The sequence below is a fragment of the Salmo trutta genome, chromosome 33 (genome assembly GCF_901001165.1).
Source record: "Salmo trutta chromosome 33, fSalTru1.1, whole genome shotgun sequence".
Lineage (NCBI taxonomy): Eukaryota > Metazoa > Chordata > Actinopteri > Salmoniformes > Salmonidae > Salmo > Salmo trutta.
In genome coordinates, this window is record NC_042989.1 from 38,626,635 (window position 1) to 38,698,542 (window position 71,908).

At 42.5% G+C, this 71,908-nt stretch overlaps 4 protein-coding genes across 6 annotated transcripts in view; 2 read left to right on the forward strand and 2 right to left on the reverse strand.

Moving 5' to 3' along the window:
- Positions 1-932, reverse strand: part of LOC115172965 (protein EFR3 homolog B) — a gene marked incomplete in the record, with an annotated part of 49,740 nt that extends 48,808 nt beyond the window's left edge. The window contains 1 exon segment of the mRNA XM_029730886.1: positions 744-932. Within this exon segment, the coding sequence (XP_029586746.1) occupies positions 744-891 (148 nt within the window).
- A 5,930-nt stretch (positions 933-6,862) lies between these two features.
- LOC115172966 (dnaJ homolog subfamily C member 27) lies at positions 6,863-39,929 on the forward strand. Its single transcript, XM_029730887.1, has 7 exons — positions 6,863-7,638; positions 17,878-17,960; positions 19,967-20,036; positions 21,505-21,669; positions 21,805-21,927; positions 22,018-22,178; positions 39,183-39,929. The coding sequence occupies exons 1-7, from the start codon at positions 7,552-7,554 to the stop codon at positions 39,313-39,315; spliced, it is 822 nt and encodes a 273-aa protein (XP_029586747.1). The 5' UTR covers positions 6,863-7,551; the 3' UTR covers positions 39,316-39,929.
- Positions 39,930-50,847: 10,918 nt separating this feature from the next.
- The window catches only part of xdh (xanthine dehydrogenase), a 50,517-nt gene continuing 29,456 nt past the window's right edge, over positions 50,848-71,908 (forward strand). The window contains exons 1-14 of one of the 3 annotated variants that reach the window (XM_029730888.1): positions 50,848-51,188; positions 53,008-53,065; positions 55,117-55,213; positions 55,304-55,412; positions 56,513-56,639; positions 56,874-56,935; positions 57,097-57,189; positions 60,249-60,341; positions 66,377-66,521; positions 66,718-66,810; positions 69,688-69,839; positions 70,112-70,205; positions 70,528-70,640; positions 70,859-71,206. In XM_029730888.1, the coding sequence (XP_029586748.1) occupies positions 51,090-51,188; positions 53,008-53,065; positions 55,117-55,213; positions 55,304-55,412; positions 56,513-56,639; positions 56,874-56,935; positions 57,097-57,189; positions 60,249-60,341; positions 66,377-66,521; positions 66,718-66,810; positions 69,688-69,839; positions 70,112-70,205; positions 70,528-70,640; positions 70,859-71,206 (1,683 nt within the window). In that variant the 5' untranslated portion in view covers positions 50,848-51,089. Of the gene's footprint in view, positions 51,189-53,007; positions 53,066-55,097; positions 55,214-55,303; positions 55,413-56,512; positions 56,640-56,873; positions 56,936-57,096; positions 57,190-60,248; positions 60,342-66,376; positions 66,522-66,717; positions 66,811-69,687; positions 69,840-70,111; positions 70,206-70,527; positions 70,641-70,858; positions 71,207-71,908 lie in introns of those variants that run through there. The other 2 variants (XM_029730890.1, XM_029730891.1) reach the window with 2 other exon arrangements.
- LOC115172968 (translation initiation factor IF-2-like) lies at positions 57,455-59,573 on the reverse strand. The gene has a single exon (XM_029730892.1). The coding sequence runs from the start codon at positions 58,925-58,927 to the stop codon at positions 57,683-57,685; it is 1,245 nt and encodes a 414-aa protein (XP_029586752.1). The 5' UTR covers positions 58,928-59,573; the 3' UTR covers positions 57,455-57,682.

The window sequence follows — 71,908 nt, forward strand, 5'->3', positions numbered from 1 at the left end:
TGGTGTATTATATGGGTAATAAAGCTGTGAATTAAGACAGACTCTTTCTCTCTTTTAATCCAGGTCATGTTCCAACAGGGCGAAGGGTCACGAAGGTCAATGTGTAATGATGCTAAACACATTTATGTGACAAATAACATTTGATTTGGAGATTAGGTTAAAGGTCAGAAGGTTCCTACCTGAGACAGCCCATTGGGCATAAACAGGTTGAGTCAATGTCGTTTCCACTTCATTTCAACAACAACAACAAACATCTATGTGATGATGTTAAATCAACATGGAATACTGATTGGATTTGCAAAAAATTAATCACCATAAAGAAGTTTTCGACCAATCAACTTCTACCCTTAATCCAGTGAAATGGTTCAAATGTTTGTTGATTTCACATTGAATTACTGTAGTTGACAACTCAATCCAATGTAACTCAAAACTAGATGTTGTAATGATGTCTGTACCAAGTGGGAGGTGAGGGGTCAGAGGGTACATACCTGAGACTGGGAGATGGTCCTGTGGGAGGTGAAGGGTCAGAGGGTACCTACCTGAGACTGGGAGATGGTCCTGTGGGAGGTGAAGGGTCAGAGGGTACATACCTGAGACTGGGAGATGGTCCTGTGGGAGGTGAAGGGTCAGAGGGTACCTACCTGAGACTGGGAGATGGTCCTGTGGGAGGTGAAGGGTCAGAGGGTACATACCTGAGACTGGGAGATGGTCCTGTGGGAGGTGAAGGGTCAGAGGGTACCTACCTGAAACCGGGAGATGGTCCAGTACAGAGGTGCAGTCCAGCAGCAGCCTCCGAGGCCCCTGGCAGAGGCCAGGCAGAATGGGAAGATGGGGCATGGGCACACCATGCAGCCTGGGAAGAGATGGGAGGTGGGGGAGGGTCAGGGGCATGTTGTCCTGAGGAATTGCTGGTCTCCCGGCGCTCCCTGGGATTAAAAGGTCAAAGGGCTCAGGAAGTGACAAGCAGACCAGGGGTCACCAAGCCAGCGAAAGAGGAAGGGAGGAGAGGATGAAGAATGGAGGAGAAGATGGGGTGTCTGAAAAATGCAGGGGTCGAGAGAGAAAGACTGCGTGCTCTATAGCAGCCTGGTGTTGTTGGAGGACTGAGTTTAGCCTTGACTACTTTCACTCCTCTCACCAAACTGACCTGCCTCCCTCCCTCCCGCCCTCCCTCTGTTTTCACACTTTCTCACACCTCCCTCCCTCCCTCCCTCCTTCCCTCCCTCTGTTTTCACACTTTCTCACACCTCCCTCCCTCCTTCCCTCCCTCTTTTCACTCACTTAGCTTGTTAGCCTCTCTCTCCCTCTTTCAATTTCAATTGAAGGGGCTTTATTGGCATGGGAAACATACAGTATGTTAACATTGTCAAGGCAAGTTAAATAGATAATTAACAAAAGTGAAATAAACAATAAAAAATATACAGTCAACAGACTCACAAAAGGTCCAAAAGAAAAAAGATATTTCAAATGTCACATTATGTCTATTTACAGTGTTGTAATGATGTGCAAATAGTTAAAGTACAAAAGGGAAAATAAATAAACATAAATATAGGTTGTATTTACAATGGTGTTGGTTATTGACTGGTCGCCCTTTTCTTGAGGCAACAGGTCACACATCTTGCTGCTGTGATGGCACACTGTGGTATTTCACCCAATAGATATGGGAGTTTATCAAAATTGGATTTGCTTTTGAATTCTTTGTGGCTCTGTGTAATCTGAGGGAAATATGTGTCTCTAATATGGTCATACATTTGGTAGGAGATTAGGAAGTGCAGCTCAGTTTCCACTCTCTCTCTCTCAAACGTCACCAACACAAGCTCAATCCTCTCATCACCAGAGAGCAAAGTACAGATAAGATCCACTATTGTTTGAACAACCCTGTCTCCCTGGTAGCCCATACTGTAGACCTTTTCCCTGGTAGCCCATGCTGTAGCCCTATTCCCTGGTAGCCCTATTCCCTGGTAGCCCTATTCCCAGGTAGCCCTATTCCCTGGTAGCCCATAATGTAGACCTTTTTCCTGGTAGGCCATACTGTAGCCCTATTCCCTGGTAGCCCATAGGGTAGCCCTATTCCCTGGTAGCCCATACTGTAGCCCTATTCCCTGGTAGCCCATACTGTATCCCTATTCCCTGGTAGCCCATAGTGTATCCCTATTCCCTGGTAGCTCTATTCCCTGGTAGCCCTATTCCCTGGTAGCCCTCTTCCCTGGTAGCCCTATTCCCTGGTAGCCCTATTCCCTGGTAGCCCATACTGTAGCCCTATTCCCTGGTAGCCCATACTGTAGCCCTATTCCCTGGTAGCCCTATTCCCTGGTAGCCCTATTCCCTGGTAGCCCATACTGTAGCCCTATTCTCTGGTAGACCTATTCCCTGGTAGCCCTATTCCCTGGTAGCCCTATTCCCTTGTAGACCTATTTCCTGGTAGCCCTATTTCCTGGTAGCCCATACTGTAGGTCTATTCCCTGAAAGGCCTATTCCCTGGTAGCCCTATTTCCTGGTAGCCCATACTGTATCCCTATTCCCTGGTAGCTCTATTCCCTGGTAGCCCTATTCCCTGCTAGCCCTATTCCCTTGTAGACCTATTCCCTGGTAGACCATACTGTAGCCCTACTCCCTGGTAGACCATACTGTAGCCCTACTCCCTGGTAGCCCATACTGTATCGCTATTACCTGGTAGCCAATACTGTAGCCCTATTCCAAGGTAGCCCTATTCCCTGGTAGCTCTATTCCCTGGTAGCTCTATTCCCTGGTAGCCCTCTTCCCTGGTAGCCCTATTCCCTGGTAGCCCTATTCCCTCGTAGACCTATTCCCTGGTAGACCATACTGTAGCCCTACTCCCTGGTAGCCCTATTCCCTGGTAGCTCTATTCCCTGGTAGCCCTATTCCCTGGTAGCCCTATTCCCTGGTAGCCCTATTCCCTGGTAGCCCTATTCCCTCATATACCTATTCCCTGGTAGCTTTATTCCCTGGTAGCCCTATTTTCTGGTAGCCCTTTTCCCTGGTAGCCCATACTGTAGCTCTTTGGCAGGGCTAGTAGCCTACTGTGGATAGGCCTTGCTAATATATTTGGCAGGGATAGTAGCCTACTGTGGACAGGCCTTGCTAGTATCTTTGGCAGGGATAGTAGACTACTATGGATAGGCCTTGCTAGCCTCTTTGGCAGGGCTAGTAGCCTACTGTGGATAGAACTTGCTAGCCTCTTTGGCAGGGCTAGTAGCATACAGAAGATAGGCCTTGCTAGTCTCTTTGGCAGGTCTAATAGCCTACAGAGGATAGGCCTTGCTAGTCTCTTTGGCAGGGCTAGTAGCCTAATGTGGATAGGCAGGGTTAGTAGTCTACTGTGGATAGGCCTTGCTAGCCTCTTGGCAGGGCTAGTAGCCTACTGTGGATAGGCCTTGCTAGTCTCTTTGGCACGGCTAGTAGCCTACTGTGGATTGGATTTCGACTGGCTGAGAAAAGCTGCCTGCCTGTCTGTCTCGTCCCGACTCCCAACACGTTCATTAGTATTGAAACAATGTTGCAGATGTTGGAGAGACAGACAGCAAGATTTATACAAATCTCCGCTGTTGAAAACTAAATGCTAATCTAAAAGAAAGGTGAGATAATGTCCAAATGCTTTTTACAGTGGAGATCAAGTTTATAAATTGCCTGGCTGGGCTGATGAGACAGTGGATTGCACAGTGAGACGGAACTGAGTAAATAGGCATTTCAACATCTAAGTCTAAGGCGGTGGTGACTTGTGGAACAGACCCTAGTTGAAACTCAATTTGAAGTGTCCGATCCCAGACATTCTGAGGAAGAAGATAATAGCAATGTGAATGAAGCCACGGAGATAAAGATTAATCCACTAAAGTTTCTCTATAGAATACTGTTTATAAACAACAGGTTCCTTACCAATTTGTCTTTATCATCTGGTAGATAAACCTCTTTCCTTTTGCCATTGAAGACCCAGCTGAGCCAGCCTATACCGAAACGAATGCCAACTCATGCCTCCCACAAACCAAATGCCCACCTAGTATTTAAGATGATCACATGGCAAACGGTAACACTTGATGGTTCCAAATGTTGATATGCATGTTCATTAATTTAAGATGACAATGCAACACCACACATTACACATGTCAAATCAAATCAAACTGCTCCAAATACAACAAGTGTAGACTGTACCGTGAAATGCTTACTTTACAAGCCCTTAACCAACAGCGCAGTTCAAGAAGAAGAAAATATTTACCAAGTAGACTAAAATAAAAATAAAAGTACCACAATAAGAATAACAATAATGAGGCTATATACAGGGGGCACTGGTACCGTGGAACCTAAGTTTTTAATTTTAGGCTAAAGTTGTATGAGATCAAGGACTAGGCCTATGCATGAACCAAATAGGTAAGTATAAGCATTAGGATCGATGCAGTGTCCTCTGGGTAAATATCCATTGTCGTGGTGCTAAGCCAAATTTAAATCACTTAGGCCTAATTTCACCGCAAATGTTAGTGGTTTTGATTACTCAAGAAAATCACATGTAAAACAGTAGGCTTAAAGTACTCGACGCATGGTTAATAGATCTTTACATTTTCATTCTAAAGCCCATCACATGTTCCCTATCTTTCCATAATTCACATCGAATTGAAATGTATTAAGTGTAACCTGAAACTGCCTATCCTATGCAGATGATTTGTCCAGTAATGGAATCACGACACAGAAAATCACAATAAAACACTGATTTAACCTACTGCTAAAGTTAGGACACTCTGTCCGTCTGATCTCTTTTGTTTTTTTGGAAGAGGCTGCCGAACGACCTATGGGAACTTCCCCTTTACACTATGTGATTGAGATGCTTAATATATCTTTGACAATTTTTTGGGGCCTTTCTGACACACTGCCGAGTATATAGGTCCTGGATGGCAGGACACTTGGCCCCAGTGATGTACTGGACTGTACGCACTACCCTCTAGCACCTTACGGTCGGATGCTGAGCAGTTGCCATACCAGATGGTGATGCAACCAGTCAGGATGGTCTCGATGGTGCCGCTGTAGAACTTTTTGAGGATCTGGGGACCCATGACAAATCTTTTCAGTCTCCTTAGGGGGAAAAGGTGTTGTCGTGCCGTCTTCACAACTTTCTTGGTGTGTTGGATAGTTTGTTGGTGATGTGTATTTGTATTTATTATGGATCCCTGTTAGCTGCTGCCTTCCTGGGGTCCAGCTAAATTAAGGCAGTTTAAACAATTTAAAGAACATTACAATACATTCACAGATTTCACAACACACGGTGTGCCCTCAGGCCCCTACTCCACCACTACCACATATCTACAGTACTAAATCCCTTTGTATGTGCGTGTATATTGCGTATGTGGACACCAAGGTTCTTGAAACTACCAGCACATAGAAAATACCAGAGATTTGCCTTCGAAAAACATATTTTTCAGTTGCGCGTTCTACCCTTTGACCTTTCACTCGACCCTCGCACTTTCACAAAGTGTATAAGCGCAGCGCTAGCCCCCCATCGCCAAAGAGGAGTCATGGTCCTGAACTACTTAGACAATTGGCTAATATGTGCAGGGACACAAAGCCAAGCTTTGGCACACACGTCCATGGTCTCACATCACCTCTCCGAGTTGGGACTAACAATGAACTTGGAAAATAGTTTTCTGGTCCCCATTCAGTGTGTGCACTTCCTGGGCTTGACACTGGACACTCAAATCATGCGAGCAACACTCTCTCCAGAAAGAGTGGTATCATTGACAAATTGTCTGTCAACATTTAAACTGAGAAAACAGGTGACCGTGCTACAGTAAGAGACTCCTTGGCCTTCTATCTGCTGAGGTCCATGTTGTACAGCCAATCCAGCAATGCTACAACAGACACAATCTATGTCCCAGAAGGGACAAACACAAAAAAACTGACAATTTCAATGAGTTGCTGGTTGAGCAATACAATGAAGGTGTCTAGCACTTCAAACTCCCAGTGGAGTTCTCTTAGATGCAGTTCAGATGACTTTGAGCACAGACGCCTCCCTACAGGGGTCAATGGTTTATGGTTAGCACCATTGACAATAGCTCACGTCAATGTACTGTAGCTTAAGGTGGTTCACATTGCACTCCGGCACTTCCTCACAGTACTTAGAGGACAACATGTACATATTACCTCAATTACCTCGACTAACCGGTGCCCCCGCACATTGACTCTGTACCGGTACCCCCTGTATATAGCCTCGCTATTGTTATTTTACTGGTGCTGTTTAATTATTTGTTACTTTTATTTTCAATTTTTTTACTATATTTTTTACTTTACACTTATTTTTCTTAAAACTGCATTTTTGTTTAAGGGATTGTAAGCACGAATTTCATTGTAAGGTCTACCTACACCTGTTGTATTCGGTGCATGTGACAAATAAAATTTGATTTGATATGGACCATGGTTGCACACATCAAGGGAATTACTGTTTTGGGCAAACAGACACCTTAAATACATCTACCTGTGTGGAGAATCAGGCAGCAGATGTTCCCTCCAGAGGAGGCCCTGTTCGTTAAGACTGGAGGATACAATACATCCCGCAGTAGTGGAGATGATCTGGGCACTTATTATGTGACTGGTTTAAGCAAGTTTTTACTCCTGAACTTCAAAGGGGTTGAATACTTATTGACTCAAGACATTTCAGCTTTTAATGTTTAATTTGTAAAAAAATAAAACATAATTCCACTTTGATATGATGGGGTATTGTGTGTAGGCCAGTGACAAAAAAAGTCTAAATTTAATCCATTTTAAATTCAGGCTGTAACACAACAAAATGTGTAGAAAAAGTCAAGGGGTGTGAATACTTTCTGAAGGCAATGTATTTTGTGAGGACCACAATGGAAAATACGTTTGTCAACTTTTGTGTGTCATGTTCAATAATTGTAATGGCATTGTACTCTATTCGTGTGTGTGGTTCTATTGTGTTTGAAAAAATTGTAAAATAAACGAAATAAACACACAAAAAAATAATTCACGTTTCAGTGCAGGAAACATCGCGAATCTGCTGTCACGTCTCGTTGTTGCCATAGAAACTGCTTCCACGTTTTAAAAACAGATTATACTCTTTAAAATCTATTGTAAAAAAAAAAAACGTTTATATGAAGATAACTAGCTGTAGATAATATACTTTTTCTTGATTTATAAACAGCTGTGTTTGATTATTAAATGTGTAAAAACGTAACTGAATTAGAGTTCTGTTAAATCTGACTTCATTAACGAATCTGCCTCCGCGAATAAGAAATTGACAGACAAAGCTGTGCAAAACAGCGGCGCTAGCAAAGAAGGCTAGATTGCTAACCCATCAAATACATGTCTCACTCGTCCAGAATAGCTTGTCTAATATTTATTCAGATCCATAACGATGCGCGTCTTATACAATTGTAAACGAGGTTGTTTAAGATTGAGTAAATGTCTGCTTGCCAGTTAAGGCTGGGCGTACTGTACAAATCTAACTTTAGTGGAATTCCAGCTTCACAGCCATCATCGACGACGAAAAATAACAAACAACAATATTTAACATAGCTAAATATCAACAGCATGGACACGAATGTGCAGAAGAGACGTGAGAACAAGAAATCACTGCGTGTAAAAGTGATCAGCCTTGGCAATGCCGAGGTGGGCAAGGTGAGTCAACTAACGTTTAAGTTAGCTATTCTGCTAGCCAGCGCTGTACCCAAACTAGCTGTTGGCAAACTAGTATCAGGTATCTACAGTATGAATGACCCAGGGACTAACGTTAAATGGCTGCGGCCAAAGCCCTTAGCGTTATAATGTAGCCGAGACGATCTCTGCTATAGCCCAAAAGCCGGCAGATGGTGATATTGAGTCGTTCCAATATCACCAGCTGCCGAGAAGAGTGCAATTATATATATATATTTTTTTCTTATCTTTTTTTTCTTCTTTTTTAACAATATCAACAAACAAAAGAAGAATAGTCACATGCAAACAATCATACATACAAACTATTTACATTGCCAGGAATCCTAAACAAATCATATTCATTAATTATACAACTTTTAATTACCTTTTTGTTTTTCCATTTTAGTTAAAGTAGTTGTTTAAATTAATTTATAAAGTGAAAAAAGTTAGGTTTTCAATTAGGCCATTTGCATTTGTGAATATGAAATGTACCTAGTATTATTAGCAGTTGAATTAAATATACTACATTTTTTTATCTATGTCAGAATTTCTGAAATAAATCATCATATCAAAACCATTAAATAGTACAACCGGTCCTATTTATTTTGTAAGAAATTCTGTATGTCCAAAACATTCTGCTATAAATACAGGCAAAAAACAAATGCAAAATGGTCTCCTTCTACATTCCACAGAAATCACATTTATAGTCAATATTCAGCTTGAATCTTTCCAAAACATGTTTCACAGGATAAATTCTATGTAACATTTTAAATGAAACTTCCTTTACCTTGTTACTGATACAATATTTGTTAGCAATTTTCCATGCTTTCCCACATTTTTGTATTTTTATTTAACCTTTATTTAAGTCAGTTAAAAACGAATTCTTATTTTCAATGACGGCCTAGGAACAGTGGGTTAACTGCCTTGTCAGCTCGGGGATTCAAACTTGCAACCTTTCGGTTGCTAGTCCAACGCTCTAACCACTAGGCTACGCTGCCGCCCCATTTGTATATCACCATAGATATTTGACCAAAATTATCTTGCTGAGGGAATTGTAGTATCACAAACAATATTCCTAATCTGTTTATTACTGCATTTGTCTTTGATGTTAATATTGCCAATGAATATATTTTCATGTAAATCTATGTAACTTACATCAACCACAGAGGAATTTAAAAGAGATACAACCCCCCTTGGAATCGCATCAAAAACAATTACATATTCTTTCAGGGTTATTGGAAATTTAAACTTAGCAAGAAATTCCCCATATGAGAGTAGATATCCATCCTCATTCAGTAACTGACCAACCAAAATAATTTTATTCTCAAACCAGTTACGAAAAAAAAGATACATATTTTTAAATCGTATATCTTTATATGGAACAACAAAGTATCTATGAGTGGAAAAATTGTGTTTTATACGCTAACATCCAAGCTAAAATTGCCTGCTTATGGAATTTGGCAAACTTTACTGGGATTTTATCAACATCAAAATTACATCGAAGCAAAAATTCTAAACCACCAACAGAGTCAAATAAATACTTAGGGAAGACATTCCAAATACTGTTCTGGATACTGTTCTGGTTCTTAACATACTTCAGAATCCAATTTATTTTAAAAGTATTATTTAGATTATTGAAATCTAAAACCTCAAGACCTTGTTCTTGGGTATTAGTGAGAATATCTTTCTGTAGATAATGAGGCTTGTTCCTCCAAATAAAATTATAAAGAATCGTATCTAAGTCCTTTACAATTTTAGGTGATAATTCAAGTGATAACGAGACATAAACTGATCTGGATAACCCTTCAGCTTTGGACAATAAAACCCAACCGTATAACAACATATCTCTCAGCAACCAGAGGTTCAATTTCTTCTTTGTTTTCTCAATAATGGGGTTAAAGTTTAATTCACTCCTTTTTTTTCCATCCTTGCATATAACAATTCCAAGATAAGTAACCTTATCTTTAATTGGGATACCATATACTTCCTGTAAAATATAGTCCTTGAGTGGAAATAAGACTGACTTATTGATGTTCATTTTCAAACCCGAAACTAAGGAAAAGTTTCAATACAGGAAACTGCTTTAGAAACCTCATTCCTGTCTCTTAAAAATATGGTGGTATCATCAGCCAGTTGACATAGTTTAAATTCATTGCCAAGTGCTGAAACACCTTGAAAATTCCCTTTCTTGATATGAAGAGCCATAATTTGAGTAACAAATAAAAATGGACTAACTGGGCAGCCCTGCCGAATGCCACGGCCAATATCAAATCTTTGGGATGTCCCATGAGCTAATTTTACAGAGATAGTACAACCATTATATAAAGTTTGGACTGTTTTAAAAAAAAAAAAGTTACCAAATCCCCCCCCTAAAAACGTATTGCTTTGAACATAAACTCATGTTCTACAGTGTCAAAAGCTTTATAAAAATCAACAAATATAAGAAAACTATCATCAAGGATGAGGTCATTATAGTCAATCTTACCTAAAATCAACCTGATGTTATTACTAATGTGTCGACCATGTATATAACCAGATTGTTCTTCATCAATTATATGATACAAGCCTTGTTTCAACCTCTTAGCAAATACAAGGGCAAATACTTTCCATCATTATTCAACAGGCTAATGGGTCTCCAGTTGTCTATATAAAGAGTATCCTTATTAGGTTTGGGAATCAAAGTAATTACACCTTGCTTTATGAAAGCCGGTAACTCCCCTTTTTCTATTGATTCTTGAAACATAGCAAGAATGAAAGGAATCAATTTATCATTGAATGCTTTATAAAACTCGCTTATTAAACCATCATTTCCAGGGGACCTATTGTCCTTAAAGCTTTTAATACAGTCTTTTATCTCAACTTCAGATAACTCATCATCACAAAAATCCCTGAAATCATTATCTATCTTCTTAGCAATGTTTGCTACATTGTCTAAGAAAAGATCCATATTGGAAGTTGCCTGGGCTGATGCATACAGATTCTGATAAAACTGGGCAACATGCTGAGAGATTTCTTTTGGATTTTCATTGGGAGCATTATTAATCATTGATTTACATGTGGAAGTCTTTTCGCCTGCTCTTTTTTCTAAATTCAAGAAATATTTTGTATTTTTCTCTCCCTCTTCCATCCATTTTCGTCTTGATCTTACAAAAGCTCCCCGGGCCTTTTCCTCATAGATACAGTCTAACTGCATTTGTAATGATGATAGTTCCAATAATTCCAGATTAGTTTTTTCAGTTTTTTTAGTATAATCCATTATTCCCTTTATGATGTCATATTCTTTCTCTCTCTTGGGACAAGCAATTTCTTTCCCCATTGAAATAGCCAAAAGCCTTATATCAAATTTCATTAGCTCCCAGTAACTTCCAAACGTATTCATAACACAGGCACAATTCCAGTATTTATCAATAATTCCTGCTACTTCCTTCTTAAATACTTCATTCTCTAGTAAAGTCTTGTTCATTTTCCAGTAACCTTTACTAACTTGTTGTTGACAAACCATGCATATTTATCTTTATTGAGACTCCTTTGTGGTCTGTTAAAATCGATGGTTCAATCGAGACTGTATCAACCTTGTCAGCCATATCTTCAGATATCAGCCAGAAATCAATACAGGATTGTATAGATACATCTTTAGTACTCCATGTAAACATAATCTTATCTGGGTTTTTATGTCTCCAAATATCTAGAACACCTAACCTTAGACATATATTCCTTATCTCACAAACAGAGTTGCTATCCTTAGGAGGCCATCTATCTAGATTATCATGTAATACTGTACTAAAATCTCCACCCCATATTACTTTGGCCAATGGAAATTTAAACATAATTTTACTTATTTTCCTCTCAATGTCTCTAAATAAAATACAGTTACTTGACTTATTGGAAGCGTAAGTATTTACAACAATGAATTGAATGTGGTTGACATCTATCAATAGTATAATCCATCTCCCTGTATTATCTGCTTCATGACTCAATACATGACCCTTAAAGTTGCCTTTTATAATAGCGACACCTGCTGACCGATTAGTACCAAATGAAAACCAAATATCATTCCCCCATTGACACTTCCAAAACGCAGTATCTGTGGAACAGGCATGAGTTTCTTGAATTAAATAAAAGTCGGCACTCTTACCCTTACAATACAAAAATAAAGATTTTCCTTTTCAAAATATTACGGATTCCCCTGGCATTAATAGAAAAAACAGAAATGGACATTTACTATCACAGTGTAACGATCGTCTGACAGAGGGGACCAAGATGCAGCGTGGTAAGTGCTCGTATTAATTTTAATGACACTTTAAATAAAACAAGAAAACGAAAGCCAACAGTTCTGCCAGGTGAACACACAAGACAGAAAACAACTACCCACAAAACCCCAAAGGAAAACAGGCTGCCGAAGTATGGCTCCCAATCAGCGACAACGATGTCGCTGATTGAGAGCCATACCAGGCCAAAACAAAGAAATACAAAGCATAGAAAAAAGGACATAGAATGCCCACCCTAGTCACACCCTGGCCTAACCAAAATAGAGAATAAAACCCTCTCTATGGTCAGGGCGTGACACACAGTGTTATATGAAGAATGTTAAACTTGTATACATTCACATGAACCGGGTTCTCACAAAAATAAAAGTTCTTACTTGTTGCAAATAAAAACAGTCCTTTGCACCACGCAAGTAGTTGACCTAAATTATATATATATTTTTATACAATTGCAAATAACATTGTACCATAGATTGGTAAAACGAATAGCCATCAAGCTAACATGAAGTGTCATTGCGAATTTCCCTGCCATAAAAAAAATATATATACACTGCTCAAAAAAATAAAGGGAACACTAAAATAACACATCCTAGATCTGAATGAATGACATAATCTTATTAAATACTTTTTTCTTTACATAGTTGAATGTGCTGACAACAAAATCACACAAAAATAATCAATGGAAATCCAATTTATTTATCAACCCATGGAGGTCTGGATTTGGAATCACACTCAAAATTAAAGTGGAAAACCACACTACAGGCTGATCCAACTTTGATGTAATGTCCTTAAAACAAATCAAAATGAGGCTCAGTAGTGTGTGTGGCCTCCACGTGCCTGTATGACCTCCCTACAACGCCTGGGCATGCTCCTGATGAGGTGGCGGGTGGTCTCCTGAGGGATCTCCTCCCAGACCTGGACTAAAGCATCCGCCAACTCCTGGACAGTCTGTGGTGCAACGTGGCGTTGGTGGATGGAGCGAGACATGATGTCCCAGATGTGCTCAATTGGATTCAGGTCTGGGGAACGGGCGGGCCAGTCCATAGCATCAATGCCTTCCTCTTGCAGGAACTGCTGACACACTCCAGCCACATGAGGTCTAGCATTGTCTTGCATTAGGAGGAACCCAGGGCCAACCGCACCAGCATATGGTCTCACAAGGGGTTTGAGGATCTCATCTCGGTACCTAATGGCAGTCAGGCTACCTCTGGCGAGCACATGGAGGGCTGTGCGGCCCCCCCAAAGAAATGCCACCCCACACCATGACTGACCCACCTCCAAACCGGTCATGCTGGAGGATGTTGCAGGCAGCAGAACGTTCTCCACGGCGTTTCCAGACTCTGTCACGTCTGTCACATGTGCTCTGTGTGAACCTGCTTTCATCTGTGAAGAGCACAGGGCGCCAGTGGCGAATTTGCCAATCTTGGTGTTCTCTGGCAAATGCCAAACGTCCTGCACGGTGTTGGGCTGTAAGCACAACCCCCACCTGTGGACGTCGGGCCCTCATACCACCCTCATGGAGTCTGTTTCTGACTGTTTGAGCAGACACATGCACATTTGTGGCCTGCTGGAGGTCATTTTGCAGGGCTCTGGCAGTGCTCCTCCTGCTCCTCCTTGCACAAAGGCGGTGGTAGTGGTCCTGCTGCTGGGTTGTTGCCGTCCTACGGCCTCCTCCACGTCTCCTGATGTACTGGCCTGTCTCCTGGTAGCGCCTCCATGCTCTGGACACTACGCTGACAGACACAGCAAACCTTCTTGCTACAGCTCGCATTGATGTGCCATCCTGGATGAGCTGCACTACCTGAGCCACTTGTGTGGGTTGTAGACTCCGTCTCATGCTACCACTAGAGTGAAAGCACTGCCAGCATTCAAAAGTGACCAAAACATCAGCCAGGAAGCATAGGAACTGAGAAGTGGTCTGTGGTCACCACCTGCAGAACCACTCCTTTATTGGGGGTGTCTTGCTAATTGCCTATAATTTCCACCTGTTGTCTATTCCATTTGCACAACAGCATGTGAAATGTATTGTCAATCAGTGTTGCTTCCTAAGTGGACAGTTTGATTTCACAGAAGTGTGATTGACTTGGAGTTACATTGTGTTGTTTAAGTGTTCCCTTTATTACATCTGCTAATCATGTGTATGTGACTAATACAATTTGATTTGATCCCTTTATTTTTTTGGAGCAGTGTATATATAAAAAAAAGTTTGGCTCACAAACAATGCTCTTTCCTCAAGAAATATAAAGTTTTATCAGATGCAAAGAAAACTCAGTCCTGCACAACTCACTTGATAAATCCAGCAGTCAACAAGCTAGGCGTCAGCGTGAATTTCACTTCCATTTACAAAAGCCTTGGCTCCCGCAAAGTATGCACTTTTCCCTTCCTACTTGCTCTCTCAATCATCTGCCACAGACGATTCCGAGCTTCTTTGTCAAACGCTGTCAGATCCTCCTTGAACCTCAGGTTGTTCTTTAAATAGTCATTTTTCTTTGCACTTTTCCATGTCATATCCCTCGCTGTCCTGGAGATGAATCTCATGATCACTGGTCATGGTGACTTGTTGTTTTCCCAATCTCTCAGCCTACCCAGGCGGTGCACTACATCCAGAGAACCTGCAACGACATTTCACTCCTCCTCCGGGACTAAATGTCCTTCACTCTTGCTTTGATGTTCTCGTCAAATTTTTTCTTCTTCTATTCCATAAATTCGAAGATTCCATCTCCGACCATACAGGTCATTCTCGTTTACCTTTTGAGTCCATTTCAATGAGTTTCTTCTCCTGCTTTGCAACCTGAATTTTCAATGTTGCGTTCTGCTGCTTCAGAGGTTTTTACTTCCTCAGCACTGAAATCAATCTCTCTCTTCAGGTTGATGCTGATTAGTGTTATTTTTCACCAAATCCATGATGTCATCTGCGCTCTCTTTTGATTTTAGCCGCGAGGATACGGACAATGTTGTCCTGTAGCTGGCTCAGTGATGGTTCACTTCTCAGCTTCTTTGGAAGTTGCTCCTTGGCTGGAGTATTCGGGTATGAATCACATTCACCCCCTCTGTTTTACACTGCAAGCATATGAGTGAGTTTCAACAATGTCTCTTTTCTCCCTTTTAGAAGTTTCAACATCCATTATCTCAGCAACAGTTTGGTCATGTCCTGATTCCATGATACAAGCTATGAAGATATTAGCAGGCTAACTTCACTACACACGCTGAAACTTTTCCATAGCTAGCTTGTTCGTTGGATATCGTCAAAAATATATTTCAATGGTTTGATTAATTACAAAATTATTCAAAATAGCTACATTGTATGGTTAGATATCATTTTTTGGGTGAAAAACCAAAACAAATTGCAACTGCAGTTTAAAACTATAAACTTTGTGAGAAAACCATACAAATTGTTCCTCAGCTAGACATATTACACCCTTCTCATGCCGCTGTCTTGAGCGCCTCCGAGAAGGGTGCAATTGGGGGCTGTTATTCTGGGCATTTCTGCATCTGCAGGAACCCCTCTTTATAATTCTATAGAAACACACGACGAGGCGTGGTTTAACGTGACCACTCCCCCGAGTAGGGTACAGACGTAGGGTATTCTCATTACTCCCATGTAATTAGCCTAACTTTTGCTTCCTCCTAAAGCAAATTCCTGACACTTTTTTTTGTCGTTTCAATAAACGTTTTTCAGCAGCGTCACATGTCGTTAACAACATACTTGGCTGTCACCACAACAAATGATCTGTATGATACTTATTCTGCCACTAGTGTGTTACCCGACCTGCTAACACTGAAAGTAAAGCCAGTAAATCTGTCGCATTATACTTACGTCACTGTTTGTTTTCTCCCTAGCTTTTTCACCGGTTAACTTACGTTAGCTGGCTGGCTAGCGAGAGAAGTTCATGTAAAATATAATTCACTTGTCTTAGATATGCCAAGTAACTATATACTTCCGGTCTTTGCCTGCCCTTAAACGGTTTTAAGTATTTAGAGAAGTTGACCCTGACTTCACAACAAAGACTGGATCGTGACGTGCATTCCATGCGACAGTCTGTTCATGTAAAAAATGTTACGTTTAGAATCAGTGTTTTTTTTTTAGGTATGATATAGTTTGTTGATATAGACGACATCGGAAGCATGTTTAAACATGTTTATAGAATGATTTAAAAAAAAAGAATACATCCGTTGTCGGGTTATGAGTAGGAAATGTAACATGGGAGTACGGCTGTACCCTACGGCTGTACCCTACGGCTGTACCTGGTGGCGTGGTCACATTAAGCCATGCCTCGCCATGTGTATCTATTGGTCGATTTTGAAGCTAAGAAAGGCGGGAGGTGGGGGCGCTCCAGTACAGTTAACGCGCAGTAACGTTGGATGCCAGCCGCCGATAAATACAACAGAAGAAATGTTGGGTTTCGGCAACAGTAACTAGCTAGCCTTACACCGGTTGACAGTGTCCTTCGTCCCCGCCTGTCGGCCACTGTTTTCCCACGTTTCTGTTATTAACGACGGTGAGGACATGTGTTCAGCAGGCGGGAGAGTCTACCGATGTCGCTCTCGCTAGGTAGCAAGGAAGATTCCGGGAGAGTGAAAACACTCAGATAAAACTTTTATTTTCCTTTTTACCTACATTCAAAAGTGTCACAAGCGTGAAGATGTCGAGGGGTAGCTGGAGCAAACGCCTCCACTTGACAGCTGCATGTCAATGATTTAATGCAATATTCAACACAGCCTGAAACTAATGCCTGCAAAATTGTGTAAAATGTTTCTTATATTACTAGCCAGAATGTTGAATAAAATACCATTTAAACTTACTCTACCGTTTGTCTGTGCAGTTTGTCCTTCAGCTGCTCTAAATTTTTTGACAAAATATCCACAGGAAAGTATTGTTTACCCAAGACAGCAGGTATGTACAATTTAAGCCTCATTTTATATTGGATATTCAGTGTTCTCTCTCATCAATAGCAAATGAACCAATCACACCATGACAATGAACAGGGTATATTCTGAACCAGGGGAGAATCTAATATCCAATATAAAACTAATTTTTCCTCGGTGTAGAAGGGAACATGTACAGTACCAACTGGCTCTTAAAGGTGTAATCAACATTCTGGCTTGTAAGTGACATTTACACGATTTTGCAGGCATTATTTTCAGGCTGTATAGAGCAATTAATTGTGTATTACTGCCTTATTAATCAGACTGTATTCAACACTGATATGTCCTCCTCCACAGCATGCCAGCCAGCTGCCAGCCAGACCATTATTACTGTTCCAGCTGGCCGATAGGCATTATTAGGTAGGTAATGTTAACTGTAGCACAGACAATTTTCTACCATCTTTTACTTGACGGTACTTCCTCAATTTCCAAGTTGGAGGACAACACGTCTTCTAGACTTCCATGTCTAGTTGCAGGGAGGTTCAATTGAATTTAGAAAAAGCTCTGTAAAAAAAAACTATGTGTCCACCCCAAAGTGCTGCATGTCATGATGACAGTCACCTGTCTCAATCAATGGAGAAAATGTTTGAAATAGACAAGATGGAGGCGTACACATTGTTGGATTACTTCATGGAGCAAAACATGTTTATTTTGTTTTATTAATAACAGAGCATTTTCTAAATTCAAACGAACCTCCCTGCAACTAGACATGGAAGTTTAGAAGATGAGTTTTCTTGTAAGTCTGGAATTGAGGAAGTATCTGCAAGTAAAGGTTGGTCGAAAATTCTCTGTGCTATGCTTAGCATGACCTACCTAATAAGGCCTATCAGCCAGCTGGAACGACAAAAATGGTCCGACTAGGTGACATTTTGAATAGCTAGGGTAGCCAATGAATGCATTTTTTACCATCACCAATGAGCACCCATTCCTTCACAGGCCACTGCTGCAGAGAATGAAATCTGACTTTAGTTTGCATGTGTAATGTTGCTCTATCTAACCCTAGTTGATACAGCTCGTGGTTTCTTCATTGCAGAGCTGCATCATCAAGCGATACTGTGAGAAGAGGTTTGTGCCCAAGTATCTGGCCACCATAGGGATTGACTATGGGGTCACCAAGTAAGTTGTGATGACAAATACATAAAAATAATTAAATAATTTTTAGACCAAAGATGCACAGTTCAGTTCCATTGCTGTCAGATGATTCCAGATAAAGGAGAGGAGACCAGTGTAGAGCAGTGGTTCTCAACCATGTTCATTTTACCAGTAATCCTACTAGTTCCCCTGAACTACCTCTTAAAAAAAAAATATATATATATATATATATATATATATATATATATATATATATATATATATATATTTCACCTTTATTTAACCAGGTAGGCCAGTTGAGAACAAGTTCTCATTTACAACTGCGACCTGGCCAAGATAAAGCAAAGCAATGCGACACAAACAACAATCACAGAGTTACACATGGAATAAACAAACGTACAGTCAATAACACAATACAAAAAAATGTTTATACAGTGTGTGCAAATGAGGTAAGATTAGAGAGGTAAGGCAATAAATAGGCCGTAGTGGCGAAGTAATTACAATTAAGCAATTAAACACTGGAGTGATAGATGTGCAGAAGATGAATGTGCAAGTAGAGATACTGGGGTGCAAAGGAGCAAAATAAACAATATGGGGATGAGGTAGTTGTATAGGCTATTTACAGATGGGCTATGTACAGGTGCAATGATCTGTGAGATGCTCTGATAGCTGATACTTAAAGCTAGTGAGGGAGATATGAGTCTCCAGCTTCAGTGATTTTTGCAATTTGTTCCAGTCATTGGCAGCAGAGAACTGGAAGGAAAGGCGGCCAAAGAGGAATTGGCTTTGGGGGTGACCAGTGAAATATACCTGCTGGAGCGCGTGCTACGGGTGGGTGCTGCTATGGTGACCAGTGAGCTGAGATAAGGCGGGGCTTTACCTAGCAAAGACTTATTGATGACCTGGAGCTAGTGGGTTTGGCGACGAATATGAGAGGGCCAGCCAACGAGAGCATACAGGTCGCAGTGGTGGGTAGAATATGGGGCTTTGGTGACAAAACGGATGGCACTGTGATAGACTGCATCCAATTTGCTGAGTAGAGTGTTGGGGGGCTATTTTATAAATGACATCGCCGAAGTCAAGGATCGGTAGGATAGTCAGTTTTACGAGGGTATGTTTGGCAGCATGAGTGAAGGATGCTTTGTTGCGAAATAGGAAGCCGATTCTAGATTTAATTTTGCTTAATGTGAGTCTGGAAGGAGAGTTACAGTCTAACCAGACACCAAGGTATTTTTAGTTGTCCACATATTCTAAGTCAGAACCGTCCAGAGTAGTGGTGGTGGGTAGGTGCGGGCAACGATTGGTTGAAGAGCATGCATTTAGTTTTACTTGCATTTAAGAGCAGTTGGAGGCCACGGAAGGAGAGTTGTATGGCATTGAAGTTTGTCTGGAGGTTAGTTAACACAGTGTCCAAAGAAGGGCCAGATGTATACAGAATGGTGTCGTCAGCGTAGAGGTGGATCAGAGAGTCACCAGCAGCAAGAGCAACATCATTGACCTATACAGAGAAAAGAGTCGGCCCGAGAATTGAATCCTGTGGCACCCTCAGAGCCTGCCAGAGGTCCGGACAACAGGCCCTCTGATTTGACACACTGAACTCTATCAGAGAAGTAGTTGGTGAACCAGGCGAGGCAGTCATTTGAGAAACCAAGGCTGTTTAGTTTGCCGATAAGAAAGCGGTGATTGACAGAGTCGAAAGCCTTGGCCAGGTCTATGAATACAGCTGCACAGTATTGTCTCTTATCGATGGAGGTTATGATATTGTTTAGGACCTTGAGCGTGGCTGAGGTGCACCCATGACCAGCTCAGAAACCAGATTGCATAGCAGAGAAGGTACGGTGGGATTCGAAATGGTCGGTGATCTGTTTGTTAACTTGGCTTTCGAACACCTTAGAAAGGCAGGGTAGGATGGATATAGGTCTCTTCATGTTCATTTTACCAGTAATTCTACTAGTTCCCCTGGTTGAGAACCACTGATTTGGAGACTTCTGAAGTCTGTGTGACTGATTTGAGTGTTTGTTGTCCATCAGAGTCCAGGTGCGTGACAGGGAGATCAAAGTGAACATCTTTGACATGGCAGGACACCCGTTCTTCTACGAGGTCAGTACCTTACTACCTTGGTCATGTTGGATCTACGTCCTAACATACATAAGTTACACATGTCGGACCAGATAAACGGCTGCACCCTCATGTCCAGACATGCATCCTGCTAGCAAGAGGCCAGTCTCTCTCTCTTTAAATATATATATATATATACACACACACACACACACACACACACACACACACACACTTCTGTTCAATTTTTGGGGTTACTTAGAAATGTTCTTGTTTTTGAAAGAGAAGCACATTTTATGTCCATTTAAAATAACATCAAATTGATCATAAATACAGTGTAGACATTGTTAATGTTGTAAATGACTATCGTAGCTGGAAATGGCTGATTTTTAATGGAATATCTACATAGGCGTACAGAGGCCTATTATCAGTAACCATGTGTTCCAAGGGCACGTTGTGTTAGCTAATCCAAGTTTATCATTTTAAAAGGTTAATTGATCATTAGTAAACACTTTTGCAATTATGTTACAGTAGCACAGCTGAAAACTGTTGTCCTGATTAAAGAAGCAATAAAACTGGCCTTTAGACTGGTTGAGTATCTGGAAGGAAATTGCCAAGAAACTGAAGTTCTCGTACAACGCTGTGTACTAATCCCTTCACAGAACAGCACAAACTGTCTCTAACCAGAATAGAAAGAGGAGTGGGAGGCCCCGGTGCACAACTGAGCAAGAGGACAAGTACATTTGAGTGTCTAGTTTGAGAAACAGATGCCTCGCAAGTCCTCAAATGGCAGCTTCATTAAATAGTACCTGCAAAACAACAGTCTCAATGTCAACAGTAAAGAGGCGACTCCGGGATGCTGTGCTTTTCTTTCAAAAACAAGTACATTTCTAAGTGACCCCAAACTTTTGAACGGTAGTATGTGTGTGTATATATATATATGTGACACACAGACAGACACGTACTGCTGTTAATGTGGAGCAGTTCATTATTTTGTAGTCGGGGGTGCTACTTTTACACAAATTATCATTAAGTCAAACACAGTAGTGAAGAAATGCAACTCATGTTTTATTCAATTTTAGCCTATTTCATCTGTCTGTCTCTGTCTCTGTGTGTCTCTCTGTGTGTCTGTGTCTCTCTGTCTCTCTCTCTCTCTCGTTCTCTCTCGCTCTCTCTCTGTCTGTCTCTGTCTCTCTCGCTCTCTCTCTCTCTGTCTCTCTCATTCTCTATCTGTCTCTGTCTGTCTCTCGCTCTCTCTTTATCTATCTCTCGCTCTCTCTTTATCTATCTCTCGCTCTCTTTATCTATCTCTCTATCTGTCTCTCTCTACCTGTCTCTCTCTACCTGTCTCTCTGTGTCTGTCTCTCTGTGTCTGTCTCTCTGTGTCTGTCTGTCTGTCTGTCTGTCTGTCTGTCTGTCTGTCTGTCTGTCTGTCTGTCTGTCTGTCTGTCTGTCTGTCTCGTTATCTCTCTCTCTCTCTCTCTCTCTCTCTCTCTCGCTCTCTCTAAAGGTTCGTAATGAGTTCTATAAGGACAGCCAAGGAGTGGTGTTGGTGTATGATGTAGGTCTGAGGGAGAGTTTTGATGCGCTGGACAACTGGCTGGGTGAGATGAAACAGGAGATGGGCTCCCAGGCTAACATGGAGAGCATCGTTTTTGTCGTCTGTGCCAACAAGGTATGTGTGTGTATGATTGTGCTTCTCTGTGTACCAGGTTCACTGGACTTAGCTGTGTGTGTGTGTGTGTGTGTGTGTGTGTGTGTGTGTGCGTGTGTGTGTGTGTGCGTGTGTGTGTGTGTGTGCACGCTCCAGGTGGACCTGACTAAGCGTCGTGTGGTAGACGAGGGAGAGGGTAGGCTGTGGGCGGAGTCTAGAGGGTTCCACTACTTTGAGACGTCAGCACAGAGCGGAGAGGGCATCGGTGAGATGTTCCAGGTATGTACACACACACACACACACACACACACACACACACACACACACACACAGAGATAGATTGTACTGATCTGTGTGTGTGTTCTCCAGGCGTTTTTCTCCTCCATAACGGACATGTGTGAGAACGGCGGGAAGCGCCCGGTGGCAGAGGTCAGTGTCGGCTTCACCAAGGAGCAGGCCGACACCATCCGACGTATACGCAACAGCAAGGACTCCTGGGATATGCTGGGGGTCAAACCTGGAGCCACACGGTAAGACAAGGGGTCAAAGGTCAAACCTGGAGCCCTTTAAGCCCAGTCGAGAAACGGGTCAAACACATTCCATGTCTCTGCTGGTTTTTGTTATTTCCTTTCAGTTTGTGGCAAAGTAGCTCTTTACACTTGTACCCATATATGGGTTGAAATGGCAGACTAATAAATGTCTAAATCGGAACACAGTGGCAGTACAGTAGTAACATGTTATGCAGCTCTGGTTCTGCGCTTCACAGTGCTGCATGGGTTTTGACTGACAGACGTTCTGAACCTAAACACCTCACACCTGCTGATAATGCACTGTAGGCTACATTTGGAGACAGCAGATTTTTTTGACAGAGGGTGCAGGATATTTTTTTGTTTGCCTGATTTGCGTATGTTTCTGCTTATAATTTCCGACATTTTGGTAGGGTATTTGTCAGTCATCTTGTCTGTAGTTAGATACATGCAGCTTCTCTTCTGTCATTATACACTGAGTGTAGAAAACATTAGGAACATTGAGTCCTAATATTGAGTTTGCACCCCCTTTTGCCCTCAGAACAGCCTCAATTCATCAGGGCATGGACTCTACAAGTTGTAGAAAACGTTCCACAGGGTTGCTGGCCCATGTTGACTCCAATGCTTCCCACAGTTGTGTCAAGTTGGCTGGTGATGGATCATTCTTGATACACACGGAAAACAGTTGAGCGTGAAAAACCCAGCAGCGTTGCAGTTCTTGACGCACTCAAACCGGTGCACCTGGCACCTACTAGCATACCCCGTTCAAAGGCACAAAACAAAATGCGTCTTGCCAATTCACCCTCTGAATGACACACATACGCAATCCATGTTCCCCAATGCTGGAAGAGGGGCCTGAGTGTAAAAGTTTTGGAACCCCTGCCATAGAAAAATAAATAAACCCTGGCTCACCAGAATAATGTCATAAATCAGTAGAATGATTCAATCTAGTAGACAACGGTAAAGTTTTCTGTCATCTCTGCTTCTTTGTGCAGCAAAGACGTTTAGGGACCGGGGATAAAATGCAATAACTCTAGATTTTCTGCAAAATTTTTTTATCCAAATGACATCAGTTTGACCGGTTCTAAGGAAATAGAAAGCTGTGAAAACAACCTAACATGTTTCTGATGAGATTTCAGTTCGGTTTGGATGTAATATTTTATGTAGTTGAAATACTATCAGCTTTTATGACGCTGATAAAGATAACACCGCTACAGACGGTCCCTAACTGTGGTTGAAATACTGTCAGCTGTTATGATGCTGATAAAGACAGCACCATTATAGACGGTCCCTAACTGCACATTCACATTCTCTCAAGATGCTGAAAGAAATAAATCATATTTCTCAACTCTTGTGTCGGGAGAAGCTCCAGGTGGTATCTGATTTTAAGTACATTGGCGTCATATTTGATTCCAACCTCTCTTTCAAAAAGCAGGTGAAAAAGGTAACTCAAATAACCAAATTCAACCTAGTTCCTTTCCGATTCGTACTAATTTGTTTGACTAAAAAGGCAGCGAAACTGTACTTCAATGCTATAATACTCCCCCACTTAACATACTGCTTGACTAGTTGAGCCCAAGCTTGCTGTACAACATTACAACCCATTCAGTCTGTCTACAAACAGGCTCTCAAAGTGCTGGATAGAAGAGCCACTGTTACATCCTCAGACATCATGAGCTCCTGAGTTGGGAAAATCATGTGCATTACAGCGAGGCATGTCTTGTATTCCAGATCCTAAATGGACTTGTGAACATGATCCCTAGCTGTGTATTGCCGGCAGGTAGCCTAGTGGTTAGAGCATTGGACTAGTAACCTGCAGGTAGCCTAGTGGTTAGAGCATTGGACTAGTAACCAGCAGGTAGCCTAGTGGTTAGAGCGTTGGACTAGTAACCAGCAGGTAGCCTAGTGGTTAGAGTGTTGGACTAGTAACCAGCAGGTAGCCTAGTGGTTAGAGCGTTGGACTAGTAACCTGCAGGTAGCCTAGTGGTTAGAGCATTGGACTAGTAACCAGCAGGTAGCCTAGTGGTTAGAGCGTTGGACTAGTAACCAGCAGGTAGCCTAGTGGTTAGAGTGTTGGACTAGAAACCAGCAGGTAGCCTAGTGGTTAGAGTGTTGGACTAGTAACCAGCAGGTAGCCTAGTGGTTAGAGTGTTGGACTAGTAACCAGCAGGTAGCCTAGTGGTTAGAGTTTTGGACTAGTAACCGAAAGGTTGCAAGATCGAATCCCTGAGCTGACAAGGTAAAAATCTGTTGTTCCTCCCCTGAACAAGGTAGTTAACCCACTGTTCCTACGCCGTCATTGAAAATAAGAATTTGTTCTTAATTGACTTGCCTAGTTGAATAAAGGTAAAATAAAAAAAATAATAAATTGCCGCTTTCCATGTTGTCTAGAGGTTGGAGAGGTGGAAACACTCCCCGTGTTGTCTAGAGGTTGGTGAGGTGGAAACACTCCCCGTGTTGTCTAGAGGTTGGTGAGGTGGAAACACTCCCCGTGTTGTCTAGAGGTTGGTGAGGTGGAAACACTCCCCATGTTGTTGGTGAGGTTGGAGAGGTGGAAACACTCCCCGTGTTGTCTAGAGGTTGGTGAGGTGGAAACACTCCCCATGTTGTCGGTGAGGTTGGAGAGGTGGAAACACTCCCCGTGTTGTCTAGAGGTTGGTGAGGTGGAAACACTCCCCGTGTTGTTGGTGAGGTGGAAACACTCCCCGTGTTGTCTAGAGGTTGGAGAGGTGGAAACACTCCCCGTGTTGTCTAGAGCTTGGTGAGGTGGAAACACTCCCCGTGTTGTCTAGAGGTTGGTGAGGTGGAAACACTCCCCATGTTGTTGGTGAGATGGAAACACTCCCCGTGTTGTCTAGAGGTTGGAGAGGTGGAAACACTCCCCGTGTTGTCTAGAGGTTGGAGAGGTGGAAACACTCCCCGTGTTGTCTAGAGGTTGGTGAGGTGGAAACACTCCCCGTGTTGTCTAGAGGTTGGTGAGGTGGAAACACTCCCCGTGTTGTTGGTGAGGTGGAAACACTCCCCGTGTTGTCTAGAGGTTGGTGAGGTGGAAACACTCCCCGTGTTGTCTAGAGGTTGGTGAGGTGGAAACACTCCCCGTGTTGTCCAGAGGTTGGTGAGGTGGAAACACTCCCCGTGTTGTCTAGAGGTTGGTGAGGTGGAAACACTCCCCGTGTTGTTGGTGAGGTGGAAACACTCCCCGTGTTGTCTAGAGGTTGGAGAGGTGGAAACACTCCCCGTGTTGTCTAGAGGTTGGTGAGGTGGAAACACTCCCCGTGTTGTTGGTGAGGTGGAAACACTCCCCGTGTTGTTGGTGAGGTTGGTGAGGTGGAAACACTCCCCGTGTTATCTAGAGGTTGGTGAGGTGGAAACACTCCCCGTGTTGTCTAGAGGTTGGTGAGGTGGAAACACTCCCCGTGTTGTCTAGAGGTTGGTGAGGTGGAAACACTCCCCGTGTTGTTGGTGAGGTGGAAACACTCCCCGTGTTGTTGGTGAGGTTGGTGAGGTGGAAACACTCCCCGTGTTGTCTAGAGGTTGGAGAGGTGGAAACACTCCCCATGTTATCTAGAGGTTGGTGAGGTGGAAACACTCCCCGTGTTGTCTAGAGGTTGTTGAGGTGGAAACACTCCCCGTGTTGTTGAGGTGGAAACACTCCCCGTGTTGTTGGTGAGGTGGAAACACTCCCCGTGTTGTCTAGAGGTTGGTGAGGTGGAAACACTCCCTGTGTTGTCTAGAGGTTGGTGAGGTGGAAACACACCCCGTGTTGTCTAGAGGTTGGTGAGGTGGAAACACTCCCCGTGTTGTTGGAGAGGTGGAAACACTCCCCGTGTTGTTGGTGAGGTGGAAACACTCCCCGTGTTGTCTAGAGGTTGGTGAGGTGGAAACACTCCCCATGTTGTTGGTGAGGTTGGAGAGGTGGAAACACTCCTCGTGTTGTCTAGAGGTTGGTGAGGTGGAAACACTCCCCGTGTTGTCTAGAGGTTGGTGAGGTGGAAACACTCCCCGTGTTGTCTAGAGGTTGGTGAGGTGGAAACACTCCCCGTGTTGTTGGTGAGGTGGAAACACTCCCCGTGTTGTCTAGAGGTTGGTGAGGTGGAAACACTCCCCGTGTTGTCTAGAGGTTGGTGAGGTGGAAACACTCCCCGTGTTGTCTAGAGGTTGGTGAGGTGGAAACACTCCCCGTGTTGTCTAGAGGTTGGTGAGGTGGAAACACTCCCCGTGTTGTCTAGAGGTTGGTGAGGTGGAAACACTCCCTGTGTTGTCTAGAGGTTGGTGAGTTGGAAACACTCCTCGTGTTGTCTAGAGGTTGGTGAGGTGAAAACACTCCCCGTGTTGTTGGTGAGGTGGAAACACTCCCTGTGTTGTCTAGAGGTTGGTGAGGTGGAAACACTCCCCGTGTTGTCTAGAGGTTGGTGAGGTGGAAACACTCCCCGTGTTGTTGGTGAGGTGGAAACACTCCCCGTGTTGTCTAGAGGTTGGTGAGGTGGAAACACTCCCCATGTTGTTGGTGAGGTTGGAGAGGTGGAAACACTCCCCGTGTTGTCTAGAGGTTGGTGAGGTGGAAACACTCCCCGTGTTGTCTAGAGGTTGGTGAGGTGGAAACACTCCCCGTGTTGTTGGTGAGGTGTAAACACTCTGCGTGTTGTCTAGAGGTTGGTGAGGTGGAAACACTCCCCGTGTTGTCTAGAGGTTGGTGAGGTGGAAACACTCCCCGTGTTGTCTAGAGGTTGGTGAGGTGGAAACACTCCCCGTGTTGTCTAGAGGTTGGTGAGGTGGAAACACTCCCCGTGTTGTCTAGAGGTTGGTGAGTTGGAAACACTCCCTGTGTTGTCTAGAGGTTGGTGAGGTGAAAACACTCCCCGTGTTGTTGGTGAGGTGGAAACACTCCCCGTGTTGTTGAGGTGGAAACACTCCCCGTGTTGTTGGTGAGGTGGAAACACTCCCTGTGTTGTCTAGAGGTTGGTGAGGTGGAAACACTCCCCGTGTTGTTGGTGAGGTGGAAACACTCCCTGTGTTGTCTAGAGGTTGGTGAGGTGGAAACACTCCCCGTGTTATCTAGAGGTTGGTGAGGTGGAAACACTCCCCGTGTTGTTGGTGAGGTGGAAACACTCCCCGTGTTGTCTAGAGGTTGGTGAGGTGGAAACAGTCCCCATGTTCTCTAGAGGTTGGTGAGGTGGAAACACTCCCCGTGTTGTCTAGAGGTTGGTGAGGTGGAAACACTCCCCGTGTTGTTGGTGAGGTGGAAACACTCCCCGTGTTGTTGGTGAGGTTGGTGAGGTGGAAACACTCCCCGTGTTGTTGGTGAGGTGGAAACACTCCCCGTGTTGTCTAGAGGTTGGTGAGGTGGAAACACTCCCCATGTTGTTGGTGAGGTTGGAGAGGTGGAAACACTCCCCGTGTTGTCTAGAGGTTGGTGAGGTGGAAACACTCCCCGTGTTGTCTAGAGGTTGGTGAGGTGGAAACACTCCCCGTGTTGTTGGTGAGGTGTAAACACTCTGCGTGTTGTCTAGAGGTTGGTGAGGTGGAAACACTCCCCGTGTTGTCTAGAGGTTGGTGAGGTGGAAACACTCCCCGTGTTGTCTAGAGGTTGGTGAGGTGGAAACACTCCCCGTGTTGTCTAGAGGTTGGTGAGTTGGAAACACTCCCTGTGTTGTCTAGAGGTTGGTGAGGTGAAAACACTCCCCGTGTTGTTGGTGAGGTGGAAACACTCCCCGTGTTGTTGAGGTGGAAACACTCCCCGTGTTGTTGGTGAGGTGGAAACACTCCCTGTGTTGTCTAGAGGTTGGTGAGGTGGAAACACTCCCCGTGTTGTTGGTGAGGTGGAAACACTCCCTGTGTTGTCTAGAGGTTGGTGAGGTGGAAACACTCCCCGTGTTATCTAGAGGTTGGTGAGGTGGAAACACTCCCCGTGTTCTCTAGAGGTTGGTGAGGTGGAAACACTCCCCGTGTTGTCTAGAGGTTGGTGAGGTGGAAACACTCCCCGTGTTGTTGGTGAGGTGGAAACACTCCCCGTGTTGTTGGTGAGGTTGGTGAGGTGGAAACACTCCCCGTGTTGTTGGTGAGGTGGAAACACTCCCCGTGTTGTCTAGAGGTTGGTGAGGTGGAAACACTCCCCGTGTTGTTGGTGAGGTGGAAACACTCCCCGTGTTGTCTAGAGGTTGGTGAGGTGGAAACAGTCCCCATGTTGTCTAGAGGTTGGTGAGGTGGAAACACTCCCCGTGTTATCTAGAGGTTGGTGAGGTGGAAACACTCCCCGTGTTGTCTAGAGGTTGGTGAGGTGGAAACACTCCCCGTGTTGTTGGTGAGGTGGAAACACTTCCCGTGTTGTTGGTGAGGTTGGTGAGGTGGAAACACTCCCCGTGTTGTTGGTGAGGTGGAAACACTCCCCGTGTTGTCTAGAGGTTGGTGAGGTGGAAACAGTCCCCATGTTGTCTAGAGGTTGGTGAGGTGGAAACACTCCCCGTGTTGTCTAGAGGTTGGTGAGGTGGAAACACTCCCCGTGTTGTTGGTGAGGTGGAAACACTCCCCGTGTTGTCTAGAGGTTGGTGAGGTGGAAACAGTCCCCATGTTGTCTAGAGGTTGGTGAGGTGGAAACACTCCCCGTGTTGTCTAGAGGTTGGTGAGGTGGAAACAGTCCCCATGTTGTCTAGAGGTTGGTGAGGTGGAAACACTCCCCGTGTTGTCTAGAGGTTGGTGAGGTGGAAACACTCCCCGTGTTGTTGGTGAGGTGGAAACAGTCCCCATGTTGTCTAGAGGTTGATACTTCAACTGGGCCTCAGTCAGGCTGAAGCTTGGGGTTAAGAAGATCAGGAGGAGGAAAGATCATATCTTGTTACCATGTTACAATGTTACCATGCAGTCCCACTCCAACAGCTCACTCAGTCACGCAACCCTATCCTCCACAATCTGATCTGCACTCCCTTTCAATTCATCCTCCACAATCTGATCTACAACTCCCTCTCAATTCAATGCAATGTGCTGCATTAACATGACATGCGCAGGTTCATATTGTCAAAAGAAGGGAGTAACTCTCTTTATTTCTGTCTCTTTCTCTGTTTCGTTTTATCACTCTCTATTTCTCTCTCCTCTCTCTCAATTCAATTCAAAAGGTCTTTATTGGCATGAGAAATGTGTTTACATTTCTAAACCAAGTTAAATAAACAAACAGAAGTGAGAAGACACAAAACAACATCAAAAACTGTTTGAATTTAACAGAAAATATTGCACTCAAAAAGGTTTGAAAAAGATAGTTATATTATCAGCTATGTACAGTGTTTTAGCAATGTGCAAATAGTAGTAGTTGTTCCATTTCCCATAGGCAAAAGGCCACATTTTATTGCTGTGACTGCACACTGCACTATTTCGCCTAACAGATATGGCCATTTATCAATGTTTGATTGGTTTTCAAATTCTTTGTGGGTCTCTGTGATCTGTGGGAAATATGTCTCTCTAATGTGATCATACATTTGGCAGGAGGTTAGGAAGCGCAGCTTAGTTTCCAACTCATTTTGTGGGCACATAGCCGGTCTTCTCTCAAGAGCCAGGTATGACTATGGCACTTCTCTCTCAATAGCTAGGCTATGCTCACTGAGTCTGTACATAGTCAAAGCTTTCCTTAAGTTTGGGTCAGTCACAATAGACATTGTGTATTCTCTGTTTAGGGCCGGATAGCATTCCAGTTGGCTGTTTTTTGGTTGATTCTTTCCAGTGTGTCGAATATTTTATATTTTTGTTTTCTCATCGTTTGATTGTGTCTAATTGTGTTGCTGTCTTGTGGCTCTGTGGGGTCTGTTTGTGTTTGTGAACAGAGCCCCAGAACCAGCTAGGCTGAGGGGACTCTTCTCTAGGTTCATCTCTCTGTAGGTGATGGCTTTGTGGTGGAATGTGTGGGCATCGCTTCCTTTTAGGTGGTAGTAGAATTTAACAGCTCTTTTCTAGATTTTGTGCTCTAGGGCAACGGTGTCTAGATAGAATTTGTATTTGTTGGAACACTGTTATTTTGGGAACACCATTATTTTTGGAAAACCATTGTTTTGGGAACAGGTTCACTGTCAGGGCCCAGGTCTGACAGAATCTGTTCAGAAGATCTAGGTGCTTCTGTAGGCCCTCCTTGGTTGGGGACAGAAGCACCAGATCATCAGCAAACAGTAGACATATCGACTTCAGATTCTCGCAGGGTCAGGCCGAGTGCTGCAGACTGTTCTAGTGCCCTCGCCAATTCATTGATATATACAGTACCAGTTAAAAGTTTGGACAAACCTAATCATTCAAGGATTTTTCTTTATTTTGTCTATTTTCTACAGTGTAGAATAATAGTGAAGACATCACAACTATGAAATCACCCATATGGAATCATGTAGTAACCAAAAAAGTGTTAAACAAATCTAAATATATTTTATATTTGAGATTCTTCAAAGTAGCCACCCTTTGCCTTGATGACATATTTGCACACTCTTGGCATTCTCTCAACCAGCTTCACCTGGAATGGTTTTCCAACATTCATGAAGGAGTGCCCACATATGCTGAGAACTTGTTGGCTGCTTTTCCTTCATTCTGCGGTCCAACTCATCCCAAACCATCTCAATTAGGTTGAGGTCAGGTGATTGTGGAGGCCAGGTCATCTAATGCAGCACTCCATCACTCTCCTTCTTGGTCAAATAGCCCTTACACAGCCTGGAGGTGTGTTGGGTCATTGTCCTGTTGAAAAACAAATGATAGTCTCACTAAGCGCAAACCAGATGGGATGACGTATCGCTGCAGAATAATGTGGTAACCATGCTGGTTAAGTGTGCCTTGAATTCTAAATAAATCACCAACAGTGTCAACAGAATAGCACCTTCACACCTCCTCCTCCATGCTTCACGGTGGGAACTACACATGCGGAGATCATCCGTTCACCTACTCTGCGTCTCACAAAGACACGGCGGTTGGAACCAAAAATCTCAAATTGGGACTCATCAGACCAAAGGACAGATTTCCACTGGTCTAATGTCCATTGCTCGTGTTTTTTGGCTCAAGCAATTCTCTTCTTCTTATTGGTGTCCTTTAGTGGTGGTTTCTTTGCAGCAATTTGACCATGAAGGCCTGATTCACGTAGTCTACTCTGAACAGTTGATGTTGAGATGTGTCTGTTACTTGAACTCTGTACAGCATTTATTTGGGCTGCAATTTCTGAGTCTGGTAACTCTAATGAACTTATCCTCTGCAGCAGAGGTAACTCTGGGTCTTCTTTTCCTGTGGCGGTCCTCATGAGAGCCAATTTCATCATAGCGCTGTTTTTTGCGACAGCACTTGAAGAAACTTTCAAAGTTCTTGAAATGTTCCTGATTGACTGACCTTCATGTCTTAAAGTAATGATGGACTGTCATTTCTCTTTGCTTATTTGAGGTGTTCTTGGCATAATATGGACCTGGTCTTTTACCAAATAGGGCTATCTTCTGTATACCCTTACCTTGTCACAACTCAACTGATTGGCTCAAACGCGTTAAGAAGGAAAGAAATTCCACAAATGAACTTTTAACAATACACACCTGTTAACCTCTCTTGGGTAGGGGGCAGTATTTTCACGTCCGGATGAAAAGCATGCCCAAAGTAAACTGCCTGTTACTCAGGCCCAGAAGCTAGGATATGCATATAATTGGTAGATTTGGATAGAAAACACTCTAAAGTTTCTAAAACTGTTAGAATTATGTCTGTGAGTATAACAGAACTGATATGGCAGTCGAAACCCCGAGGACAAACCATCCCAAAAAAAATAATTCAGCCTACCACTGTTTTCAATGGCTGTCACTTTTATTATAAGGCCAAGTCTTCCCAGATTGCAGTTCCTAGGGCTTCCACTAGATGTCAACAGTCTTTAGAAAGAGTTTCAGTCTGGTTTTTGGAAAAATGTGACAGAAATTGTAGTTTTTCTAAGTGGCTCCCATTTTGGCTGTAGTGTTTCCAAGCGCGTGGAAGAGAGCGCGTTCTTTGGTATTTTTCTCCGGTAAAGACACTAACGATTCTCCGTCTTAAATTGTATAGTTTATTTAAGTATAAGGGTACCTAATGTTTGATTATAAACGTTGTTTGACTTGTTTGGAAAAGTTTATTAGAAACGTTTGGGATTCATTTTGTATGCATTTTGATGGAGGGAAACTGGGTGGATTATTGACTGAAGCGCGCCAGCTAAACTGAGTTTTTTTGGATATAAAGAAGGACATTATCGAATAAAAGGACCATTTGTGATGTATCAGGGACCTTTTGGAGTGCCAACAGAAGAAGATCATCAAAGGTAAGGCATTTAGTATATTGCTATTTCTGACTTTCGTGGCGCACCTGCCTGGTTGAAATATGTTTTTCATGCTTTTGTATGCGGGGCGCTGTCCTCAGATAATTGCATGGTGTGCTTTCGCCGTAAAGCCTTTTTGAAATCTGACACAGCGGCTGGATTAACAAGAAGTTAAGCTTTATTTTGATGTATTACACTTGTGATTTTACGGAAGTTAAATATTTATAATTCTATAGTTTGAATTTCGCGCTCTGCAATTTCACCGGATGTTGGCCAGGTGGGACGCTACCATCACACCTGCCCATAAGAAGTTAATTGAAATACATTCCAGGTGACTACCTCATGAAGCTGGTTGAGAGAATGCCAAGAGTGTGAAAAGCTGTCATCAAGGAAAAGGGTGGCTACTTTGAAGAATACCAATATTTGTTCAACACTTTTTTGGTTACTAAATTGGGTTGCACATTTTGGGGAATATTCAGAGGTGGAAACTTTCCGTGGGAATTAACGGGATTGTATGGGAATTATCAGAAATATATGCAAATTAATATTAATACCATTTAAATGTAGATGTTTTTTACATTGGAGATATGTACCATATCATATGGAGACAGAAACATAAACCTTTTACCTTATCATGAGTAGACATAATTGCAGATGATTAAATCCTTCCAACAGAAATGTAAAAAATCTATTTAGTTACGAATTGAACTTTAATTAAATTAGTTGACTCTTCACATGGAATGATTTCACTGAACAACAAAAGAAAGGGAATATTGAAGGATCCCCAATGATCCATCACGTCTCCAAACAAATCTGTAAAATGATAGTCTAGAAACTAAAGCTTTGGTTGTCTTCCTCTCAGGCTTCCATGTCTTCTCCCTGGACCTCCTCAATGTCCACCTCTTGAACATCAGACTCTGAGGCCTCATCTTCACTGTCACTTTCCAACCTTGTTGAGGATGTTTTTTTGTTGGTTTTTTCACCTTAATTTAACCAGGTAAGCTAGTTGAGAACAAGTTCTCATTTACAACTGCGACCTGGCCAAGATAAAGCAAAGCAGTGCGACAGAAACAACAACACAGAGTTACATGGAATAAACAAGCATACAGTCAACACAATAGAAAAATAAGAAATGCAAATGGCATGAGGAGGTAAGGCAATAAATAGGCCATAGTAACAAAGCAATTACAATTTAGCAGATTAACACTGGAGTGATAGATAAGCAGATGATGGTGTGTAAATAGTGATACTGGTGTGCAAAAGAGCAGCAAAGTAAATAAAAACAATATGGGGATGAGGTAGGTTTTTTTTATTTTTATTTTTTTTTATTTCACCTTTATTTAACCAGGTAGGCAAGTTGAGAACAAGTTCTCATTTACAATTGCGACCTGGCCAAGATAAAGCAAAGCAGTTCGACAACATACAAAAACACAGAGTTACACATGGAGTAAAACAACATACAGTCAATGATGCAGTAGAAAAAAATAAGACTATATACAATGTGAGCAAATGATGTGAGATAATGGAGGTAAAGGCAAAAAAATGCCATGGTGGCAAAGTAAATAAAGTATGGCAAGAAAAACACTGGAATGGTAGATTTGTAGTTTGAAGAAAGTTAAAAGTTAAAATATAAATAATATGGTGCAAAGGAGCAAAATAAATAAAATAAATAAATACAGTAGGGGAAAAGGTAGTAGTTTGGGCTCAATTAAAGATGGGCTATGTACAGGTGCAGAGATCTGTGAGCTGCTCTGACAGCTGGTGCTTAAAGCTAGTGAGGGAGATAAGTGTTTCCAGTTTTAGAGATTTTTGTAGTTCGTTCCAGTCATTGGCAGCTGAGAACTGGAAGGAGAGACGACCAAAGGAGGAGTTGGCTTTAGGGGTGACCAGAGAGATATACCTGCTGGAGCGCGTGCTACAGGTGGGTGCTGCTATGGTGACCAGTGAGCGGAGATAAGGGGGGACTTTACCTAGCAGGGTCTTGTAGATGACCTGGAGCCAATGTGTTTGGCGACGATTATGAAGTGAAGGCCAGCCAACGAGAGCATACAGGTCGCAGTGGTGGGTTGTATATGGGGCTTTGGTGACAAAACGGATGGCACTGTGATAGACTGCATCCAGCTTGTTGAGTAGGGTATTGGAGGCTATTTTGTAAATGACATCGCCGAAGTCAAGGATCGGTAGGATGGTCAGTTTTACGAGGGTATGTTTGGCAGCATGAGTGAAGGATGCTTTGTTGCGAAATAGGAAGCCAATTCTAGATTTCACTTTGGATTGGAGATGTTTGATATGAGTCTGGAAGGAGAGTTTACTATCTAGCCAGACACCTAGGTAGTTGTAGTTGTCCACATATTCTAGGTCAGAACCGTCCAGAGTAGTGATGCTAGTCGGGCGGCCGGGTGCGGGCAGCGAACGGTTGAAAAGCATGCATTTAGTTTTCCTAGCGTTTAAGAGCAGTTGGAGGCCACGGAAGGAGTGTTGTATGGCATTGAAGCTCGTTTGGAGGTTAGTTAACGCAGTGTCCAAAGAAGGGCCAGATGTATACAGAATGGTGTCGTCTGCGTAGAGGTGGATCAGGGAATCACCCGCAGCAAGAGCGACATCGTTAATATATAGAGAGAAAAGAGTCGGCCCGAGAATTGAACACTGTGGTACCCCCATAGAGACTGCCAGATGTCCGGACAACAGGCCCTCCGATTTTACACACTGAACTCTATCTGCGAAGTAGTTGGTGAACCAGGCGAGGCAGTCATTTGAGAAACCAAGGCTATTGAGTCTGCCAGTAAGAATACGGTGATTGACAGTCGAAAACCTTGGCCAGGTCGATGAAGACGGCTGCACAGTACTGTCTTTTATCAATGGCGGTTATGATATCGTTTAGTACCTTGAGCGTGGGTGAGGGGCACCCGTGACCAGCTCGGAAACCGGATTGCACAGTGGAGAAGGTACGGTGGGATTCGAAATGGTCAGTGATCTGTTTGTTAACTTGGCTTTCAAAGACTTTAGAAAGGCAGGGCAGGATCGATATAGGTCTGTAACAGTTTGGGTCTAGAGTGTCACCCCCTTTGAAGAGGGGGATGACCGCGGCAGCTTTCCAATCTTTAGGGATCTCGGACGAAATGAAAGAGAGTTTGAACAGACTGGTAATAGGAGTTGCAACAATGGCAGCGGATAGAAAGAGAGGGTCCAGATTTTCTAGCCCAGCTGATTTGTACGGGTCCAGGTTTTGCAGCTCTTTTAGAACATCTGCGATCTGGATTTGGGTGAAGGAGAAGCTGGAGAGGCTCTGGCGAGTATGGTGAGGAAATTACTTTTAAAGAACGACCAGGCATCCTCGACTGACGGGATGAGGTCAATATCCTTCCAGGATACCTGGGCCAGGTCGATTAGAAAGGCCTGCTCGCAGAAGTGTTTTAGGGAGCGTTTGACAGTGATGAGGGGTGGTCGTTTGACCGCGGACCTATAACGGATGCAGGCAATGAGGCAGTGATCGCTGAGATCCTGATTGAAAACAGCAGAGGTGTATTTGGAGAGCAAGTTGGTCAGGATAATAATGATGGCTCGTTGTCAGGCTCAAAAAGTCTCAAATTAGCCCGGATGGCCACCAATTTTCCGTTTCCTCTGCTTGGAGCAACAGTGAAGTGGACAGGGCAGTACGGATTTCTTCTCTTACATCTGCAAGCAGAGTCTGAACATCAGACAGGGTAGCATTGTCTCCCTCAATCCGTGCAATGGCTACTGCTACAGGTTTCAGGAGTTTCAGCCTGCTTACCACTCTCTCCTAAAATACATCATCCAGGAGGATCCGCTTAATGGGGCTGTCCATATCGGCAGACTGTGATATGGCCATTTCTTGGAGAGACTCCTTCCCCTCCAGGAGACTGTCCAACATGATGACAACACAACCCCAACGGGGTTTGCTTGGTGAGGTAGATTGCTGCTATAACTTGATGACCCTTCACATACCTGACCATTTCCTTGCCTCTCTTGTTGAGTGTATCCATTGTTTTCAGTGTCATGATGTCCTTGAGGCGCAGAATCATTGCATGAGCGGCACAGCCAATGCGTGTGATGTGAGGGTAGGACTCCTCCACTTTAGACCAAGCAGCCTTCATGTTCACAGCATTGTCTGTCACCATTGCAAATACCTTCTGTGGTCCAAGGTCATTGATGACTGCCTTCAGCTCATCTGCAATGTAGAGACCGGTGTGTCTGTTGTCCTTTGTGTCTGTGCTCTTGTAGAATACTGGTTGAGGGGTGGAGATGATGTAGTTAATTATTCCTTGCCCACGAACATTCGGCCACCCATCAGAGATGATTGCAATACAGTCTGCTTTCTCTATGACTTGCTTGACCTTCACTCGAACTCTGTTGAACTCTGCATCCAGCAAATGAGTAGATAAAGCATGTCTGGTTGGAGGAGTGTATGCTGGGCAAAGAACATTCAGAAATCTCTTCCAATACAGAGGTGAACCAGTTGCATACACAGCTCGAGCAAGACATTCATCAGCATTTCTCTGACTACGTTCCTTCATTGAGTCAAAAAAAACTTCTGATTCCAGGAGGACCATGAGCTGTTGCTATTGATAAGGTGTCTGATTCATCATCTTCACCTTGAATTGAAGTAGAGGGACTTTTGTCAGGGGTTCTTGTGAGTGCTGAGGAAACTTTATGCACTTGGCCAGATGATTCTGCATCTTTGTTGCATTCTTCACATATGATTTGGCACACTATTTGCAAATGTACACAGCTTTTCCTTCTACATTAGCTGCAGTGAAATGTCTCCACATATCAGATGGTGATTAGAAAAAAATGAGTAAAACAACAAACAAATACAATTCCATGTACAGATAAATAGTTAAGCAGTTAGATTAAAACAACTCCTTTGTAAGATAAATGTTTTAAAATGAAACGTATGGAAACAGGTGAATTAACACTCCTCAGTTAGCAGGCTCAAGCAAGATAAAAACCCACATGGTAGCAAAAACTAACTAGCAGTTGCTGTAGGCTACTATTTACTAGTCAACAAAAAATCATGTATGTCATATAAAATATATTCAACCCACCCAGTATTGTAATCAATTCACTTACCAGAAAGCATGTAGTCCTTGGCTCAGACAGTGTAGTAATGTGGACTCAATAGCATCTCATTAGTGTGCAAGATCTTGAGAATCAGCTGTACGTGTGATGGAAGAATACACTGTGCATGCAGAGGGTTGCAATTCCATTGAATTGGGGATAGTTTAACCAAAATATGCCACAGACCTAGAATTGCCTTGTGTATCAAAAAGGTTCACTGTTCTAAGCTAACTTTTTTTGATGAATTTAAGTAAATTACCCCAAATTCCAGGGCTTAACTTCCTATGGAAAATGTCAGGAAAAAATCCAGAAATTTACCAGAAACTTTCTGACGCTTTGTAACCCCCCATGATTCCATATGTAATTTTTTTTCGAGTTTTGATGTCTTCACTATTATTCTACAATGTAGAAAATAGTAAAAAATTATGAAAAACCCTTGAATGAGTATGTGTCCAAACTTTTGACTGGCACTGTATATACTGTATCGGACAATGTATGTGTGTTGAAGAGGGTGGGGCTCAAGCTGCATCTCTGTCTCACCCCACGGCCCTGAAGAAAGAAATCAGTTTTTTTACCAATTTTAATGCACACTTGTTGTTTGTGTATGTTGATTTTATGTCATGTGTTTTTCCTCCAACACCGCTTTCCATCAATTTGTATAGCTGAATCTCATGCCAAATTGAGTCAAAATCTTTTTTGAAATCAACAACGCAGGAGAACACTTTGCTTTAGTTTTGTTTGTTTGTCAATAAGGTCTGCAGGGTGCATACGTGGTCTGTCGTATGGTATTTTGGTGAGAAGCCAATTTGACATTTGCTCAGGACATTGTTTTCACTGAGGAGATGTTGGTCTGTAGTTGATGGTTCTGCAGAGGATTTCTCAGAGATTGCTGTTAATGTAGATTCTACAGTAACTGTTGTGGTCAAATTTGTCTCCACTTTTGTGGATTGGGGTGGTCAGTCCTTGGTTTCAAACAGTGGGGAAGATGCCAGAGCTAAGGATGATGTTAAAGAGTTTAAGTATAGCCAAGTGGAATTTATGGTCTGTATATTTTATTTCATTTAGGATACCATCAACACCACAGGCCTTTTTGAGTTGGAGGGTTTTTGTATTTTGTCTTACTCATTCAATGTAATTGGAGAATCCAGTGGGTTCCGGTAATCTTTAATAGCTGATTCTAAGATTTGTAATTGATCATATATGTTTTTGCTGTTTGTTCTTTTTTATAGAGCTGAAAATATTTGAAAAGTGGTTTATCCGTCTCCATTTTGGAAACTTATTGGTAACTCTTCGTGTTGTTGTAGGTTTAGTGTGTTCCAGTTTTCCCAGAAGTGCTAAGATTCTGTGGATTCTTCAATCGCAATGAGCTGTTTTCTGACGTGCTGTTACTTATTTTCTCTTAGTGCATTTCTGTATTAGATTTGGCGATTCACCATAGTGAAAGTGAGTCTTTCTTAAAACTGACCTCTCACTAAATGAATCCCTATCTTCCCTGATATATTGAGCAGGTTGGGGGCTTGGATTAAGCGAGGGGATTAGGAGAACAGTGGGAAATCTCATTATAGTCCGTCCGCCTGACAATCAACTCTGACATACACAAAGCAGCTTCAACAGCTCCCTCCTCTTGATCTAAATTTTGTTCCTGTTTGTGTTTCCAGGGAAGAGGTTAACAAGGCATACAGGAAGCTGGCAGTGCTGCTCCATCCGGATAAGTGCGTTGCCCCGGGCAGCGAGGATGCTTTCAAGGCCGTGGTGAACGCTCGCACCTCCCTGCTCAAGAACATCAAGTAGACGCCAGCTAGGGACTGCTCACCATGACCCCTAACCCCTCGCCATGTTTCCTCCTCTAATACCACCCCACCTTCAGAACATCATCAGCTTCTCTACCCCCTCCCAAACCCCAAAACCAACCATTCCCCCTTCTCTGCTCTCCATCTCTCCCACCCCACCCCCCTCCTCTCACACCAGATGCCATGACATTTTGCTACAACAGAGTTTTATAAAGTCACTACTGATGATGTGCCACAGCAACTCAGTCTCTCTGTACGGAAGACTATCAGTGCTTTACACTGTAGTCGTTCACACACGTGAGAGAGCGAGAGAAGTTACTGGAAGACTGGGTGTGTCATCTGCTTGATCAGTTGTGTTTTCTCTGGTCCAGAGCCTTCAAGTGGCTTGTTGACCTCCTGTTTTAAGGAAGGCTCAGCATCAGCAAGCCGCACGTAATGCCCTGGACAAGAGCTATACATGTGTAAACATGAATGGTAGGTTGTCGTAAGGGGTGGTTGTCAGAAGGTGGGTGATGTGTCTGGGTTGATTCTTGTGATCTAATGATCTTACTGACCCTCTCTGACTCTCTGGGCAAGCTGATCCCCTAGTCATAAACTAGTACATACTTATATCCATACTGAAGCCAGTGTCATACATCCCTACACTAACTTGCTGTCCATACTACACTACATTCCCTACTCTGCCCTCTGAACATGCTTACCCCAGCCAGCCCCATACAGTAGACCTTGTTGGGGTTCATTTCTTGTTCCTTGTCAATCATTGGCTCATTGGTGAAATTAGCATTCAGACAATATCTTTAAGTAAATCATTCATTCATTTATTAATGCAATTGCAGACAGAAGTTGACAACAGGAACATAGCACACGTTTTCGAGTAAGTTCTGCAAAATAGAAAAGGTCCCAAGTTGCTTTTATCATGCTTGTAGTCAACCCCCTGTGATGTAACTGCCTACGTCATTACCTTCTACTCATGAGACCAAAACCATGCCTACATAGCTATATAAACAAGAGTTTTAGTGTTATCTAAAAGCTTAGCAGTAAATGTCCAAGTTGATTTATAGTGGAATGTCTGACTAGTCTCTTACCTCTTGCACAACCCTGCAGAGTTCTGTCTTCACAGTCACACATTTCTCAGACAGTTTCTTTATAAGAGGGAGAAATTAAAAAAGACTATGGAACAATATTAAACCTCTATAATGAATATATATATATATATATATCTGTAGTCTAGGACCCTATAAATGTAAGGAGGGCAGGGGTCTTATAACCCCTTCCCTTCTATTAATACAACATAAGTATTATCAATTATTATAATACATCAAACATTTGGTACAGCCCCTGTCATGACCTGTAGGTGAACTCCTGACAACCTCAGTGTACATACATACAGCAGATGCACTGAGGGGTATGAAAACTAGCAGAGATGGGGAAACTACAGCACACTAACCTCCTAAGCAAGTGTCATCCTGGCTCTAGAGGGTCATACGTACGGTACCAGTCAAAAGTTAGGACACACTTACTCATTCAATTTTTTTATTTTTTTATTTTTAAACGTTTTTCTACATCATAGAATCATATTGAAGACATTAAAACTATGACATAACACGTGGAATCATGTAATTTAAAAAGTGTTAAACAAATCAAAATATATTTTAGATTCTTCAAAGAAGCCAACATTTGCCTTGATGACAGCTTTGCACACTTGGCATTCTCTCAACCAGCTTCACCTGGAATGCTTTTCAAACAGCCTTGAAGGAGTTCCCACATATGCTGAGCACGTGGCTGCTTTTCCTTCACTCTGCGGTCCAACTCATCCTAAACCATCTCAATTGGGTTGAGGTCGGGTGATTGTGGAGGCCAGGTCATCTGATGCAGTACTCCATCACTCTCCTTCTTGGTCAAATAGCCCTTACACAGCCTGGAAGTGTGTTGGGTCATTGTCCTGTTGAAAAACAAATGATAGTTCCACTAAGCACAAACAAGATGGGATGGTGTATCGCTGCAGAATGCTGTGGTAATCATTCTGGTTGTGTGCCTTGAATTCTAAATAAATCACTGACAGTGTCACCAGCAAAGCACCATCACGCCGCCTCCTCCATGCTTCACAGTGTGAACCACACATGTGGAGATCATGCCTACTCTGCGTCTCACAATGACACGACAGTTGGAACCAAAAATCGCAAGTTTAGACTCGTCAGACCAAAGGACAGATTTCCACCAGTCTAATGTCCATTGATCGTGTTTCTTGGCCCAAGCAAGTCTCTTCTACTTATTGATGTCCTTTAGTAGTGGTTTCTAGACAGTTTCATCATAGCGCTTGATGTTTTTTGCACTTGAAGAAACTTTCAATGTTCTTGAAATTTCCCGGATTGACTGACCTTCCTGTCTTAAAGTAATGATGGAATGTCATTTCTCTTTGCTTATTTGAGCTGTTCTTGCCATAATATGGACTTGGTCTTTTACCAAATAGGGCTATCTTCTGTATATCAAATCAAACTTTATTTGTCACATGTGCCGAATACAACAAGTGTAGACTTCACCATGAAATGCTTACTTACAAGCCCTTAACCAACAGTGCAGTTCAAGAAGAAGAACATATTTATCTTGCTCACATTGAGGGAGAGGTTGTTGTCTTGGCACCACACTGCCAGTTCTCTGACCTCCTCCCTATAGGCCGTCTCATCGGTGATCAGGCCTACCACTGTTGTGTCGTCAGCAAACTTGTCACAACAAACAGCAAACTGTTGTGTCTCCACCCCTACCTTGTCGCAACACAACTGATTGGCTCAAATGCATTAAGAAGGAAAGAAATTTCACAAATTAACTTTGAGTGAAATGCATTCCAGGTGACTACCTCATGAAGCTGTTTGCGAGAATGCCAAGACTGTGCAAAGCTGTCATCAAGGTAAAGGGTGGCCACTGGCTACTTTAAGAACTCAAAAATAAAATATATTTTGATTTGTTTAACACTTTTTTTGGTTACTACATGTTTCCAATTGTGTTATTTCATAGTTTTGATGTCTTCACTATTATTCTATGATGTATAAAATAGTAAAACATGAAGAAAAACCCTTGAGTGAGTAGGTTTGTCCAAACTTTTGACTGGTACTGTATATCCAACGTCACCCACTACAGAACCCCTGTTCTCACTACTGTCCACTACAGAACCTCATTTCTCACACTGTCCACTACAGAACCCCATTTCTCACTACTGTCCACTACAGAACCCCATTTCTCACTACTGTCCACTACAGAACCTAATTTCTCACTACTGTCCACTACAGAACCCCATTTCTCACTACTGTCCACTACAGAACCCCTGTTCTCACTACTGTCCACTACAGAACCCCTGTTCTCACTACTGTCCACTACAGAACCCCTGTTCTCACTACTGTCCACTACAGAACCCTAGTTCTCACTACTGTCCACTACAGAACCCCAGTTCTCACTACTGTCCACTACAGAACCTCATTTCTCACTACTGTCCACTACAGAACCCCTGTTCTCACTACTGTCCACTACAGAACCCCTGTTCTCACTACTGTCCACTACAGAACCTCAGTTCTCACTACTGTCCACTACAGAACCTCAGTTCTCACTACTGTCCACTACAGAACCTCAGTTCTCACTACTGTCCACTACAGAACCTCAGTTCTCACTACTGTCCACTACAGAACCCCTGTTCTCACTACTGTCCACTACAGAACCCCAGTTCCCATTACAGTGTTTTTACTGTGTGATTGGACCAATTGACTGACATGTTTGATAAGGTACGACTAAAACACCAGAAGATAGAATCTGATTTAGTAGCAAACACTGACGAGATGTGTGGCATGTACATGAAATCCATACTATTTATATACTCCACCAAACCAAACCCGTTGCCAAATCCCAGTAGTTATAGACAGTTTGTTATACCAACCTGGATCATCAGTCATACTGGAAGATACAACTATAACAATATTCATCCACTGAAAAGTTTACTAAATATTTTCATATTCATATATTGTTTTAGATGATGGAAAAAATGTTGTGAATTATATACCGCCTTCAAACAAGTACTGAAATGTCTCGCTGGTGACTTCATAGCTTACAGAGCACCTTACTGGTGGATAGAGCTGTGACATCAGCAGTACCAACCTTAACAGTGGTGTTTACATGAAGAAGATGATAGAAGAGGTCATAGAAATAGAGTCTATAGAAGGGTCCTAGAGCCTCTAACCCTATTAACTTGAATAGGTGGAAGCCTGTTCTATAGATTATATTTCTATAGTTATGAGAACCTGGAACATGACAAACGTACTAGTACGTGATAAATCATATTCAATGACTTACCCTGTTCTATTATTATATGTATATATATATATATATATATATATATATATATATATATATATATATATATATATATATTTTTTTTTGTTTTTTTGTTTGAAAGTTATACTTGAAAATGGCATGATATAATTTACTCATCAAAAGTTTTTAACTTTTTAAAAAAGAATATGATTGAGAACTTGTTAAAGTGAGCAGGTTAACTTTAGTGAGTGTGCTTTGTGATGCAGCCCTCTGGTTATTTATTTTATAGACACACGCGACTGAATGAAAGCTTTCTATTCATTTATTTTTTATTTTTTTTAAAGGACAAAGGTGTTCGTTTACTGTTCCCCATTGTGCCAAGTGACTGACATGTTAAGGTACAACTAAGACACACATCTGAATATAGAATCTGATTTAGTCCAAGCAGCGAGAACTGTATTTAAAGACATGCTCCGGTACTTTGGCGACTAGTAAGTATTTTTTTTTTTTTTTTTAAACCTCCCGCTTTGGGCTGGATGTGTCAATGTGTAGTTCATACATACATAATTTATGAACAGAATTACTGTTTCACCTCAATTAGACACTAAAATCCCTAGTTTGAATGCGACAGTTTTCTGGAAGCTGTGCTGTGCCATTTCCCCTAAATTTCACACCTAGCAATTGAAGTTCTAGGCAATGAGCTTCAGACCCTTGCATTTGAGTGACATCTAGCAAGAGGCCTTTCCAACTTTATCCAATGAGGTTGCAGGGTGGGCCCATTTAGCAGAGCGAGAGAGGCAGAGAGAGAGCGATGACGTGGTGTACATATCTGCTCATATGTAACGTGGTATGCTATTTTCGGGGACCACTTTTGGCTCGTGAGCGTTACTTTCAGAACTAGTGGCTGAAAAGAATACAAAAGTACCGGAGAATCTCTTTAAACACGGAGACAGATGTTGCATGTATATGAAATACTATCCATACTATTTATATGTTATACGTGTATGTATTGAATTATGATTGATAATTTTCTCCTTTTCGGAAAGTATTCAGACCATTGACTTTTGTTAGGTTATAGCCTTATTCTAAAATGTATTTTAAATTGTTTTTTTCCCCTCATCAATCTACACACAATCCCCCATAATAACAAAGTTGCACAGCTATTTTCAGGTCTCTCCAGAGATGTTCGATCGGGTTCAAGTCCGGGCTCTGGCTGGGCCACTCAATTACTTTTTCAGAGACTTGTCCCAAAGCCACTCCTGCGTTGTCTTGGCTGTGTGCTTAGGGATATTGTCCTGTTGAAAGGTGACCCTTCGCCCCAGTCTGAGGTCCTGAGCGCTCTGGAGCAGGTTTTCATCAAGGATCTCTCTGTACTTTGCTCCGTTCATCTTTACCTCGATCCTGACTAGTCTTCTAGTCCCTGCCGCTGAAAAACATCCCCACAGCATGATTCTGCCACCACCATGCTTCACCGTAGGGATGGTGCCAGGTTTCCTCCAGATGTGACGCTTGGCATTCAGGCCAAAGAGTTCAATCTTGGTTTCATCAGACCAGAAAATCTTGTTTCTCATGGTCTGAGAGTCTTTAGGTGCCTTTTGGTAAACTCCAAACGGGCTGTTATGTGCCTTTTACTGAGGAGTGGCTTCCGTCTGGCCATTCTACCATAAAGGCCTGAATGGTGGAGTGCTGCAGAGATGGTTGACCTTCTGCAAGGTTTTCCCATCTCCACAGAGGAACTCTGGAGCTCTGTCATATTGACTATCAGGTTCTTGTTCACCTCCCTGACTAAGGCTCTTCTCCCCCAATTGCTCAGTTTTGGCCGGACGACCAGCTCTAGGAAGAGTCTTGGTGGTTCCAATCTTCTTCCATTTAAGAATGATGGAGGCCACTGTGTTCTTGGGGACCTTCAATGCTGCTGACGTTTTTTGGTACCCTTCCCCAGATCTGTGCCTCGACACAATCCTGTCTCGGAGCTCTATGGACAATTCCTTCGACATCATGGCTTGGTTTTTCCTCTAACATGCACAATCAACTGTGGGACCTTGTATAGACAGGTGTGTGTGCCTTTCAAAATCATGTCCCATCAATTGAATTTACCACAGGTGGACTCCAATCAAGTTGTAGAAACATCTCAAGGATGATCAAAGGAAACAGGATGCACCTGAGCTCAATTTCAAGTCTCATTGCGAAGGGTCCGAATACTTATGTAAATATGGTATTTCATTATTTTCATTTTTTTATATATTTGCAAACATTTCAAAAAGCGTGTTTTCGCTTTATCATTATGGGTTATTGTGTGTAGATTGAGGATTTGTATTATTTTAATCCATTTTAGAACAAGGTTGTAACATCACAAAATGTGTAAAAAATTCAAGGCGTCTGAATACTTTCTGAAGGTACTGGACAGTATGTGAATATATATGGTGATGTTTTCTATTTGATAAGAGGGTATTTATTTAGGCTGAATTGTAGCATGTTTTGAACCATGCAGAGCACAGTGAGTGAACAGTGACAACCGAGTGAGGGATCATTAGCTTTGATACCTTGTGGTGGCTAGTGGCGTTAGCTTCGATACAGTGTATTACCCCTGATTTTGTGTGTGTGTGTGTGTGTGGTCACTACACATGGTCACTACACACACACAGACACACACACACACACAAAATCTCCTTACATATTTATTTAAATCTTGTATTTTTTTCTCTCTCTCTCTCTCGTTCTCTCGTTCTCTCTCTCGTTCTCTCGTTCTCTCTCTCTCTCTCTCTCTCTCTCTCTCTCTCTCTCTCAGAAAGAGGTGAGTGTGTGTGTAGTGACCATGTGTTTTACACTCCAGGCATGGCTGTCTTTGGTGTATGTGTGTGTTGTGTTGTGCTTGTTTGTTTGTCATGAGCGTGAGACACCATGATGCTGATAATGACTCCAGGGTTTAACCTTCCTCTCTGTGTATCTGCAGTCTATCCACTAGGTTGGATAATGTGCTGCATGTTGCTGTTGTGACTGTTTTTGTATAATAAACAGAAGAAGAAAAAAACAACTGCTTGGTCCAAATCATGGCAATGTGTCACAGGCTTTTTACCAAATCTACTGTGTGTGTGTGTTAGAGGCTGGCCTCTTGGGGGCAGGATGTGATTGGGTGACCCTTGACCTCAAGGCAATGGCATGCTGGTTATAATCTGAATAACAGGCTGATGGTCAAGAAGAATCTGGCTGATCAGGCTGAGTAAAGCAGGTCAGGCACACTGCCATCTGATCACACACCACCTAGATATATCAGGAAGCACCATATAGACTTGGAGTCAGTCTACACCATGACAACAGTCTACACCATGACAACAGTCTACACCATGACAACTGGAACACAGTGGGAGATACAGCAGTGACACAGTTTTCTAACTGTTCCATTGAAACCAGGGTTGTGGTCAATTTGAATTAAAGACAGTCAAGTCAGTGAAGTGATATAAATCTAAAATTAAATGAAATAAATAGCTTTTAATTTTAATTTTATTGAGAATTCATTGAAAATAGTTGCACTTTTTCCAATTATTGAATTGAAATTTGAATTTACTTCCTGACTTTACTGCCGTCAATTCAAATTGCTCAAATTGCTCATCCTCAACACTGGGGCCCCACAAGGATGCGTGCTCAGCCCCCTCCTGTACTCCCTGTTCACCCATGACTGCGTGGCCACGCACGCCTCCAACTCAATCATCAAATTTGCAGACGACACAACAGTGTGCCTGATTACCAACAATGTAACGTGGAATTGGGAAAGTTAAAGCTGTTCCTAGAGCTCTGTCTAGGAGTAAGGTGTGTTATTGCATTGCCTGAGAAGGAACTAAAATATACTGAACAAGAATATAAACGTAAGTGTTGGTCCCATGTTTCATGAGCTAAAATAAATGATCCCGGAAATGTTCCACATGCACAAAAAGTGTATTTATCAACAACAAAAAATTGCACAAATGTGTGTACATCCCTGTTCGTGAGCATTTCTCTTTTACCAAGATAATCCATCCACCTGACAGGTGTGGCATATCAAGAAGCTGATTAAACAGGATCATTACACAGTTGCACCTTGTGCTGGGGACAATAATTCTAAAATGTGTAGTTTTGTCACACAATGTCAAACACAGATGTGTCAAGTTTTGAGGGAGCAAGCAATTGGCATGCTGACTGCAGGAATGTCCACCAGAGCTTTTGCCAGAGAATTGAATGTTCCTTTCGTTTTAGAGAATTTGGCAGTAAGTCCAACCAGCCTCAGAACCACATGTATGGCGTCGTTGGCTGATGTCAACGTTGTGAACAGAGTGCCCCATGGTGGCGTGGGGTTATGGTATGGGCAGCCAAAAGCTACAGACAACCAATACAAATACCATTGAGCATGTTTGGGATGCTCTGATCGAACGTGTACGACAGCGCTTTCCAGTTCCCTCCAATATCCAGCAACTTCGCACAGCCATTGAAGAGGAGTGGGACAACGTGCCACAAGCAACATCCTGATCAACTCTATGTGAAGGAGATGTGTCGTGCTACATGAGGCAAAGAAATGGTGGTCACACCAGATATTGACTGGTGTTCAGATCCACGCCCCTACTTCTTTTTTTCTTCAGTATGAATAAAATCTTCGTTTGATTTGATCACTTTTGTTGCAGGAATTGTCAGTGGGAAATGCAACATTGTAGATTATTCAAGGTTTTAAAAGGCTTCTTAATGTCAGATTTGATTTGCCCTAAATAAATGTACCAACCCCTACCAAAAAGTCCATTAATTATAATCCACACAATAAATCAGATATCCTGTTGCTGCAGAATTATTTCCCTGCTGTGAGAAACTGATCAAATGAATATCCGGAGACTTATTTAAATACAAATATTTTGTATACAAGAACAGTAACAGTATCAAGTTCTCTCCGCTACTGCACTGCAAGCAGTACCGATGCACCAAGTCTGGAACCAACAGTACCCTGAACAGCTTATACCCCCAAGATTTCTAAATAGTTAACCAAATACAGTACATTCAGAAAGTATACAGTCCCCTTCACTTTTTCCACATTTTGTTACAGCCTTATTCTTGTGCTCTGGGAGTCAGGAAGCAAGTTCAGGGAATGAATAATTTAATAAATGAACGGAACATAATACAAAACAACACAAACAACAACACAGACAGCACACAGACATGAAACTGAAACTGAAACAATAACGCCTGGCGTTATGTGGAAACAGTAAAAGGGTCTGAATACTTTCTGAATGAACTGTAGCTACCTGGACACTCTGCATTGACACGTTTTGCACTAACTTTTTTGATTCATCACATACGCTGCTGCTACTGTTTATTATCTATCCTGTTGCCTAGTCACTTTACCCCTACCTAAATGTAGATATACCTCATTTACCTCGGACCCCTGCACATCGACTCGGTACTGGTACCCCGTGGATATAGCTAAGTTATCATTACTCATTGTGTTTTTATTATCTTCCTAATATTTTTCTATTTTTCTCTCTGCTTTGTTGGTAAGGCTCTGTCAGTAAGCATTTCATTGTTAGTCTACACCTGATGTTTATGAAGCATGTGAGAAATCCAATGTGATGTGATACAGGAGGATTTGGACAACAGCATAGAGCTAACGACTCTACAGTACACCAAACCCAATTCATTTGATTATATACACTGCTGTTTGCAACCCGACAGCAATACAGTTGAAATGGAACTGACTTATAAGTAACCTCAACAGTCATAAACTATCTGTAACATTTACTGTACGCACTTTAATACCTCGGGACGGCTGGCGGGACATATCTATCCAGGACATTCTAAAGCATTTTGCTTTCGGTTTGTTGCTTTAGATTGTTGCTTTATCTCCTCTAATGGTAACAGTCAGTACTATACTCTATATGGCTAATAAGGATTTGAGTAATGTAAAATGAGCCTATATTTACAAAGCATCTCAGAGTTTGAGTGCTGATCTAAGATCTGTCCATATAGTCTCATTCATTAAGATTTAAATGGCGAACCTGATCCTAGATCCGCACTCCTACTCTGAGATGCTTTGTGGATATGGGCCCTGATCCTAGATCTGTGTCTTGGAATAAATTAGGATGTCACGTCCTGACCATTGAGTGCTCTTATTTTCTATGGTAGAGTAGGTCAGGGCGTGACTGGGGAGGGGGTTTATCTAGTTTATTTTTTCTATGTTGTGTTCTAGTTTCTTTTTTCTATGTTGGGGTTTTTGTTTGATTCCCAATTAGAGGCAGCTGGTCATCGTTGTCTCTAATTGGGGATCATATTTAAGTAGTTGTTTTTCCCTACCTGTGTTTGTGGGAGATTATTTTGAGTTAGTGCATGTTGCACGTCTGTCGTCACGGTTTGTTTATAGTTTGTTTGTTTGGCTAAGTTTCACAATATAATAAAGATGTGGAACGATGCGCACGCTGCGCCTTGGTCCGTTCCTACACACATGCGTGACATAGGATTTGTGGAAAAGCTGAAAGCTGATCCTAGAGCTCTGACTATGAGTAACATGTGAATTTGCATTGCGTGAGAAGGAACTAAAGTCAATGAAATCTTATTTTGATCACTCTGTTGTTGCAGGACATGAAAACTTGCAGTTTATTCAAGCTTTAAACAGATTCTTAAGTTGGTAATTTCTGATATGATTTCCCCTAACTAAAAATATACCAAAATATCCATTAATTATAAGGCGCACAATAAATCAGATTTCCTGTTGCTGCAAGATTATTTTCCTGCTGTGAGAAACTGATAGTATTGAAGAAACATAACTCTTGACACAAACTACAAATCTATTCAATAAAATTATCAAACAATCACACTGTCTGTTCTGACAAATTGAATTGTCATCTCTGACTCTCACTCTCTTTTGACATATGACTCATTCATTCATTCATCTAAAGAATACATCATGTCTTAATCTTAGCATTGGCATTTCTCTCTCCTGTGTTTTACATACTTCTAGCTGTCTCACACGGCTCATGCCAAGCCTAGCTCTTTTTAGTGTTAGTGAATGTTTATTAAGAAGTGTCTGGTCTGAAACACCAAAAGAAAAACAGGACGGTAGGTCAGTGACAGAAAGCCACCTCATGAGTACACTACTCACCATGCATGGCCATAAGGCTAATCCCTAATCAATAACATGCTATCATGTGTTTGTCTTATGTCATCTCCCGCCTCACATTCCGTGTGACACATGATTTTACTGTGTGTCATCCTCATATTCAGTCCAAAGTTGGAGACTTTATCCTTTTATGACGCTTTATCTTCTTGTCTAGCCACATGAAGACAGAGATATAGAGGGAACAGGGACAGGCGGACGTAGGGAGTTAAACTTTGAAAGGTCTAGAGAGAAAGACAAAAGGAGAGAGAGAGATAGTGTCACAGGGTGACTGAATGAGCATATTCATTGTCACACGATAACGTAGCAGTCTTCACTGATAACAGTAGAGCGCGCAAACCACTAGCCTAAACATGTCGGACCTGACCTACGGAGAGCAGACTAACAGGAATAATCTGACGGATCACAACATGAGCGGAGATGAACTTGTTTTCTTTGTAAATGGAAAAAAGGTAAGATTCACAACTTTTCTTTCAAGTCAACTTGATCAATAGTTGGTCAGTAAGCCACTTATAATGGTAGGTGGGCTGGTAGGGTAACACTTTACTGAGACTATGCTTAATAAAGATCTATACATTTGATAATTGTGCATTTGAAATATAATGGCTAAAGATCTTTAACACGTTTAACATGTTTATTATCTTACTTCTTCATTCTCAGTAACTTTACTCAAATTTATCGCCATAAGAACAAATTACCTAATCATAGTGTGTATATGGTTATGTGGGGAAATACAGTACCAGACAAACCTACTCATTCAAGGTTTTTCCTCTGTTTTTTACTATTTTCTACATTGTAGAATAATAGTGAAGATATCAACACTATGAAAAAACACATATGGAATCATGTAGTAACCCCCAAAAAATGTTAAACAAATCAAAATATATTTTACATTTTAGATTCTTCAAAGTAGCCACCCTTTGCCTTGATGACAGCTTTGCACACTCTTGGCATTCTCTCAACCAGCTTCAACTAGAATGCTTTTCCAAACAGTCTTGAAGGAGTTCCCACATATGCTGAGCACTTGTTGGCTGCTTTTCCTTCACTCTGCGGTCCAACTCATCCTAAACCATCTCATTTGGGTTGAGGTTTGGGTGATTGTGGATGCCAGGTCATCTGATGCAGCACTCCATCACTCTCCTTCTTGGTCAAATAGCCCTTACACAGCCAGCCTAAGCGCAAACCAGATGGGATGGCGTATCGCTGCAGAATGCTGTGGTATCCATGCTGGTTAAGTGTGCCTTGAATTCTAAATATATCACAGACAGTGTCACCATCAAAACACCCACACACCGTCACACCTCTTCCTCCCCATGCTTCATGGTGGTAATCACATTTGCGAAGATCATCCATTCACCTACTCTGCGTCTCACAAAGAACCGTTGGGTGGAACCAAAAATCTCTAAAGTGGACTCATCAGACCAAAGGACAGATTTCCACCAGTCTAATGTCCATTTGCTCGTGTTTCTTCGCCCAAGCAAGTTTCTTCTTATTATTGGTGTCCTTTAGTAGTGGTTTCTTTGCAGCAATTTGACCATGAAGGGCTGATTCACGCAGTCTCCTCTGAACAGTTCATGTTGAGATGTGTCTGTTACTTGAACTCTGTGAAGAGGAGCTGCAATTTCTGAGTCTGGTAACGCGACTTAATTTATCCTCTGCAGCAGAGGTAACTCTGGGTCTTCCTTTCCTGTGGTGGTCCACATGGGAGCCAGTTTCATCATAGCGCTTGATGGTTTATGCGACTGCACTTGAAGACATTTTCTTGAAATTTCCCGGAATGACTGATCTTCATGTCTTAAAGTAATGATGGACTGTCATTTCCTTTTGCTTATTTGAGCTGTTCTTGATATAATATGGATTTGGTCTTTTACAAAATATGCCACCCCTACCTTGTCAAAACACAACTGATTGGCTAAAACGCATGAAGAAATTTCACAAATGAACTTTTAACAAGGGAAGCCAGTTAATTGAAGCTGGTTGAGAGAATGCCAAGAGTGATCAAAGCTGTCATCAAGGCAAAGGGTGGCTACTTCGAAGAATGTAAAATAGAAAATATATTTGGATTTTTTTTAACACTTTTTTTGGTTGCTACATGATTCTATATGTGTTATTTCATAGTTTTGATGTTTTCACTATTATTCTATAATGTAGACAATAATAAACAACAAAGACAAATCATTGAATGAGTCCAAACTGTTGACAGGTACTGAATATGTCATATATGTGTACATGTATATCATGATATACATACTATACATGTTATCTCTCCAGATAACAGAGAAGCATGCGGATCCAGAGATGACACTGCTGACATACCTCAGGAGAAAGTGTATCCTGAAATACCACTCACACACAGCCCTGGGAAGTAGAGGTGTTGAGGGTGCTGATTTAATACCATAGCCACAGGAAGTAGAGGTGTTGAGGGTGCTGATTTAATACCATATCCGCAGGAAGTAGAGGTGTTGAGGGTGCTGACTAGCCCTAGGAAGTAGGGGTGCTGATTTAATACCATAGTCCCGGGAAGTAGGGGTGTTGAGGGTGCTAATTTAATACCATAGCCACAGGAAGTAGAGGTGTTGAGGGTGCTAATTTAATACCATAGCCACAGGAAGTAGAGGTGTTGAGGGTGCTACAGCACCCATTGAAAAATGTAAATACAAAAAAACATATAATTTAATTTTTCCTTCAGTAAAGTAGTACACTAGGCCTTTACTTGTCCTGTATTAATTAATCTAACAGACACATATATTCTGTATCACTGGGTCTTTACTAGTCCTGTATTAACAGACCCATATATTCTGTTTGCGGGCAAAAAAATAAAATATATATATATATATAAATCTTCCCTCTGCTATTCACACACACACACGATAAAAGTACATGTGTTTCATTTGTTCACTTAACATATTGAGGGGGAAAATGCCCCATTGTGCCATTTCTGCTCTGAATGTTCTGTGCTTTCAGTTGTTTGTCTTGTAGGAACTTTCACTCTCTCTGTGGTTTTATGGAGGCAGAACTTTGGACAGTTGGCTATTTGTTCTGAATAGACAGTAGACATTAGAGACAATATTTCACAACGTTCAACGAAGCAGGACGAAAATAGTGAGATATTACTTTCCTAGCTGGTCTACAGAGCTGGTCTACAGAGAGATATTACCTTTCTAGTTGGTCTACAGAGAGATATTACCTTTCTAGTTGGTCTACAGAGAGATATGACCTTTCTAGTTGGTCTACAGAGAGATATGACCTTTCTAGCTGGTCTACAGAGAGATATGACTTTTCTAGCTGGTCTACAGTGAGATATGCGCTTTCTATGACCTTTCTAGCTGGTCTACAGAGAGATATGACCTTTCTAGCTGGTCTACAGAGAGATATGAACTTTCTAGCTGGTCTACAGAGAGATATGACCTTTCTAGCTGGTCTACAGAGAGATATGACTTTTCTAGCTGGTCTACAGTGAGATATGACTTTTCTAGCTGGTCTACAGTGAGATATGCGCTTTCTATGACCTTTCTAGCTGGTCTACAGAGAGATATGACCTTTCTAGCTGGTTTACAGAGAGATTTGACCTTTCTAGCTGGTCTGCAGGGCTGGTCTGCACGGCTAGACAGAGAATGGTTTTGGAGAGAAGCCAGAGGATTGGTTGTTCCAAAGGTTTGAACATTCATAAGTTAATGAATAATATAGACTGTTATGTCACTGTCCTTTCTGTATAAACAGAGCTAAAATGACTTTTCCATTACTAACGCACATTTTGTGATAAAATGCACCAAATTTGGCAGAGAGGTAGATTAATGTACTGAAAAGTTTTAAATATCAGTCCGTCACAGTTCTGGCCCCTGGGGGGACGTATCAACCGTCTTATAAAGTAAAGGTTGAATAATATAATTAAACAAATAAACACATCCAGGAAAGAGCAGCTAATCAACACACAACTGACAGGAACAACTCCTGGGTCAAGTTAAAGCTTCCAGTACGACTCCTGTGTCAAGTCATTGCTTCCAGTACAACTCCTGGGTCAAGTTAAAGCTTCCAGTACGACTCCTGTGTCAAGTCATTGCTTCCAGTACAACTCCTGGGTCAAGTTAAAGCTTCCAGTATGACTCCTGTGTCAAGTTAAGCTTCCCGTATGATTCCTGGGTCCAGTTAATACTTCCAGTAATAGTCGCAGTGGTAATTCATGCTAAGATTGAATTTTTCCTGTATTGATTTGAGGGGATGTGTCAATTTTATCTCTGTTTCCCTTCCGACTGTCTCTCTCTCTCTTTTCATCTCTTTTCATCTCTTTCTCCCATCTTGTCCCTCTCTCCCTCACACACTCTACCTCTCTCCCCTATCCCCCCCCCCCCCATCCAGTTGTTCCTTGACTGTGTGTACCAGTGGGTTTGACAGGTACTAAGCTAGGCTGTGCAGAGGGAGGATGTGGAGCCTGTACTGTGATGCTCTCCAAATACCAGCCCCACCTCAGAAGAGTGCTGTATCCTTAATTCAAATAGCAATCTGCGTGTGGTGCGTGTGGTGCGTGTTTGTGTGAGAGCGAGAGAGTGTGTTTAACTTAACCCTCCAGTCACCACTCGGTGAATGGGTGTCTGGCCCCTCTGTGTTCTCTCCATCACTGTGCTGTCACCACGGTGGAAGGGATCGGCAGCGTGGCAGGGAAACTACACCCTGTGCAGGTAAGAACAGTGTCTTAGAGCGCGTGGAGGTACGCTTACGTATACACACTGCAGCCAAAACTCTGTCCCCCCTCTGTCTCTCCACCCTTCCCCCTCATTCTCTTCCTCTCTCTCCCCCCCTTCCTCCCTCCTTCTCTTCCTCTCTCTCTCCCCTTCCCCCTCCTTCTCTTCCTCTCTCTCTCCCCTTCCCCTCATTCTCTTCCTCTCTCTCTCCCCCTTCCCCCCTCCTTCTCTTCCTCTCTCTCCTCTCTCTCCTCCTCTCTCTCCTTCCCTCTCTCTCTCTCTCTCTCTCACTCTCTCACCCCCTCTCTCTCTCCTTCCCTCTCTCTCTCCCCCTTCCCCCCTCCTCTTCCTCTCTCTCCTCTCTCTCCCCTCTCTCTTTCCTTCCCTCTCTCTCCTCTCTTTCCCCTCTCTCTTTCCTTCCCTCTCTCTCTCTCTCTCTCGCTTTCTCTCCCCTCCCGCCTAACTGTCTCTCTCTCTCCCCTTTCTTTGTCATTCTCAAATCAATCCAATTCAATGTAAGGGCTTTATTGGCATGGGAAACATATGTTAACATTGCCAAAGCAAGTTAATTAAGTAGATAATAAACACAAGTAAAATAGACAATACAAATTAATATTAAACATTACACTCACATAAGTTCCAAAAGAATAAAGACATTTCAAATCTCATATTATGTGCAAATAGTTTAAGAGAAAATAAATAAACGTAAATATAGGTTGTATTTACAATGGTGTTGGTTATTGACTGGTCGCCCTTTTCTTGTGGCAACAGGTCACACATCTTTCTGCTGTGATGGAACACTGTGGTATTTCACCCAGTAGATATGGGAGTTTATCAAAATTGGATTTGTTTTCTAATTCTTTGTGGATCTGTGTGACTTGAGGGAAATATGTGTCTCTAATATGGTCATACATTTGGCAGGAGGTTAGGAATTGCAGCTCAGTTTCCACCTCATTTTGTGGGCAGTGTGGACATAGCTTGTCTTCTCTTGAGAGCCAGGTCTTCCTTCGGCAGCCTTTCTCAATAGCAATGCTATGACATAGTCAAAGCCTTCCATAAGTTTCTCTCTCTCTCTCTCTCTCTCTCTGTGTGTGTAGGAGCGTATCGCTAAGTCTCATGGTTCTCAGTGTGGGTTCTGTACCCCAGGTATCGTCATGTCTATGTATTCTCTGCTCAGGAACAACCCTACACCACGCATGGCCGACATAGAGGAGGCCTTCCAAGGTATATTGGACGTCAAACTAGTAGGGTTAAAACATTTAGGTTGCAAAACCAATCCCAATTTCTCGTAATCCAGGACTTTTTGGAAAAGTTATGAGAATTTTGCAGCCCTACAAACTAGTGTCTTCCTGGCAAAAAAACCTCACCTATGTATATTTAGACATTTCGACCCATTTGAACCACACATCAACGACAGGTTTGAGCCAGGTAATGTTGTACTGTTGTTGTCCCAAACAGGGAACCTGTGTCGGTGTACTGGTTACAGACCAATTCTGGAGGGGTACAAGACATTCACCAAAGTAAGACCACACAAACACACCCTGAGCGTCATGCAGCATCCCGAGGATGAGTAAGGAGCATCGTCTTCCTCCTGCTTTCACTTTCACTTCCATAATTTCCAATCTGTGGTGTGTGTGTGTGTGTGTGTGTGTGTGTGTGTGTGTCCGTCCGCGTGCCACAGGAGAGGACGTGTTGTGGTGGCAAGGGGAAGGAAAACGGCTGCTGTATGACCAGCGAAGTAAGGACCAAAGTGTACACTGATGAGAACGTAAACGTAAGTTTACTCATTCAATAGACAGTGTGCAGAGCCATGGTTGACTGGTAACATTTCTGGCACAAATCACATGTACAAATCTCCCCACTGGAGACCTGAGGTCAATCCCTGCATCCGCCTTTTCTACTGATTCATGTGATTTCTATGCTTTCTCAATGAAGTGTCATAATACCCCCCCCCCCCCCCCCAAAAAAAAGATATAGATTTAAAAACGTAGAGTAACTATCAATACAATAGTCATCAATATAACAGGATTTATCAAACAATCTGGCAGTCTACTATTTATTAATATGACCATTGACAACGTCAACTACTGCAGTGAACTCGACTGTTTGATTCAAAGAGAAAGAGAGCGGGACAGACACATTCTAGTTTTTTTTTTACTGTTCTTCAACAACATTGTACAACTGGCAGAAACAGGCTGAATTGCGAGTATAATTTAAATCAACCAAATACTATTCCAAAACACAGTAAACTAAATATATACAGTAGGTCAAAGCAATGAATGAAATTGATGGAAGTAACTAGTAGTAACGTTCATCATCTTCTGTTGGTCTGTTGGTTTGACCGAAGCTGTTGGTCTGTTAGCTTGACCGGAGCTGTTGGTCTGTTGGCTTGACCGGAGCTGTTGGTCTGTTGGTTTGACCGGAGCTGTTGGTCTGTTGGCTTGACCGGAGCTGTTGGTCTGTTGGCTTGACCGGAGCTGTTGGTCTGTTGGCTTGACCGGAGCTGTTGGTCTGTTGGTTTGACCGGAGCTGTTGGTCTGTTGGTTTGACCAGAGCTGTTGGTCTGTTGGTTTGACCGGAGCTGTTGGTCTGTTGGCTTGACCGGAGCTGTTGCTCTGTTGGTTTGACCGGAGCTGTTGGTCTGTCGGTTTGACCGGAGTTGTTGGTCTGTTGGTTTGACCGGAGCTGTTGGTCTGTTGGTTTGACCGGAGCTGTTGGTCTGTTGGTTTGACCGGAGCTGTTGGTCTGTTGGTTTGACCGGAGCTGTTGGTCTGTTGGTTTGACCGGAGCTGTTGGTCTTTTGGCTTGACCGGAGCTGTTGCTCTGTTGGTTTGACCGGAGCTGTTGGTCTGTTGGCTTGACCGGAGCTGTTGCTCTGTGGGTTTGACCAGAGCTGTTGGTCTGTTGGTTTGACCGGAGCTGTTGGTCTGTTGGCTTGACCGGAGCTGTTGGTCTGTCGGTTTGACCGGAGTTGTTGGTCTGTTGGTTTGACTGGAGCTGTTGGTCTGTTGGCTTGACCGGAGCTGTTGGTCTGTTGGTTTGACCGGAGCTGTTGGTCTGTTGGTTTGACCGGATCTGTTGGTCTGTTGGTTTGACCGGAGCTGTTGGTCTTTTGGCTTGACCGGAGCTGTTGCTCTGTTGGTTTGACCGGAGCTGTTGGTCTGTTGGCTTGACCGGAGCTGTTGCTCTGTGGGTTTGACCGGAGCTGTTGGTCTGTTGGTTTGACCGGAGCTGTTGGTCTGTTGGCTTGACCGGAGCTGTTGGTCTGTCGGTTTGACCGGAGTTGTTGGTCTGTTGGTTTGACTGGAGCTGTTGGTCTGTTGGCTTGACCGGAGCTGTTGGTCTGTTGGTTTGACAGGAGCTGTTGGTCTGTTGGTTTGACCGGAGCTGTTGGTCTGTTGGTCTTCACGAGGGCAACTCACCGTCTCTGAGGAAGCTGCTTCTAGGTACATATCTAGTCCTCTATGGCTGAAAGCGTAGCACCCACCTGGATGATGCCTTGGTAGCTGCATCGCCAAAGCACGCCACACTTCACATACACGTCTCTAGGCAACTATGAGCCTGGACAGTCATCCCATCTCCACACACAGTCCTTGTCCTTCCAGAAACTGGCAGGTGAAACAAAAAAGCCAGTTCTATGTCCAGTTGAAATTTGAATAAATACATTAGCCAGCTGGATAGCCAAGCCCAACAAGGAGTTATACCATCACAGTCCTGCATTTAAAACTCAGAGATATACTTTTTTTTTTTTTTTTACATAAAAGCCTTTACAAAACAAGTTTAACTCATATAGCTGAAGTTATTCATGTAAAAGTTGAGAAACTCAGATATGTTTTAAGTGACAAAGAACTGTGTTCTAACACATTAAGAACAGTATTATGACAGAACCGAGAAGAAATGGATTATCCGTGCCTGTATCACAACCACAAGGCATGATGGGTAGACCTCGTGAGTCAGACACACACTTGTACATGAAGGTTCTAATGTCTGTTGGATGATTGGAGAAATGTTCCACAGTTATTTTCCAATCCCACCCGTGCTGTCACACAGGTGACATGCAGTCACGACTTTAGCGCTATATTATAAAAAAAATAAAAATTTTAACTTCAAATAAAATGTTTGAATTATAAATAAAAGAGCAAAACAGTTCACCATAAATGAACGAAAAAAATAAAACTAAATACAACTCTTAAACAGTTACATGTAACTGGTAAATAATAAAAATATGCATATAACTAGCTAATAATGTACATATAACTGGTTAATAATGTAGATATAACTAGGTAGGTAATAATGTACATATAACTAGTTAATAATGTACATATAACTAGGTAATAATGTAGATATAACTGGTTAATAATGTACATATAACTGGTTAATAATGTACATATAACTAGGTAATAATGTACATATAACTGGTTAATAATGTACATATAACTAGGTAATAATGTAGATATAAGTAGGTAATAATGTACATATAACTATGTAATAATGTACATATAACTGGTTAATAATGTACATATAACTGGTTAATAATGTACATATAACTAGTTAATAATGTACATATAGCTAGTTAATAATGTACATATAACTGGTTAATAATGTACATATAACTGGTTAATAATGTACATATAACTAGTTAATAATGTACATATAGCTAGTTAATAATGTACATATAACTGGTTAATAATGTACATATAACTGGTTGATAATGTATAATAACTGGGTAGGTAATAATGTACATATAACTAGTTAATAATGTGCATATAACTGGTTAATAATGTACATATAACTAGTTCATAATGTTTCAATGGCGTGTCTCATTGATCTCAGAGGACCTCAGTGTTTCCTGCTCCTCTCTACAACCCAGCTGACTTCCTCCCTCTGGACCCCACTCAGGAGATCATCTTCCCACCAGAGTTGATGGTAGATACACTAACACACATCAGCACACACGGGGGCTTAACACAAACACATACCCTTTACCCCTCTCTCTCTCTCTGTTAATCTCTTTCACTATCTCTCTGTTCATCACTCTCTCCCTCTTTTTCTCTCTATCTCTCTCTCTCTCCCTCTTTTTCTCTCTCTCTCTCTCTCTCTCTCTCTCTCTCTCTCTCTCTCTCTCTCTCTCTCTCTCTGTTAATCTCTTTCACTTTCTCTCTGTTCATCACTCTCTCCCTCTTTTTCTCTCTCTCTCTCTCTCTCCCCCTCCCTCTGTTTCTCTGTCTCTCAATTCAATTTAAGGGGATTTATTAGCATGGGGAATGTATGTTTACATTGCCAAAGCAAGTGAAATAGATAAACAAGGTAAACATGAAAGAATATAGACATTTCAAATGTTATATTACACACAACTGGTTAATATTACACACATAACTGGTTAATATTACACACATAACTGGTTAATAATACAGACATAACTGGTTAATAATACAGACATATTATTAGTGTTGTAACAATGTGCAAGTAGTTTAAGTATGAATGGGAAAATAAATATATAAAAATAGGTTTAATTTGTACAATGTTGTTTGTGCTCCACTGGTTTCCCTTAATTCATGGCAACAGGCCACACATTTTGCTGCTGTGATTGCACACTGCAATATTTCACATCACAGATATGGTAGTTTATCAATGTTTCATTTGTTTTTGTGGGTCTGCGTGATCTGAGGGAAATATGTGTCTATAATGTGGTCATACATTTGGCAGAAGGTTAGGAATTGTAGCTCTGTTTCCATCTCATTTTGTGGGACGATCAAACTTTAATCTCTCGAGAGCCAGGTCTGCCTACGGCACTCCTTTCTCGATTGCAAGGCTATGCTCACTGAGTCTGTACATAGTCAAGGCTTTTCTTAATTTGGGGTCAGTCAAAGTGGTCAGGTATTCTGGCACTGTGTACTTTCTGTTTAGGGCCAAATAGCATTCCAATTTGCTCTGTTTTTTGGTTGATTATTTCCAGTGTGTCAAATAAATAGTTCTTTTTGTTTTCTCATAATTTTGTTGAGTGTAAATGTGTTTCTCTCCTGGGGCTGTGTGCGGTCTGTTTGTGTTTGTGACCAGAGCCCCAGAACCAGCTAGGCTGAGGGGACTTTTCTCTACATTCATCTCTCTGTAGGTGAGGGCTATGTGGTGGAATATGTGGGCATCGCTTCCTTTTAGGTGGATGTAGAATTTAACATCTCTTTTCTGTATGTTGACAACTAGTGTGTATAGTCCTCATTCTGCTCTGCATTGTTTGGGGTTTTGCATTGTACGCAAAGTGTATTTTTGCTGAATTCTGCATGCTGAGTCGCAATTGGGTGTTTTTCCCCATTTTGTGAATTCTTGTTTGGTGAGCGGACCCCAGACCTCACAACCGTAAAGGGCAATGGGTTTGATAATGGATTTAAGTATTTTTAGCCAGATCCTAATTGGGATGTTGAGTTTCATGTTCCTTTTTGATGGCATCGAAGGCCCTTCTTGCTTTATCTCTTAGATTATTCATAGCCTTGAGGAAGTTACCTGTGGTGTTGATATTTAGGTAGGTGTAATTATTTTTGGGACAACAGTTTCTAGTCTTTTCTACTTTACCTTTTTTAGAACACTATTATTTTTGTCTTACTGAGATTCACAGTCAGGGCCCAGGTCTGACGGAATCTGTCCAGAAGATCTAGGTACTGCCTTATACCCTTCTTGTTTGGGGACAGATGCATCAGATCATTTGCAAACAGTAGGCGTTTTATTTCAGAATCCAGTAGAGTGAGGCCGGGTGCTGCAGACTGTTCTAGTGCCCTCGCCTATTCATTGATATATATGTTGAAGAGTGTGGGGCTCAAGCTGCATCCCTGTCTCACCCCACAACACTGAGGAAAGAAATCTGTGTTTTTCTTGCCAATTGTAACTGCACACTTGTTTGTGTACATACACTAACGTTCAAAGTTTGGGGTCACTTAGAAATGTCCATGTTTTTTAAACAAAAGCAAATAAAATATTGTTCATTAAAATAACATGAAATTGATCAGAAATACAGTGTAGACGTTGTTAATTAACTTCTTTGGGATTGGTGTCCCTTCCACAGGACGGTTGAACTAACATAGGCTAATATGATTAGCATGAGGTTGTAAGTAAGAAGAACATTTCCCAGGACATAGACATATCTGATAAGGGCAGAAAGCTTAAATTCTTGTTAATCTAACTGCACTGTCCAATTTACAGTAGCTATTACAGTGAAATAATGCTATGCTATTGTTTGAGGAGAGTGCAAAAAATTTTAACATAAAAAGTTATTAATAAACAAATTAGGCACATTTGGGCAGTCTTGCTACAAAATTTAGAACAGAAATGCAATGGTTCATTGGATCAGTCTAAAACATTGCACATACACTGCTGCCATCTAGTGGCCAAAATCTAAATTGCACCTGGGCTGGAATAAAACACTATGGCCTTTCTCTTGCATTTCAAAGATGGTTAAAAAAACGGTTTTTTTCTTTGTATTACCTTTTACCAGATCTATTGTCTTATATTCACCTACATTCCTTTCACATTTCCACAAACTTCAAAGTGTTTCCTTTCAAAAGGTACCAAGAATATGCATATCCTTGCTTCAGGGCCTGAGCTACAGCCAGTTAAATTTGGGTATGTCTTTTTAGGCCAAAATTGAAAATGACTATGTACATAACGAACATGAGTTGACATACTAGGCAATGTTCTGCGCCATTGTGCGGATGATAACTGGGTGTCCAGCGGCAAGGGATGTGTGTGCTAGGTCAACAGCTGATCTCTCACCCCTGTGGGGTTGTAGATGTGCTCTGGAGGGCAGGTGGCAGTAGTGGGTTCCCTCTCCAGAGCCTTGGGGATGTCCACATCTACGTCACAAAACATGAAGTCAACTATACGGTAGGACTGACTGATGGGCTGGATGACATTCACAGGACCATCCACCGATGTAGAACCACAGGGTGCGGGAAAGCAGATCCTCTGACATCCTGGTTCCCAGGCAGTGATTCTCATCTTTGACCAGGAGATGGTGAGGTTATGGAGTTGGAGCCACGGGAGGCTGAGAATGACTTTGTGTACGGGTGCAGGGATGATGAGGAAGGGAAGGCTTTCCTGGTGCTTGGGTCCAACGGTGAGGGTGAGTGGTGCTGTGACGTGTGCAATTGTGCCTGATCACAATGGTCTTATATCCAGGGCTTGGACTGGAAAAGGAGAGGAGAGCGGGTATGAAGTTAAGTTCAGGGAGGAAGTGTAGGCCTGGTCGATAAAGTTCCCCGCCGCACCGGAGTCCACTAGAGCTGTAGAGACAACACTTGCAAGCCAGCCAGACAGTGAAATGGGAACCAGAAAGGGTTTTGGCAGAAAACAATGAAAATGGAATAGTCACGACCTACCCTGGGAGACAGAAGATCACGTGGCTGCCCCTCTTTTCTAGTGGACCCATTGTTCAGATGCACTGGACATCAAGGAAGCTGGTTCCCCTCCTGGCCACAATAGGAACAGAGTGACAGCTGTCTCCGACGATACCGGTCTGCCGCAAAGAGGTGTGTGGACCCTACCTCCATGGGTTCAGGCTCTGTCTCAGGACAGTGGTGAGGTGGACACCAGCACTTCCGAAGAAGGTTATCTAAATGGATGGCCATCGAGATGAGCGTGTCCAAGGACATGTTGTTATCGCGACATGCCAACTCCGTCTGGACCTCCTCATGCAGTCCAATGCAGAATAAACCACGGAGAGCCGGCTCATTCCATCCACTGGAGGCTGCCACAGTCTGAAAGGTGTGGCCATACTCCTCAGAGGTCTGGGCACCCTTCTGGAGTTGGAATTGTTGCTTGCCTCCCTCTCTGCCTTCTGGAGGATGGTCAAAGACCGCCCTGAACTGAGCCATGAACCTCTCAGAGGAACCCAGCTCCTCCTCTCCTATGTCCCAGACGGCCGTAGCCCACTCCAAAGCCGGTCCGGTAAACAGGGAAATTACCATGGCAACCTTGGACCTCTCGGTGGTGGGGGCTCTCGTCTGACAGGCGAAAGGGAGCACTGGTGTAGGAAGCCACGGCATTTCAATGGATTTCCGTGATACTTCTCTGGAAGGGACAGTTGGGCATCACTAACCTGAGCGGTCCACTGGGTGGGCTGGGGAACTGGCTCACTGTGACGACCCGTGATAGGAGGCCCTCCATCAGAGGTATGGAGAACCTCGCTGGGGGTGTCGAGGTCGGTGGAGAACGTGAGGACCTCGTTCATGGTCGTACCCAGTAGAGCCAGCTAATCGTGGTGTTGGTGGAGTAGATTGTTCCTCAATCATTCCTCAATCGTCTGGAAGATGGTATAATCTTCTGCTGCTTCCATAATTTCTGAGGCAGTATTATGTAACATATACACAGGGAGTCAGGAAGCAGGAGCAGAAGGTGAGTTTAATAATAATAAACATGAAGAAATTACAAAACACGAGAAGCGTACTGAACGCAACCAAAACCAATACTTCCTGATGACTGAGGCTACTAAGGGCTATATGAAGGGAGAGTAATCAGGGTGGTGTTGGAGTCCATGTGTGCTTAACGATAAGGAGTTTTTGTGGGCAATGATGGTTGCCAGGTGTGCGCAATGTGGGCTGCCAGGACCAGGGGTTAGTAGACCGGCAATGGAGGGGGGAGCAGGAGCAGGTGTGACATCATATTTTAAAGAAAAATTTTGTGATTGCTGATTGGTTCATTTGTACATTTATGATTATTGGGTTTTGTTATCTGTTTTAACAAACCTTTTTTATTTTTATACTTATGTATTGTATATCGTTTTTTTTTGTGGTGTGGTTTTTATATAAGCCCTTGGGCTTCCAACCACACCTGCGCACTGTTTATTTTGTTTTATATTGTTGTTTATCACTTATTTTCTTTGGTGCAAATAAATTAAACAAAATTGAGAGTAGTGATCTGTGCTGGGGAATTGGCTTTCCGCTTGGGGTTGCTCGTCTGTGGGGTTGTTTAAGAAAGAGGTCTGGGTGGGGGAGTCTTATCAAGAGAGAGCTTCTACTGCGCACCATCTTTGATTCTGTAGAAGTATAGCTGAAACTTTTTGGAGTTGCCCTGTACCACTACTGTTCCAAACTTGTACAGGTTGCCATTGGCTGACTCAGAGTCCTCGTTGTTTAGCATCCCACGTTTCCCCACATTAATATAGCACTGTGCCATGTCAGGGGGTGGTCAGTGTGCATGATTAAGTTGCTTATGGTACATTCCCATTTTTGAAGCAGTCAGCAAAAAGTATCTCTGGATTGTACATGAGGAGCTTCTTTTTGTACTCTTTCCGTGCCTTCAAATGTTTTACATCCAAGGGGTACTGTATTGTCATGACCTCTGCACAGAGGGAAGAGATGGAGCAGGTGGCCTCAAAGGCCTCTGCATTTGGGTAGGGGAGGCGGTGAATCTCCTGTCATTGTTGGGCTCAAGTGCTTTGACACCTCTCACTTTATACCTCAGTGCTAATTGAAGTTGCAACCGGATCTGTTCTGTCCTAGCACGATTGGTAGCCTTAATTTAGCATTCAGTACTTACAAATTTAAATAGATTATCGTAATGTCTTATTCTTTGGGGCTTTTAAAAGTAGCTTCAGACTAAACATTACTCACTCAGTTCCAGGTTTGATGGTATTTTCAGGTTTCTGATGTACTTATTTTGCTGGTTGTTGGTTTGCCAGGGCAATTGCTGTATAGTCCTTGGGAATAAAAACCTTGGTAGTGGGAATCCTTCCAGGTAATTTTGTCCAAAATCAGGTTGTAGGTTTGGAGATTTGATTTGTGAAGGTTATGTTTCGGAGAACAGTATCCTGTATATGTCCTTGTAAAAAAAATCCAAGTTTATCCAACTCTAAATCTATCTTTTTGTAAAACCATGCAAAAAAATTCAGGAGCTCATCTGCTCATGACCTCTCTCTCTTTTTCTCTCTCTCTCTCTTTCTCTCACTCTCTCTCTCTTTCTTTCTCTTTCTCCAGTCCCTGTGTAAAGGCCAGTCCTCTCAACAGCTGAGGTTCAGAGGAGAGAGGGTTCTGTGGCTCCAGCCAGCTTCTCTGGATCAACTTCTAGAGCTTAAGACTCAGTACCCCAACGCCAAGATGGTGGTTGGTAACACGGAAGTCGGTGAGACAACTAACTAGTCAAAGGAGTTATTTTTCTACTAATTGGTATTTAGACTAATTGGTATCAGACCAATAATTGGGAGAAAAGAAAATAGAATTGGGCTGCCAGTGTAAATGCAGCCTTACTGTTCTGAACGTTTGTAGTTAAGTGATAACGTTTGATTGATCTGTTGTCCCTGCTGCTGTTTGTGTCCCAGGTATTGAGATGAAGTTTAAGAACCTGTTGTATCCTGTTATTCTGGCCCCGGCGTACATCCCCGAGCTCAACGCCATACAGCACACTGACGAGGGTAAGAGGGGAGAAGGGTTTGGCTGTGAATGGCAGGGATAGGCAATTTCAACATGTATGTTTTTTGTGTTCATGGCTAATGTGTGCATACAGTATGTTGTGTGTGTGTGTGTGTGTGTGTGTGTGTGTGTGTGTGTGTGTGTGTGTGTGTGTGTGTGTCAGTGACGTGCCGTTGGTGTGGCGGATATTCACTTTCTATTGAGCCTCTCATTCACACACACACACACACACATTCATAAAGTGGAATTTTTCTACGGTGTTTATCGGTACGACACCACCACAAAGATAACCATTGTCGTGTCTTTGGGCATCATTAAAATGAAGACATGTTTATCAAATAACTCTCTGTAATTATCATTACGCGATTAAACTGATTAATCGTGTAACTGTAATTAACTAGAAGGTCGGGGCACCAAGGAAAATATTCAGATTACAAAGTTATAATTTTCCTAATATAACTCCCAGATATCATAATATCTGGTCTATGAGTCTTCTTATTTAATGACTTATTTTTACCTCACGTCAGTCTCATTCCCTGTGGCTCAGTTGGTAGAGCATGGTGTTTGCAACGCCAGGGATGTGGGGTTGATTCCCACGGGGGGGCCAGTACAAAAACATTTTATTCATTCATTTAAAAAAAAAAATGCATGAAATGAAATGTATGAAATGTATGCATTCACTACTGTAAGTCGCTCTGGATAAGAGCGTCTGCTAAATGACTAAAATGTAAATGTAAATGTAAATTCCAAACGTCGTAAATTGTTGTTATCTGCACGAACCCAGCCTTCACTAAGTCATCCATACATCAATTGTCTTAAAATAATTTATTTATTTATTTATTATAATTTATTTACTAAACTTAGTAATTCACAGAAAGCTTACAAACAGTAGGTATCGTTACAAAGAAATGGTAGAGGAATATGCCCTAGTGGGCTAAACCGGCATGGCGGCTTGTTAAACAAAAGTTGATAATTATAACAATTGATATGCTAATCCTTTGCACATGAACGCTCACTCATTCGGAAACAATTGCAATCAATATATATATTTATGCTCAGTGTGTCGTCGTGATCTTTGTTGGAGAGTTTGGTTCTGTTGGAGAGTTTTGTCCTGCGTTCTCTCTCTCTCTCGGTTAGAATGGATATTTCAAAGTGACATTCATTCATGTCGTTGTAGAATGGATGTTTTGTCGGTCTTCGCGTTCAATGATACCGAATTCCTAGCTGCAGACTAGTAATTAATATCAAAGACTTGTTATTATTCTGTATCGATAGTTTAACCACGTGGTATGGTTAAAGTTCAGTAGAGGAATGCATCAAACCTTGGCCCTCTCGTTATCGAGATAAGCTGGTCTAAAGAAAGAAACCCTGTGTGGGGGTGTATATACTGAACGTAGAAAAGTCTGTCACATGACGCCAGGTCCTGTCTGTGTCCCTGGGGGCGTGCCGATGACTTAGTTAAGACTCTGAACAGAAATACAATTCTCTCACATTAACATCAGTACATAGCATCTCAACATATTCCAAATAGCTTTATCCTTATTCATTCAGTTGATACAACCATTTAGATGTAAGTCCAGAAGCTGAGGCTATTATATAAACATTATTATGGTAATATGGCCGTATTGTCTCTCATGAGTTTCATAAAATTGTACCAAACGGACCAGTTGTCACGTCCTTGCCAGTATAAGGGTTAATTGTCATTTTAGTTTGGTCAGGACGTGGCAGAGGGTATTTGTTTTATGTGGTTCAGGGTGGTGTGTTAGTTAGGAGGGCGTTTGATTTATTATTTCCGGGTTTTGAGTTATGGTCTATGTTGATGTATTTCTATTTGTAGTCTGGTTGATCTAGGACCAGTTCGTAGCTGGATTCTTCACCGATCTTCTATACCTTCTCCAGAACATAAATGTCATTCGGTTCCCCCGTCCTGTAAGGTGGAAGAATTCCTTTGTCTCTCTATGAAACCCTTCTCTCTCCATACTGTGGCCATGAGGCAGGACATTCTCCTTCGGAATTTATGACCGCACTCACTTAGCCTGGGTTTGGAGACAGAAGGAGGGGGATGGTGCATAGAAAACCCAAAGAGGCCAACGTCATGACATAATCAAATAACCACAACCAAACAGCAGCAGGTAGACACAAATTCACAGACCCTAATAACTTGTGCCTCATGCAAGTGCCCTGCGTGAACAGGCTGGTAGTGGACCATTCTTGATCAACACAGGAAACTGTTGAGTGTGAAAAACCCAGCAGCGTTGCAGTTCTTGACACGCTCAAACCGGAGCGCCTGCTACCTACTACCACACCCATATCTTTTGTCTTGCCCGTTCACCCTCTGAATGGCACACAAACACAATCCATATCTCAATTGTTTCAAGGCTTAAAAAATCCATATTCATTTACACGGATTGAATTGGATTTAACAAGCGGCATCAATAAGGGTTAGGGTCATAGCTTTCACCTGCATTCACCTGGTCAGTCTACACTCACTGTATACTACGGTGTTTGTTATATGTCAGTTTGCCATTGGAAGAATAGTAATAAATGACAGACTGTAATAACAGAAGACTACTTCTGTCTCTCCGTCCAGGTAAAGACATCAGTGACTGTAAAACTCCTCCCTGTTGGCCCTCAGTTTGAAAAGTCTCGATGCGATAGAGACGAGAGTCGTCCTTGATCGGTCAACTTTCGACTGCATTTCTTTAGCCGTTTCAGCTCAGAAATTGACCTCTCAACTGATGCTGTTGTGGCTGGTATAGCCTGATGTGTGTGTGTGTATGTGAGTATGTTACTGATGTGTGTGCGTGTGTGTGTGTGTGTGTGTGTGTGTGTGTGTGTGTGTGTGTGTGTGTGTGTGTGTGTGTGTGTGTGTGTTGTAGGTATAGTATTTGGAGCGTCCTGTTCCCTGACTCTGCTGGGTGATGTGCTGAAGGAAGCGGTGGGTAAACTGCCCTCCTACCAGACTGAAGTCTTCACCTCTATACAGGAGCAACTCCGCTGGTTTGCTGGACTACAGATACGCAACGTGGCAGTACGTATTACACACACACACACATTCAGTATACACACACACACACACACGCACACGCACGCACACGCACACGCACACAAACACATACACACATACACACACACACACTGTGCTGACCTGCTGGTCAACAGATATGCAAGCACCTGTATGGTCTCTAAAATATATATATGTGTGTGTGTGTGTGTATGTGTGTGTGCGTGCGCGTGTGTGTGTGCGTGTGTGCGTGTGCATGTGCGTGTGTGTGTGTGTGTGTGTGCGTGTCTCTCCTTCAGGCCGTTGGAGGTAACATCATGACTGCCAGCCCCATCTCCGACCTCAACCCTGTCTTTATGGCTGCTGGCTGCAAGCTCACACTCATGTCCAAAGGTAAATGACTTCTCCTTTTTTTACAGCATGGATTAAGTATATTGTTTCTGCATCTCAGCCTCCTTGTTTTATGTCCATTTTATGTCCGTTTTATGTCCACACCATTATGGTGTGAGTGAAAGTATCGTTTGAACTCCAGAGTTAGGTTACAAAAAATGCTTGTTGCTCTTTGACACTTCTCACCAGGGGTTAAACTGGGGAGAGACAGTACAGTGGAAATGTCATGTGACCATTCACATAAAACACAAGCATATCAAAGTCTCCTCTCCTCTTCGTCCGTCCGTCTGTCGCTGTCTGTTTCTCGCTGTCTGTCTCTTTCTAGGTGGTGGTGAGCGTGTGGTTGTGATGGATGAGAAGTTCTTCCCAGGTTACAGAAGAACCATCCTGACACCTGAGGAGGTTCTTCTATGTGTCCTGATCCCGTACACCAAGAAGGTCAGGCACGCACACACACACACACACACACACACACACACACACACACACACACACACACACACACACACACAGTAGAATAGCAATTATAGCATCTTGTAGAATCACATTCTGTATCTATCTGTGTGTCTGTGTGTCTGTGTGTGTGTGTGTGTGTGTGTGTGTGTGTGTGTGTGTGTGTGTGTGTGTGTGTGTGTGTCTGTGTGTGTGTTGTTTAGGGTCAGTACTTTGCTGCCTATAAGCAGTCTCCTCGTCGTGAGGATGACATCAGCATTGTGACGTCAGGGATGAGTGTGACATTCGCCGAGGGGTCAACCGTCGTCAAGCACCTGGCCCTTAGTTACGGAGGGATGGCTGCTACTACCGTCATGGCCAAGAACACAGCCAGCAGACTTCTGGGAAAACAATGGGGGGAAGAGCTTCTGCAGGATGCTTGTTCCTCATTGGCTGAGGAGATGACCCTTCACCCCTCTGCGCCGGGTGGCATGGTGACCTACAGACGAACTCTGACCCTCAGCCTGTTTTACAAGTTTTACCTGACTGTACAACAGAAACTGGCCAGTGAGGTGAGAAACACACATCATAATTATTTACATAACATGTTACTATTGGTTACAAGAACAGTGTAACTTCGCTCCCTCGCAATTCAATTCAATTTGAAGAACTTTATTGGCATGGAAAACGTGTTTACATTGCCAAAGCAAATGAAATAGATAATAAACAGAAGTGAAATGAAATCAACAATAAAAAAAATGAACAGTAAACATTACACTCAAGAAAGTTTCAGAGGAATTGAGACATTTCAAAAAATGTCATATTATGTCTATATACAGTGTTGTAATGATGTACAAAAGGGAAAATAAATCAACATAAATATGGGTTGTATTTACAGTGGTGTTTGTTCTTCACTGGTTGCACTTTTCTTGTGGCAACAGGTCACAAATCTTGCTGCTTTGATGGCACACTTTGGTTTTTCACCCAGTAGATATGGGAGTTTATCAAAATTGGATTTGTTTTTGAATTCTTTGTGGGTCTGTGTGACTTGAGGGAAATATGTGTCTCTAATATGGTCATACGTTTGGCAGGAGGTTAGGAAGTACAGCTCAGTTTCCACCTCATTTTGTGGGCAGTGTGCACATAGCCTGTCTTCTCTTGAGAGCCAGGTCTGCCTACGGCGGCCTTTCTCAATAGCAAGGCTATGTTCACTTAGTCTGTACATAGTCAAAGCCTTCCATAAGTTTGGATCAGTCACAGTGGTCAGGTATTCT

Bases quoted from the DNA above. Each gene is read 5' to 3' on its own strand.
- LOC115172966 (XM_029730887.1), top strand. From the start codon at position 7,552: ATGGACACGAATGTGCAGAAGAGACGTGAGAACAAGAAATCACTGCGT. The intron at 7,639-17,877 runs GTGAGTCAACTA...TCTTCATTGCAG, and splicing joins GCAATGCCGAGGTGGGCAAG to AGCTGCATCATCAAGCGATA. The intron at 21,670-21,804 runs GTATGTGTGTGT...TGCACGCTCCAG, and splicing joins TTGTCGTCTGTGCCAACAAG to GTGGACCTGACTAAGCGTCG.
- LOC115172968 (XM_029730892.1), bottom strand. From the start codon at position 58,927: ATGCAGCTACCAAGGCATCATCCAGGTGGGTGCTACGCTTTCAGCCAT.